Here is a 72,089-nt window from a genome sequence, read left to right as displayed (position 1 = left end):
AATCTGAGTTTGCTTATTCCTAGAAATGAAAATAATTTTCAAACAATGCCACTAAAAATTGTTCTAAAGTTAAAGGCCTGCAAGCTTAGAATTCAATATATGGCCTAGATTTATGTATATAATATATATTATAAATATACATTTAAAAAATTCTTTTTACTGCCACATCTGTGGCATATGAAGTTCCTGGGCCAGGGGTTGAATCAGAGCTGTAGTGAAGCCTATGCCACAGCTTGTGGCAACACCAGATCCTTAATGAACTGAGTGAGGTCAGGGATCGAACATGCGTCCTCACAGAGACAGCGTCGGGTCCTTAACCTGCTGAGCCACAGCAGGAACTCCTAAATATACTTTAATGAGTTATCTGATTCTGGGTTCTTTTAAATTCCTAATTTACTTTATAGTGTCAACACAGCAGTAATAATACTTATTCAGTGCTATATCATTCTCTGGCATGATATTCACAAGGTGCTGGTTCTTAGCACTTCATACAAATGAAGATGGATATATGCAGAACATTTGTCAAAGATGTGGAAGTGGTCAGTAGAGGCTACTGGGTGCCCTTTCAGTGGGGTTCTGGGTATTAGCAGAAAGATCCATAAGACCATTCCCACCTCAGATGCCAGTTGAAAATTCTGGGTCTCCCATATTTCCAACAAACCAGCTATGATTTACGGCTTCCCAGACCCCCACCTCAGGTTAAATAATTTGCTATAATGGTTTACAGAACTCAGGAACACATTTTACTTATGTTTACTGGTTACTTCAAAAGATATTACTACTTCATAGCACAGGAAACTCTACTCAATATTCTGTAATAATATAAGGGAAAAGAATGGATATATGTATATGTATAACTAAATCACTTTTCAGAACATGTGAAACTAACACAACATCGTTAAGTCAACTAACTATACTCCACTAAAATTTTTAAAAACAATAAAAAATATAGATACAAATTAACAGTCAAATAAAGAGGCACACCAGACAAGGTCCAGAAAGGTCCGGGGTATAGGAGCTTCTGTCATCCTAGAGTTGGGGTGTGCACTAATCTGGCACATGAATGTGTTCACCAACCCAGATGCCCTCCTTAACCCCATCATTTAGAGATCTCTACATACCCATGATTGAGGAAATAATTGGCCATTGGTGATTAACTCAATCTCCAGATGCTTTTCTCCCTGGAGGTTGGAAAAGTAGGTCTGAAAGTTCTAAGCTTTGAATGAAGGCTTGGTCTTTCTGGTGACCAAACCCCACCCTGAAGGTATCCAGGGATTCCCTAAGAGTCACCTCATTAGAACAAAAGAAACTTCTATCACCCTATCACTCAGAAAACTCCAAGGGCTTTAGGACTTCTGTGCCAGGAATGGGAGATAAAGACCAAATATCTTTCTATGATACAACAAGAAGGTAATGCAGCAACTGCTTTTTTTAAAAAAAGGAATCGGTTGTTAATGTTGGAAAACACCCTAGAACTGGTGGTCAGAATTTAAGGACTTGACTGACAGATGAATGAATGAAGATGTGGTACATATATATGATAGCATATTACTCAGCCATAAAATGAGCAAAGTAATGCCATTTGCAGCAACATGGATGCAACTAGAGATTCTCATAATAAGTAAAGTAAGTCAGAAAGAGAAAGACAAATACTATTAATATCACTTATGTGTAGATTCTAAAATATTGCATAAATGAATCTACCTACATAACAAAAACAGACTCACAGACATAGAGAACAGACTTTTTTGCCAAAGGAGAAGGGGGAAGAAATGGGATGGATGGGGAGTTCAAGGTTGGTAGCTGCAAAGTATTACATTTAAAATGGATAAGTAATGAGATCCTACTGTACAGCATAGAGAATTATATCCAGTATCTTGGGATATACCATAATGGAAGATAAACATGAGAAGAAGAATGTATATATATGAATGACTGGGTCACTATGTTGTATAGAAGAAATTGACTCAACACTGCAAATCGACAATACCCTAATAAAAAAAAGTTTAATTAATAAAAAAAGAAGTTAAGGTCTTGTACTAGAAAAGGAGATGTGGCAATGGAAGGAGAGGAGCAATGTGAGAAACACCGTCAAGCTAGAATAGAATTTAGATAGCCAAATGAATATGTGCAAGAGAGTTGGAATGGCTTAGACATGGCTCTTAAGTACCAGTCTACATTGCTGGAAAGATATTGAGGCCGCTTACTGAAAGGTAAAATTAGAGAAGATTTGGTAGGAAAGATATTCAATCTTATACATGCTAAGTTTGATATACCAGTAAAAGATCCAAGTACAACAGCTCAGATATGAAGATGGAAATATTAGGGTACAGTCCAATGATAATTTTATACTGTATTGAAAAGATTGCTTCTTTAAATTGGATCAACCCACATGTAACTTTGACACATGTTGACATTTTATCCTCTCCATCAGATAACTTTTAAAAGAAACTCAAGTATTGCAGATAATTTTCACCATCAAGAATGCAAGTTGAGAAAAATAGTCCTGAAGGACTATTTAGATGAGCCCTGAAGGACTCATTTAGATATTTTCAGAAAAGGTAATATTACTGACTTAGGGGCCCAGACGATGTTTTTGTTTTGGCCATATGTTAATTATATCCCTTTTTCTAAAGATCGGCTCATATCTTCCTCTGCCCCTCCATGTAGCATTGAAAGGCTTTCTTTTCATTCTGTTTCTCTGTGTTCTGTCTGATTGTACCCTTCAAATTTTGAAAATAATGTGTAGCTTAGCAATGTCTTTTGACATATTCAACTTTTTCTCAAATAGTCAACCTTATCTAATCCCTGTTAGAAATTGTTGAAAGATGCAGTAGAAATATGGCAAGAGGAAAAGGGGAGGGTCAGAGTGGAAGGAGAGTTTTTGAGGCACGCTAGGCCAGCAGGTAACTTCTGCACAATTTTAGACACATTATTTGGCAATGAACTCTGAGTCTGGTGATCAACATTGTCTTCAGTTTTGCCAAAGATTATAATTCACACCTCCCTAATCAGTGTGAACATGCAAAAACAATCTTCCAATTCAGAGAGTGAAATTGTCATTCTCAAACTTTTTGCATACCTTGCTTCACAAAGTCTTTGGCTGAATATTCTCTCACACTGGAGATGAAGCCCCTCTTTAACTAGTTTTACCGCTAAAATTTTACCACTGAAAAAAGCTTCCTCAATGCCATCAGGCTCTACCTAAATCAGCCACACTGACCCTTCTGTCATTACTGATTTATGAGTTTGTGAATGAATATTTGTCCTTCTCAGACCACAAGCTGAGTCCTCCATTGACTGGGGGTTTGTAGACCCAAGAAGGGTCATCTTTCAGCTCATCTATAAAATGAAGCAATCACATGGCACTGTCCCATTAGCGGCTTTTCCCCCTCAACCACAGCTGTATGCCCATAATCTTTCAGTGGCTTTCCAGAAGAGCAACCAAAGAAACTACAACATTAATTCTTCGATGGCTTTGGCTTTTGAAAACCATCTCTCTCAGATTTAGCCTCTAGGCTCATAAAATATTTAGACTTAAATCATTTATTTCTTTCCAGAGGATGTTACACAAATTTAATCATTAGTTTAAGTCATTTCCTTTATTCTGACCTGAGATAAACTGGATTCTGTTGAACCAGCATCAAAAACATCTCAAAGTTTTGAGCTCTTGCTTTTTAAATTATAATTTTTGCAGAACTTGCAATCATCCTTTTAAAAAATTCCAAAACAAGAATGGGTTTTGAGATTAGTTGTCATGTCAAGAGTTATGTGAGCCAGAACTTTTCAGGGAAAAACACAAGGCATGTTTCCTGTGAGCAAAAGAAAAGAATATTATCTTTCAGCTTTATGTATTTCCTTTAAAAATACAAACTGTTGTGATAAGATTGGGACCAACAGATGATGACATTCATGTTGAAATTCTGCTTGGTGTCCAGAATGAGCCCATCTGTTCAGAAGAGAAAGAGAGTGGCAGGAGTCACAGACTTTTACAAGGAACATCTTTTTCTGTAGAAACCTCTCTGGAGCATTCCATTTGTTTTAATGAGTTCTGTCTATGGCAAAATGCCAAATATTTATTACATTAATTGAAATTTGATGCTACATAAGCCAGTAAGATTCTCTGATAAAATTCCAAGTAGGGTGAGAGACAAGTCTGTCCTTAACAAAATTCAAGAAGAAATGTGAGAAGCTTCAGGATAATTTCTCATGATGCAATGAACTGCCTTTTCAACAGTAAGAGACACAACACAACATTCCATGAAGAGTTCATATGAACATGTTATCCTAAATTCTCTAGAGGAATTGTACCTATAAAAATTTTCACAGAATTTATTTGGACACCAGGTCATCATTTCTTCTACCAATTTAGAGTAGCCAATAGTCACTAGAAACTCGTTCATTCACTCATCCATTTATGGTTTTATTCATTAAATTAATAAAAATGTATTGCATGCCTACTATATTCACTTGTTTTACAAATTTTATGGGGCATTGGCCATGTGCCTCATACTGGACTTTAAAAAATATACATAATAAGTTTGTGCCTGCCTCCAATGTATTTAGTCTCATTAGGCCAAATAATGAGTTTTTTATGTTGTTTGTTGTTGTTTTTATGGCCACACCCACAGCATATGGAAGTTCCCAGGCCAGGGATTGAATCCAAGCTGCAGCTGTGACCTACATCACAGCTGTGGCACTGCTAAATCCTTCGACCCACTCTGCAGGGCCTGGGATTAAACTCATGCCTCTGTACAATCAAGGCACTACAGTTGGACCCCTAACCCACTACATCACAGCAGGAACTCTAATAATGAGTATTATTAAGGTAGTTATTAAAATGAAATAACGTAGAGGTCTTAATTTAAAATAACTTCGGGAGTTCCCTTTGTGGCTCAGCAGTTAACAAACCCAACTAGGATCCATGAGGATGCTGGTTCAATCCCTGGTCTTGCTCAATGGGTTAAGGATCCAGCATTGCCATGAGCTGTGGTATAGGTCACAGACATGGCTCGGATCCCATGTTGGTGTGGCTGTGGTGTAGGCCAGCGGCTCCAGCTCCAATTTCACCTCTAGCCTGGGAACTTCCATATGCCGTGGGTGTGGCTCTAAAACAAAATAAAATAAAATAATTTTAACTACTATTCATTTAGAGTTTACCATGTGCCAGGCCCTGACAAAAGCATTTTATCTCATTTTAAATGTATTGTGTCATTTATTCTCATACACGCAAAAAAAAAACCCTAAGTGGTAGGTATTAATTCCAATTGGTAAATGATAAAAGAGGTTTAAAGACATTATCTCTCATCACTTGGTGACCACCAAGTACTCTGCATATTACCAGTTTTGCCAGTTAAAATATTTTTGACTTAAAGTAGAACAATTGGGTAAAAATGTCTTAAATCATAAGCATATTAAATGAAGTCACATAAAAAGAAATCTGGAGGCAAGAAGTTCCAGGGTTAGTTAAGTTCTCAGCTTCACAATAGGAGGGTTCTGCTTTTCCATGTTCTCTTGACTTTTACCTCAGTGTTACAAGAGGGCCAGCACAGCTTCAAGCATCCCACTCTTATTTAAGAAAATCCAAGAAAGGGAGGGACAGAGAACTTGTTCCAGCTCTTGTTTTTTAATTAATCTTTCTCATAAACTCTACATCAGACTCTGGCTTACATTTCATTGACAAAAAGCAGGCTCTCACACCCATCCCTCCACAATTTACAGGCAAGAAGTGTGGAATTATGGTGACTGGCTAAGATTGATTATGATTCATCCCCTGAAGCTGAGTATGAATTTGCCTTTTATATGAATAAAATCAGTTTTTGATTAATAAGTGAGAAGTAAGCAACCTAGAGGCTCTCTATTATATACTAAAGTATTCATAGATTCCAGATAATACAGCATTTTCTAGCTTGCCACAAGACATCACCTTCCGTAAAACTCTAACCAAGATAGAAATGTTGAATGGGCCATTAACCTAAATACATGGAACTGGAGAGGAATAAAACTAAGGACATCTCCCTAGGATAGACATATGGCCAAAAAGCACATGAAAAGATGCTCAGCATCATTAATTATTAGAGAAATGCAAATCAAAACCACAATGAGATATCATCTCACACCAATAGGAAAGGCCATTATCAAAAAGTCTACAAACAATAAATGCAGGAGAGGGTGCAGAAAAAAGGGAATCCTCCTACACTGTTGATGGAAATTTAAATTGGTACAACCACTATGGAAAACAGTTCCTCCAAAACCTAAAATAGAACTACCATATGATCCAGCAAACCCACTCCTGGGCATCTATCCAGAGAAAACCATAATTTGAAAAGATACACTCACCCCAATGTTCATTGAAGCACTATATACAATAGCCAAGACATGGAAGTAACCTCAATGTCTGTCAACAAAGGAATGTATAAGGATGTGGTACATATATACAGTGGAATATTACTCAGCAATCAAAAAAGAAATGAAATCGTGCTACCTGCAGCAACATGGATGGACCTAGAGATCATACTAAGTGAAGTAAGTCAGACAGTGAAAGACACATACCATATGATATCACTTATATGTGGAATCTTAAAAAATGATACAAATGAACTTATTTACAAAACAGAAACAGATTCACAGATTTCAAAATCTGTGAGTTTGTTTGACTCACAGACTTTGAAAACAAACTTAAGGTTACCAAAGGAGAAAGGTAGTGGGGAGGGATAAATTAGGAGTTTGGAATTAACATATATACGCTATTATACATAAAACAAATAATCAACAAGGACCTACTTATAGCAGAGGGAACTCTACTACTCAATATTCTGTGATGACCTATATGGGAATATAACCTGAAAAAGAAATCAACAAAAAATTATAGGACACATTGATAGATTTTGTGCCTTGTATACCATATGCAAATGTGCTGACACCAAATTTAACCTGAAGATGGGGCCAGCCATTAAAAGAGAAGAAAATATTGTACTACACCATCAAACACAATGAGAAAATGTAAACTAATTATATTTTTGTTTTAAAACAATTTACATTACTGAGACAAAGATTTTAAGTCAGAACTCTTCCAACACCTTTTCTTTAAACTTTGTTAGGAACAATTAGTCTTATCAATTCAGATTTCTTTTTTTTTTTTTTATGTCTTTTTGTTGTTGTTGTTGCTATTTCTTGGGCCGCTCCAGCGGCATATGGAGGTTCCCAGGCTAGGTGTTGAATCGGAGCTGTAGCCACCGGCCTACGCCAGAGCCACAGCAACGCGGGATCTGAGCCGTGTCTGCAACCTACACCACAGCTCACGGCAACGCCGGATCGTTAACCCACTGAGCAAGGGCAGGGACCGAACCCGCAACCTCGTGGTTCCTAGTCGGATTCGTTAACCACTGCGCCACGACGGGAACTCCTCAATTCAGATTTCTTGACTGACATACTACATGTAAAAAATTTTGGCCGCACATTTAAAAAAATTCTTAAATTTATCGAAATTTCAGCTTCTAGTTTAAGATGTTGGACTGAAGAAACATTTATTTAAGCACCTCATTTGGAATCCCTTTAAAACTACAATAAAGAAAATTTAAAAATAAATAACCCCATGAGGAAGAGGACAGAGGAAAAGAACAAAATATTAGAAATTAGAAAATAAATGCATTAAAGATGCACTAAAGATGTAGATCTCTAAACTAAAAGTAGGAGAAGCTGATAAATTTATTTATACCACAGAATATAAAGTAATGAAATTAAGCATGCTTGGGGGTGGAGCTGTTGCAGCACTTAAAGAGGATTTTGTAGAAATGATTTCTAGATTCATAATTCTACTCTTAACCCCTAGGCAACTGCCCCATGTGCTACCACAGCATAAGACTGCAGATTTATTTATAGGAAGCACCAGGAGTTCCCATTATGGCTCAGAGGTAATGAATTTGACTAGTATCCATGAGGATACAGGTTTGATCCCTGCCCTCACTCAGTGGGTTAAGGATCCAGTCTTGCTGTGGCTGTTATGTAGGCTGGCAGCTGCAGATCCAATTCAACCCCTGGCCTGGGAACTTCCATACGGCGCAGGTGTGCCCCTAAAAAAAAGGAGACACCAGCACAGCTAAAGTCCTAGGTACCATGTGAAAATAAGAGATTTAATTGAGCTTATATACACTGATTACTAAATGCTGAGAGACTGTATTCCTTATACATAGCAATACATACCAGTTGGAGTCCTGCCCTTTAAAAAATTAGAAGGCCTCTCTGGGGAAACTGACTAGCCCAAGATGAAAGATCTACAGATTCTGACTTTGAGGATTCCTTAACAATTGTTTCATCTAAATCACCATGTATGTAGTAATCAATTTTAAAGTCCTGGCCAAACTTGGCATTCCCTAGCTTGAAGATACATTACTCCATTCACTGTATTTGTAATCAAATGGAATTCTCTCTGTGTCTCATTACACATCCTTCTTCTACACAGCTCTGCTCATCTTCTTTCTAAGTCACCTTCATTTTTTTTCTTTTTTTGTCTTTTTAGGGTCATACCCACAGCTATGGAAGTTCCCAGGCTAGGGGTCTAACTGGAGCAGGAGCTCCAGCCTATGCCACAGTAATGCAGAATCCAAGTTGTGTCTGTGATCTACAGCACAGCTCATAGCAATGCCGGATCCTTGACTCCCCTAAGCAAGTCTAGGGATCGAACCTGTGTCCTTGTGGATTCTGGTCAGGTTCATTATCACTGAGCCATGATGGGAACTCTGACACCATCATATTGAATTAAGAACTCATCCTACACCCAGTGTGACCTGATCTTAACTAATTTCATCTGCAAAGACATTAATTCTAAATAAGTTCACATTTTGAGGTTCAGGGAAGGATATGAATTTTGGAGAGACACTATTCAACTCAATGCATTAACTAAAATGTTATTTTTAGAAACTGCATTTTAGTACAAATTAGGCAAATGGATTAATAGAGCAGAATAGATCATTCAGAAACCCATATATTTATTTTAGAATAAAGATTATAAAAACAAATCAGATTAGTAATTGGCTATCCATTTCAGAAAAAAAGAAAATAAATTTTTAGGACTTCTTCCAAACACATTAAAAATTAATTTTTATATAAACTAAAGAGCTATGTTTTAAAAGAAAACCAGAAACTATTAGAAAGTTAATGTAATTCATACAAAGAAAAGACTTTTCAAACAATGAAATAAAACCAAACAAATGTAAACAAAGCCACAGGCTTGCAGGAAATTTTTGCAGGATTTTATATATACATAAAGTTATCCTTCCTAATAGGCAAAGAAATATAAAATTTGTTGGGCAAAATTCAGATATTTTGTTATTTCCAATATAGATAAAGATATAGAGGGACAAAAAAAAAAAAAAAACCCTGGCACATTAGCGGTGAGAGTTAAGTGAATAGGGAAAGTCTTATTGGGAGGTGATTAGCCAATATCTAATACTTTGAGCAACATCTTCTAAAAATCTATCCCTCCACACAAATTACTAATATATGTGTACAATGCTGCTGATTTTAGTATTATTTTAATAATCAAAATTATTTTAAAATAATGAAAAAACTCTACTTCACAGTATTAAACAGGCGCTTAAATGAATAAATCATAGTGGCATATGAAGACATGTAAACATCTCCAAAGCACAGTATTACATGAGGAAAAACAACAACACTAAATAATGTCTATATTATAACATACTAGTAGATTAGAAGGTAATATAAAATATTGTAAGTAATATGGTTCTTTTTATTTAAAAAATTGAATACATGTGTAAAAGTAGAGAGAGATATGCCTCCTTTTATAGAAATAGAATTATAACTTTATATACCACATATTTTTACCAAATTTACCTCTGGATGGAAGAGGATTTCCTAAGTCCTTACTCATTTTTGTTGTGGGAAATATATTACTTTTTCAATAAATTTATATTTTAAGAAGAGATACTAATAAAGCTGTGGGGTTCACCTTGACCTACTAAATTAAATTTTCCGGGAGCCCTGAATCTATGTTTTCAAAATCTTCCTTCATGATTTGAACAAGAGGTCAAGTTTTGGAGTCACTGAATTAAGATACTGTTTCAGATATAGAAGTGAGAAATGAGAATTGTCTAAATCAAGCCATGTCAGTAAAAATGAAAATACATGGGGAAATTAGGAAGATTTTTATTTATTTTACAGAAATGGAAAGAAGTGTTCGTTAACACATGGATTAGGTAAATATTAACTCAAAATTCTGTATCAAGAAGAGATAGTCTGAGGTTTGCTCTGTGGCACAGTGGGTTAATGATCCAGCTTGTCTCTGTGAAGGCACCAGTTCAATTCCCAGCCCCATACAGTGGGTTAAGGATCCACCGTGGTGAAGGTCGCAGATGTGGCTCGAGAGTTGATCCCTGGCCCGGGAACTTCCATATGCCAAGGGGGCAGCCAAAAAAGGTGGAAAAAAGGAAAAAAGGAAGAAGAGATAGTCTGCATGAGCATGATGGGCCCTCAAATGGCCTAAAAGAACTAAACTGAGGAGTTCCTGAGTGGTCTGGTGATTAAGGATACTGTGCTGTCACTGCTGTGGCTTGGGTCACTGCTGCAGCTCAGGTCACTGCCCTGGCGCAGGTTCTATCACTGGCCCAGGAACTTCTGCATGCCATGGGTGCAGCCAAAAGGAAAAAAAAAAAAAAAGCTAAACTGAGTTTTTGACATTGTGCTTACTTAGAAATATAACCCTCAGAGTTCCCGCTGTGGTGCAGTGGAAGCCAATCTGACTAGTATCCATGTAGAGCCTCGCTCATTGAGTTAAGGATCCAGAGTTGCCATGAGCTGTGTTGTAGGTCACAGACTTGGCTCAGATCCCAAGTTGCTGTGGCTGTGGTGTAGGGCAATAGCTGTAACTCCATTTCGACCTCTAGCCTGGGAACTTCTACATGAGTGCAGCACTCAAAAGCAAAAAAAAAGAAATCGAATCCTGAAACTTTGCCCCTACAAAATTACTGTGTGACTTTACTACATTCAGGTAGTTTGCCTCCCATGCTTCTAAGTGAGTGTATACTCAATGTTCTGGGAAATATCCCAGCAGGCCTAACCCACTGTCATAGAGCTGACACCCAACAAAATGACTTTTCTTCTTATCAGCTTCATGTACAAAGAATTCAACAAAGCTGCAGTCTGCAGAAACCCAAAGGTATGTCCTCTCCAAGACTCCCAGCTGACCTTCTAGGCCTAATGGAAAAACATGAGCAGAGTCACTGAAGCACAATTATTTCTTTCACAGTCAATATAACAAAATATGGTGTAAATGGCAACATAAAGATTCTTGCTTGTCAAAATTTCCCAGGTTTCTTTACATCTGGTGGAGCACCCAGACATCAAGATCACAAGAATCCCACTCCAAGGATTACCTGGCTGTGATCTTCAAGTCTGAATCATGATTTCTTTTGAAGTGCTGCTCCCATCCTTTCAGGAGATATTGCTATTTCTACTACTATACACACACTACTTCCTGGGGTTGTGTTTGAGATCCTTCCAGAGGGCATATTTAGTTCCACCTCTAGCATGCACATGACTTAGTACCCACAGAAAGAAAGCAAAACAGGATGGTCTCTGTGAATTAGCCTCTGTGGCTGGAAGATATCACCACACTGACTGGGAGGTGAATTTAATAACTAGGAAGACTTGCTTAATGAGTGGAATAGTGACACCCCCCAATCCAAAAAAAAAAAAATACCCACCTTGAATATCAGAATGGGACATTATTTGGAATAAAGATCTGTGTAGATGTAATTAAGGTTCTCAAGATGAAATCATCCTGGATTTAGGATGGGTCCTGAATCCAAAGACTAGTCCCCTAATAAGAGAAAGGAAAAGGAGATCTGACACATAGACACAGGGGGAAAAACTCTATGAAGACAGAGGTGGTGATGCAGCTGCAAGCCAAGGGCTTGCACCATTATAGGCTAGGAGAGGGGCACGGAACAGATTCTCCCTCATGGCCTCCGGAAGGAGAAAATCCTGCCAACATCTTTATTTTGGACTTCCAGCCTCCAGAAGCAGGAGAGGATACGTTTCTGGTTTTTATAAGCCACTACCTTTGTGATCGTTTGTTATGGCAACTGTAGGAAACTAATACAGCTCTCAGAGCTATTCCAAACATACTCTGGATAGCAAAGAAGTAAAAGCTTCTCAAGTGGCATTGCTTTGAAAATTTATGATTCGAACAAGAGGTGTTATCTCTGAGTCCCTTTATGCACAGTACAGGGGAGATTACTTTTGTACTTCTAAGTATGTTCACATACATCTGATTGATCTCCATGGTACACCTGGGTCCAATAAGTGTCATTAACTGCACTCCACAGTTCAGCAAATAAACCCCTTGCCTAACTTCATCTGAGGAATTCTATTTTTTAAAAACAAAAATCTTTTATTGTAGGAATTGCAAACTCAAATATATGCAGAACCTGGGCACTTGTAGAAACAATGCTAGTGGATTGAGGGTAAGCAGTGCTACTGGTAGTAACAGGGATTCTTAAGAACAAGAAAGCATATACCGTGCACAAAGGGAGAAGATACAGTTCACTTCCATTCAGCTATTGGGCCAGTGTTGTACATATTCTTAGTTTTCAAGAAAAAACTCAAACCAAATAAAACACACACCTGGAGGCCGGTTACGGCCAAAGACCACCAGTTTCCGGCCCTTGTGTTTTTCTTTCTTTTTTTTTTTTTTTTTTTTTTTTTTGCCTTTTAGGGCCGCACCCACGGCATATGGAGGTTCCCAGGCTAGGGGTCAAATCAGAGCTACAGCTGCCGGCCTACGCTACAGCCACTGCAACATGGGATGTGAGCTGCATCTGTGACCTATACCACAGCTCACAGCAATGCCAGATCCTTAACCCACTAAGCAAGGCCAGGGATTGAACCCGCAACCTCATGGTTCCTAGTCAGATTCGTTTCCACTGTGCCACAACGGGAACTCCTGCTTTTTTCTTTTAAAAAAAAAAAAAAAAGATTATTAAAGTATAGTTGATTCATAACATTGTGTTAATTTCTGCTCTACAGCAAAGTGACTCAATTATACATATATATATATATATATATATATATATATATATATTCTTTATTGTATTCTTTTCCTGTGCTTTACAGTAGGACCTTGTTTTTTATCCTTCCTATATATAAAATAGTTTGCCTCTGCTAATCCAGAACTCCCAACCCTTCCCTCCCTACCACCTCCTTGACAACCACAAGTCTATCCTCTATATCTGTGTGTCTGTTTTTGTTTCATAGATATGTTGATTTGTGTCATATTAGATTCACATATAACTGATATCATATAGTATTTGTCTTTATTTTTCTAACTTACTTTGTTTAGTATATAATCTCTAGGTCTATCCATGGTGCTGCAAGTGGCATTATTTCATTCTTTTTTATGGCTAAGTAAAATTCATATATATATATATATAACATATCTTCTTTATCCTTCCATTTGTCAATAGATATATAGGTTGTTTCCATGCCTTGGCTATTGTAAATAGTGTTGCTATGAACATGCATCAAAGGAATTCTTGATAGATGGCTTCAAAACAGACTCTTCTTAAAAAAAAAAAATTGGGGGCGTTCCCGTTGTGGTACAGTGGTTAACGAATCCGACTAGGAACCATGGGGTTGCCGGTTCGATCCCTGCCCTTGCTCAGTGGGTTAGGGATCCAGCGTTGCCATGAGCTGTGGTGTAGGTTGCAGACACGGCTCGGATCCAGCGTTGCTGTGGCTCTGGCGTAGGCTGGAGGCTACAGCTCTGATTAGACCCCTAGCCTGGGAACCTCCCATATGCCATGGGAGCGGCCCAAGAAATGGCAAAAAGACCAAAAAAAAAAAAAATTTGACTTTTCTTTTCGGATGTGCCCCTGGCTTGCAGAAGATCCTGGACTGGACACTGAACACATACCACAGCAGTGACCAGAGCCACAGTAGTGACAATGCCAGATTCTTAATGCTAAGACACCAGGGAACTCCTTTTTTTTCCTTAAATATGACTCTTATTAAAGGAAGATAAAACACTGATGATCAGGATTGATACAAAGGAAATTAGAAAGCAAGATATTTGCTATTAGAAGTTGAGGTATGTGAGGACTGATCAGAAACCATTTTACAGACTAAGGCATTGGTTAACTTTGAGCATGAGAAGAGAGTCTGCATTGAATTTTTTTACAATGTTTTATTACATTTGTATTATATATTTCATTATATAATATACTATATAGTTATATATTTATGTATTATATAAAATACAATTTTGCATAATAAATATATAATAAAATTTATATATTATATAAATTATATTATATTTCATTACATATAATGAAATATAAAACTAAAAATATTCATGCTGCAATTTTCTGTGACAGACAAATTTTTAAACCCTGACTTTGCTGCCATCAACCAATTTCTTATTATCTTGTTACGAAATAAAAGTTTCCCTGAGAAGTTGTTTTTATCTATCAGACTTGCCCAGTAGAATAGGCACATCTCAGCCATAATTGTTAGGAAAGATTTAAGAGTTTAAAGTGTACTGTGGTGCCAAAACACTGAACAAAATTACAACATTTAGAACAAGGGAAATGATAGCACTGCTCTACCCTGCTGTAGTCAGACCATATCTGGAAAGTCAGCATTGTGTGCAGCATAAAAATTTAGGGATATCTTTTCACATAAAAAGAGCCTAGTGAGGGGAGGAGGGATCAAGCTTCTCAGAAGCAACAACTTTTGAATACTAGGGAGTTTAAAGAAGAGACAACTCAGGGCCATGAGATGGCTATCACCAGCAATCTGAAAGAATGTAATGTGAAAAAGGATTAGATTTATTCAGTAGGTAGAGATTACATTTCAGCTTCCTATTAGGAAATGCTTTTAGAAAGGCATAGCTGAACAAGGATGGGACCAGCATATAACAAGTAGTAACCCTCCTACCTCAGGGAGTATACACGCATAGGCAGGGGTGTTACTTTGTAGGTTAGGCGTGATGATTATAGACCTTTAAGCTTTCTTCTAAACCTAACGTTAATCAGATCTGTAGTTCTCTTGTAATTTAAATATCTCCCAGGTCTCCAGAATCTAGAGTTCTGATTCTGAATCTGCAAAATGCAAATGACCTCTATGGAACCAAAGCCCAGGAATTATTTTGCTACACACTGTAGGGATGTATCTATCCTTCTAACTTGAATACCTTATTGTTTAAGTTTGCATAATCCTTACCAATATGCCAAAAAGGGGATGGAGTGTGGAGAATTGGGAGGAGTTGTCCTTAGGAAGCAAAAATAAGGGATACGTGTTGCCCGAAAAAATCAAGGTTTTACAGAGAAATAGAGCCAGTAGGAGATATATATATATATATATATCTTTCCATTAAAGTCTTCAACACACACAGTATATATATATATATATATACTGTATATCTATATCTATATATATATATCTATATATATATACTGTATATATATATCTGTATATATATATATATCTTTCCATTAAAGTCTTCAACACACACAGTATATATATATATATATATATATATATATATATATATATACTGTATATATGTATCTGTATATATACTGTGTGTGTATATACTGTATATATATATATATCTGTATATATACTGTGTGTGTATATACTGTATATATATATATATATATCTTCCACTACATGAGCCTCCAAAGCACTATAGGCCAAGTGGGAGACACTGCAGCCTACAACATGAAAGCATCTTGAAGTTTGTACTCTTTATCTTAAGGTTTTTTAATGCAATATTTTGACCTAATACTTGATTTTAAGCATATACAACACATTCACTTCTCCCTTTGTGATTTTTTTTTATAAGACTTTTTTACAATATATATATACATACATACCTCATTTTATTGCGCTTAGTTTTATCGTGCTTTACAGATATTTCACTTTTTTTAATTGGAGGTTTGTGGCAAACCTGTGTCTAGCAAATCTATTATCATCATTTCTCCAATAGCATTATTTTTAAATTAAGGTATGTACTTTTTTTAAAGATATATTGCTATTGCACACTTAAAGACTACAACATAGTGTAAATATAGCTTTTATATTCTCTGCGAAACCAAAAAATTCATGTGACTCACGTAATTGCTATATTTGCTTTATTGCAGTTGGTGCAGTGGTCTGGAACAGAATCCACAATACCTCAAAAGTATGTGTGTACACACACACACACACACACAGAGAAAGAGAGATTTATCTTAAGGAATTTGCTTACTCAGGTATGGAGGTTGGTAAGTCCAAAATCTGTCTGTAGGTTGGGATTGAAAACTGGAGAATTGATGCTGCAGTTGCAGTCTAAAGACCATCTGCTGAAAAAATTCCTTTCTGCTCAGAGGAAGTCAATCTTTCCATTAAAGTCTTCAACTGATTGGATGAGGTCCACACACATTATGCTTTACTCTGAGTCCACTAATCTAAATGTTAATGTCGGAGTTCCCATTGTGGCTCAGCGGGTTAAGAACCCAACTGGTATCCATGAGGATGTGGGTTCAATCCTTTGTCTCACTCAGTGAATTAAGGATCCAGCATTGCCACAGGCTGTGGCCTGGGTCACAGATGAGGCTCAGATCCCACCTTGATATAAGTGGTTGTGGTGGAGGCCAGCAACTACAGCTCTGACTTGACCCCTAGCTCAAGAACTTCCATTTGCCACAGGTGCAAACATTTAAATAAATAAATAAATAAATGTTAATATCATCCAAAAAACACCCTCACAGAAACATCCAAAATAATGTTTGGCCAAATATCTGGGCACTGGGGCCCAGCCAGGTTGACACATAAAATTAGTCATCACACTCTTCATAATTAACAAGTCCTTTGACATTTTGCGGACACTGTCTCTTACGGATTAAAGGAGCTATGGAGCAGAGTTGGCTAACGAAGTTCTGGAACATCTTCCCACATTGCCTCTGTGCTTTCTGAAAAGCCAGCTCCAAACCCAGGTCCTTTAAAACTTGAAGGTAAGCTGAGGAATTTTTATGCTGAATGATAATGGTTGAATGCTACTCTTAGAATATTATCCCCTCAGCCATCTACTACATGCACTTTAGATACACAGCTACATATTTGTTGGTAGGTCATATTTTAATCAAATGAAGACATAGTAAAGTTGTTCCTCTAAAACACCTCGGAATTTAGAGAAAGGAGCACAAAAGAAAATTATCTAAAAATCTGTGCTTCTAAAAGAGCTTTTAGGTTGAAAAAAATATATTTCTGACAGGCAAAAACCTAAGAGAAATGGGATTACTTTTCTTATCTTCAAATAAAAGAAACAGGAGTTCCTGTCGTGGCTCAGCAGTTAACGAATCCGACTAGGAACCATGAGGTTGCAGGTTCGATCCCTGGCCTTGCTCAGTGGGTTAAGGATCCGGCGTTGCCGTGAGCTGTGGTGAAGGTTGCAGACACGGCTCGGATCCCACGTTGCTGTGGCTCTGGCGTAGGCCAGTGGCTACAGCTCCAATTAGACCCCTAGCCTGGGAACCTCCATTTGCCGCTGGAGCGGCCCAAGAAATGGCAAAAAAAAAAAAAAAAAAAAAAAAAAAAAGGCAAAAGAAACACCAAAAGAAGGGCTCAGGAAAATGAAGTTACTTTTGATTGTTACCTTTGATTACAAGATCACCACAAATTTGGTAGAGATAGGGTGGGGTGCAGAAAAAGAACGGAAAAGTGGGAGAGACATCACTGATGTGTCAGTGCAAACCAAGCCTTAAGCTTTTTTCAAAACAAAGGAGAACTTTGTTTATACATAATAATTTCTGTGTGATTTTCGAAAGCTAGATACTGTCTTTGGACCTTCTGTATATATTCTGTCATTTGAGAAGGAAAATTACCACAAGCACTACATCAATAATGTTCAGTCAGGTGCTTAATCTTTATTTGGACCTTGTCGTGCTTTTAGAATGCTATTTTTTTTAATGGTTTCTACTTCTTCTATCATCTGTTCATCAGACACATCAGGGATGCAAATATTAAATATCAGTTGTAAATTGCAAGTCATCTTCTCAAACCAAATCAATCTCAATTTAAAATGTATCAAAGGTATGTAAAACAGAAGTCCACTGAAAACACAGAGACACATGTATACATAATGCATATGTTGAGACTTCACCAAAGGTATCAAAACCAAGCACAGACTGATGGCTATTGCTACCAATGGAAATGGCAAAAACACCTGAAAAGAGCAAAATGTTTAAAATTAGATATGAAAACCCATATAAGATATCTGCATATTTATATAACAAGAAATAAGATACAAGCTAATGCTAGAAAATGGGCTAAATTATCCATGTGTTTAGATAAACCTGGCTTACTACTTGAGATCTTGAAGACTCTCATTGCCAAGGTGTGGGATGAAAGGAATAAACATCTAGTATCTGACTGTTTGTGAGTGAAAGTAATCATGACCATTTGCCCATACAAGAAACATCTTCTGATCTGGATGGTGTGAATTTCCTAAGAGGGAGTTCCTAAGGCCCAAAGGAAGTCAAAACAATTTTCCCAGAAACATATCTCAAGGCAAGTGGAAATTCAGGTCAATAACACTGTGTATCCTCAGACCCTCTTTACTAGGGTAGCTATTGACAGGTAAATACTATGACTTTATAAGCTCAGGATATTGAAAACAAAAGAAATCAAAATAAACTTTGGTTGAAACAGTCTCCCGTTTTTGTTTTTGTTTTTTTTTTCCTCATTCTTGGCTGCCCCAGGGTATACAGAGTTTCCAGGCCAGGGATTCAGATCCCATCAGCACTTGTGACCTATGTGGCAGCTATGGCAATGCTGGATCCTTAATCCACTGTGCTCGCCAAGAAACAAACCTGCACCTGAGCACTTCAGAGATGCCACAGATGTCATTGTGCCACAGTGAGAACGCCAATCTCCTTATGTTTTGTGGATTTTTTTTTTTTTTGGTTTCTGCATTTGCCAAAAACCTTGACGCTCAATTCTTTGCTTTTTATTATGATTTTAGGTGTCTTGTCCCAAACATTATCCTACCTAGGGAGGAAATTCGGTAGGCAGTTACTTTGGAGATGTCTTTAAGAAATAGCTATGAATCTATACCTCCAAAGTATAACAAAGCTTGTCACAATCTACAAAAACCTTTAATTAGAAGGTCACTCATTTGGGGCTTAAGTCATTAAGAAACTCCTTTTAACGGTTAAAATACCCCTGAGAAAGATAATCTATATCGTCTCACAGCTTACTATCACCTATCTAGTAACAAGAGACAAGAGCACTCATGTGGGCATTAGAGAAAAATTTCAACCACTTCTACCTAGGGTTACGTTTGCCTGCCTTATTGATGCAAATGAATATCAAATAATAATATAAAGAATAACAATAATCAATGTTAAGCTCTGTGTTGTTTGCATGCCTTAGCTCATTTAATACATGCCACATTCTTAGGGGTAAGCATTATTTATTCCCATTTTAGATCTGAAGACACTGAGAATTAGTGGTTAAAGTAACTAGATTCTCCTCCTTCCCCACATACTCTCTGAGCATCCTCTGGAGGCCACCATGTAGCAATGATTATACCATGGTTTTTGGTTCGCCTGACTATCCAGATAAATTATACTCTGCCTGAAGGCAGAGCCAAGGCTTATTCCTTTCTGCACTCGGAATACCTGGCAAGGTACTCAAATCATAATTGTTTCTCAGTAACTGATACAGTTAGGGGATGGCTGGATGGAAGTAGAAGGAAGAACTGGAAAAAAGATGGTTGTGGAGTTTCCATCATGGCTCAGCAATAACGAACGCAACTAGCATCCATGAAGATGAGGGTTCGATCCTTGACCTTGCTCAGTGGGTTAAGATGCCACATTGCTGTGAGCTGTGGTATAGGTCACAATGCTCGTATCCCTCATTGCTGTGGCTGTGGCATAGGCTGGGAGCTGCAGCTCCAATCTGACCCCTATCCTGGGAACTTCCACATGCCATAGGTGCCACTAAAGAAAGAAAAGAAAAAAAATGTAAGTCAATCAAAATTTATAATTGGAACTTTGCTTCCTCATAGTGTTCTTTGTTCTATTTTATCCTTAGTGAGAGACAAACATCCCAAAGAGACTGCCTAGATTTGAATGTTTGCTATACTCCATGCTGTGTGAGCTTAGGCAAGGGACTTAACTTGCTTTTGCTTGTTTTTCTTTCTTTTTTTTTTTTTTTTTTTTTTTTTTTTGCTTTTTAGGGCTGCACTTGTGGCATATGGAAGTTCACAGGTCAGGGGCAGAATCAGAGCTATAGCAGCCACCCTATACCATGGCCACAGCAACGAGGGATGCAAGCTGTAACTGCAACCTACACCACAGCTCATGGCAATGCCAGATCCTTAACCCACAGAGCGAGGCCAGGGATCTAAGCCACATCCACATGGATACTAGTCAGATTTGTTTCCACTGTGCCACTTCGGGAACTCCAGGGACTTAACTCCTGTACTTTAACTCTTCTGTAAAATGGGGGTAATAGTAATATTCACTCTTTGTATTAGAGGATTAAATGTGATAATCCAAGCAAAATTTCTAACACAATGCCAAGCCAACCAAGACTGGTTTACTCTTCTGATAATCAGAGTGTCAGGCCACTTTACTCCAATAATATCTTTTTTTTTTGTCTTTTTTTGCTATTTCTTGGGCCGCTCCAGAGGCATATGGAGGTTCCCAGGCTAGGGGTTGAATTGGAGCTGTAGCCACCGGCCTATGCCAGAGCCACAGAGCCGCGTCTGCAACCTACACCACAGCTCATGGCAACGCCAGATCCTTAACCCACTGAGCAAGGGCAGGGACCGAACCCTCAACCTCATGGTTCCTAGTTGGATTCGTTAACCACTGCGCCACGACGGGAACTCCTCCAATAATATCTTTATGAGGTTAAGTTTTTTGCTTATTTCCTTTTCCATGATTAAAGCGCACTGCTGGGATGCAAGCTGTAACTGCAACCTACACCACAGGAAACTCTTCCTCATCCAAACTGAAAGCAAGTTTAAATGTAAGAAAAGTTGAGGAGTTCCAGTCGTGGCACAGTGTTAACAAATCCAACTGGGAACCATGAGGTTGCCGGTTCGATCCCTGGCCTTGCTCAGTGGGTTAAGGATCCGGCATTGCCGAGAGCTGTGGTGTAGGTTGCAGACGTGGCTCAGATCCCGTGTTGCGGTGGCTCTGGCGTAGGCTGGCAGCTACAGCTCCGATTAGATCCCTAGCCTGGGAACCTCCACATACCTCGGGAGCAGCCCTAGAAAAGGCAAAAAATAAAATAAAATAAATAGATGTAAGAAAAGTTGAAAAGATGGAATTTGTTGGTGATCAAATAAGCTAAGGTTTCAGGACAGGAGATATTATAACTTGTGACCATTCAACAGCACCTTCTCTTATTTCGCATCTGTTAAATCTGACCCTGACTGTGGAAAATACTGGTATGCAGGGGTAGCTACATCAGTAAACAAAGTAATTTCCAGTGAAAAGACTCATAATGAGGAGTTCCTATCGTGGCACAGTGATTAACGAATCCGACTAGAAACCATGAGGTTGCGGGTTTGATCCCTGGCCTTGCTCAGTGGGTTAAGGATCTGGCGTTGCCATGAGCTGTGGTGTAGGTTGCAGACGCGGCTCAGATCCTGCGTTGCTGTGACTCTGGCGTAGGCCGGTGGCTACGGCTCCAATTAGAAACCTAGCCTGGGAATCTCCATATACCGCGGAAGCGGCCCTAGAAAAGGCAAAAAAGAAAAAAAAGACTCATAATGATCTGTCTGATGGTCCAGAAACTATTCTCTCTGATAAACTGAACAGAACCTATAAGATTTTATATAGAGTAAAATTTACTCAGTAAGAATAAAAATTAAAACTAAGACCAAATTATTTGTTTTTCATAATTTGTTAATAGTAAAAAGATCTACTTTAGACATTCTGAGTATATTCCGCCAATACATTTACACCCTATCTCTCTCTATATATATATATTTTGTTGTTGTTGTTGTTGTTGTTGTTCCCCTGTGGCATATGAAGTTCCTGGGCCAGAGATCCAATCCCAACTGCAGTTGAGACCTATCCCACAGGGGTGGAAACTCCAGATCCTTAACCCACTGTGTTGGGCTGAGGACTGAGCCTATGTACCAGATCTCCAGAGGCACTGCCAATCCCATTGCACCACAGTGGGAATTTCTATACCCAATATCTTTGATTTCATACAGAAAAAAAATGAGAAAAGTCACTTTTACCTTATAAGGCCTAGGTAGATGGGGCTCCTGGTCTCTCAGTTTTAGTATTCCTGTCAATGAAAAAATAGTCCAAATGGAAACTGCAAAATAAATATAGTTTATCAAGTCAATGAGGTTTGTCAAGACAATCGCAATGGACGCCATAGTGGCAAGTAGTAGAATAGACATAAATGGAGAGGAGTAAATATTAAGCATATTAAATAACAAGGGCAGCTGGCCCTCTTGGCCTGCAATATATATTATTCTTGATCATTCAAATACATTAATCAGAAGTTTGCTAAATAAAGAGGCAGAAATACCAAAAGGAACAATCCATGTTAATGAGGGGATAACTCTATCAGTCCACATGATAGCCACAGCATCTGCAGAAAAGCAAGAACACATGACAGAAAATGTATTTAAAAAGAGAATGATAAAACTTCAAAAATTATTTTGAAATAAAAGCAGGACTGTTAAAAGTAATTAAGAAAATTGAATTTCATTTCATTTCCCTGTTTATTTCTTCATATATGTGTCCATTTTCGCTGTTTCAAACAGATTACCATTTTCGGTATCTCCCCAATACACTAGGAATTTCACTTCTTGAGGGCAAAGATAATTTCCTCAAGAAGCACTTCAGAGTTCCCATCGTGGTGCAGCGGAAATGAATCCAACTAGGAACCATAAGGCTGCAGGTTCGATCCCTGGCATCACTCAGCGGGTTAAGGATCTGGCCGTGGTGTAGGCTGGCAGCTGTAGCTCTGATTTGACCCCTAGACTGGGAACCTCCATATGCCGCAACAGGAACCTCCATGTGCCTAAAAAGCAAAATAAAAGAAAACAAAAAACAAACAAACAAACAAAAAACTAGCACTTCATTCAGGGATAGGTATAAAGTAAATTTTCAATGATACTCGTGAAATAAATTGATTTGGTTAAGTATAGCCAGAGTCAAAAAAGCGCAGTGTAATGCTGCTGATACAACAAGACTTATGAAGTTCCCATCTAATGGCACAATTTGAAACACCTAACAGAAATAAAAATCAACCATGTAGGCAGGGAAAATAAATTACTCACAGATTAAAATTCTTATGACATTTTGGCACTAGTCTAAATTGCAGACCAGTCGTTCTCAGTGGAGGTGATCTTGTTCTCAGGGTTATTTTACAAGGTCTGAATATATTTTGGTTGTCACAACTGGGGAGGTAGGAGGTTACTACTGGCATCTAGTGAGTAGACACCAAGGATTCTGCAAAATATCCTACAAAGCACAGAACAGGCTTCCATAACAAAAAATTATATGGTCCAAAATGTCAAGTGTTAAGATTGAGGAACTCTAGTATTGACCAAACTTTAGAGAATATTCTGATTTCTTTACTTAAAGATGAAGAGATATTATGAACACTCAATCAGTGTAAGTCAGTAGACACAAAAGGCACCAATGAAGAAAAGTATCCACTGTCTATGAGAATCTATTTGAGTCCAATTCATATCACGTAGATACAAGGTAGGACAGATCATTAGGACTCTGAGAAATAAGTTCTTAGTTTTTCGGTGGAATGAATACAGTAAGATCTAGTGTTCCTGAAGGTAAGTGTCCTCCAGGATTATGCTCTAGTGTCAAGGCTGGTTTCCAGGGCAGCCATCAGGACAGCAACACACCGGCTTATAACAAATAGTAAAACTTTTTCAATATGACAAGATTGAAATGTCATTGATGGTCTTGTTCTTGAAAAATCTACTTTTTAACCATTTTAAATAGCCTTGAGTGCTCTTTTCACTTTTTTCTTTAATGCTATTCTACAATATTGGGTCTTTTTAAAAAAATCTCACTTATTATTCATTTTGAAAAAGATATTGTAGGTTATTCCTTCTGAACACTGGGACCTCTGCACATTTGCCATTTGCAAGCACATTTCAGAAATATTTCTTTCCAGCAGTGAAGCCCTTAGTCTCCTTTGATTTCCCATCATGCATTCTACAAACCTGGTTGATTACAATTAAGGGAAGTTGTAGTTCAGTTCTGCTATATAATCTTTATTCTACAAGTGATTTTTTTTCCTTTTTCATTTCTTTCCTCATGTCATTTGTTTTTTTTTAATTATATTAAATATGCTTTTGAATAGCACTGAAACACATAACATAAAAAGTAAATATCCCTCTCCTTGCCAATTTCTCATCCACACACCCTGGATATAACTGCAGTTAACATCTTTTTGGACATTCTTTCAGAAATTTTCTGTGTATATATAAGCATGGTGAGATGTATGTATATGTACATGTATATATTTGTGTGTATGTGTACTTGCATGGTTAGTCTTTCTTTTTTTACCTTTCAACTTGATCATATTAGAACATATGTGTCCTAACTACCTTTAAAATTTTTTAGTATTCCATTTTATAACTAAATTAAATTCTTTATCAAGTTATTTTTCATATAGGTAGATTATTAAGTTGTTGTCAATTTTTTGCTAATTTAAAATGCACTTTAATAAACATACTTGTGCCTTCAGGTCTTGGATGTTGTGTAACTCTCCTATAAGAATAAATTTTTAGAAGTCAGACTTGTGAGTCAAAAGGTATATATATTTTTAAATAAGCCAGTTATTGTAAAATTACCCTCCAAAAATGACTGTATCAATTTATTAGTAAATGATTCCAACATTTCCTTTTTCTCCTCAAAATACTTAAGCACACCTGGAGTTCCTGCCATAGTGCAGTGGGTTAAGAATTCAACTGCAGCAGCTCAGGTCACTGAGGAGGGATGGGTTGGACAGGCAGAGTAGGTTAGAAGGAGCTGGCATTGTCAGAGTTGCAGCATAGGTTACAGCTATGGTTCAGATTCAATCCCTGACCTGGGAACTTCCATATACACCATGGTTGCATCCATAACATTAAAAAAAAAAAAACCAAAAACCTTGAACATGCCTGGTTGATCAGCTCTCCACAGGCTGCTTCTGATCAGGGGAACCTTCTTAGCCTCTGCTCTCAGAAAATTTATTTACTGTTTGAGATTGTTTTTCCTAGCCCAATATTCTTTAGTTTTAAGTGTAACACAGAACCCTCAAGAACACCACGTGGGGACACCCTTGTCAACAATTTATTAGCAGAGTTTAGGGACCATTGAAATCCTCAGGCTGAAAAAACCAGGAACAAGTCCTCCTCAGTGTGACATTTCCACACACCTCATTCTAGAGGGACAGCCTTCCTTACTGTGCTGTAGAACTCACTGAAAATGAAGACTATTTTTACTTCTAAGAAATCATACCACCACCTAGATGCTCTATATCCCTTTTCAGCTTTTCATGTGTTTCAAATATAACCATGTATTTGAAAACATTCACTCCTTAATCCTTAAAACTCTTTAATATAGAAATATATTACTTTTGCTTATAATTTTTCTTACTATATAAATTTTGCAGATCTTTAAAGGAAATTTGGAAAATTTAGTAAAGAGTAAATGAAAATCACTCCCAATATCAATCATTATTAATTATTTTCTACTTTATACTGTAATATAGATCCTGCCTTTTCTCTCATTGCTACATTATAAATATTGTCCCTTTAAATATTCATCAAATATGATCTTGAAAAAGTTCAGGATAATCTACTATATGAATTTCCAGAAGTTATTTATGTATTTCAAATTTATTGGATATTATGGTGGTCTCTAATTTTTTGCTCTCATAGGTAATGCTATGATGGTTCTCCTATACACAAACTTTTCATGTATAGCTCTGATTATTTTTTAATATTTTTTTTAATTTTTTCTTTCTTTTTTTTTTTTTGTCTTTTTGCCATTTCTTGGGCCGCTCCAGCGGCACATGGAGGTTCCCAGGCTAGGGGTTGAATCAGAGCTGTAGCCGCCGGCCTACGCCAGAGCCACAGCAACACGGGATCCGAGCCGCGTCTGCAACCTACACCACAGCTCACGGCAACGCCGGATCTTTAACCCACTGAGCAAGGGCAGGGATCGAACCCCTCATGGTTCCTAGTCAGATTCGTTAACCACTGCGCCACCACAGGAACTCCTGATTATTTTTTTAATTTAATTCAGTCAGGCTCAAGATGGCAGAGGAATAAAACATGGCTCTCACCTTCTCCCACAAACACATCAAAAAAAAAATTACATGTAGAATCATTCAAACAGAACATCTACTGAATGCTGGCAGAGGACCTTAAACTTTCAAAAAGGACAAGAAACCCTCACATAACTGATAAGTTCCCAAAAGGATGGAGGCAGGCCTCCCACCCCACCCTCCCCCAAATGTGGTTGTTCACATTGGAGCCCTGCTGCAGACAAGGGTATGGCCCGGAAGAAGATTTACACCCTTTCCTGGAATGTGGATGCTCAAGTTGGGCAGCAAGAAACAATGGCTTGCAGAAAACAACTGCCCGAATATATTAACCACCTACAAGGATTAACTGTGCTCCGTCATGGGACTCAACCCCCTACCCCTCCCTTGACCTCCTTCCTCCTTCTTCATTGTTCCTGACACAAATTCCAGCCATAAACTCTGGTCACAAATTCCCACCAAAGATCCTTTATAAGCCTAGCATCTCCTCACAGTCAGGGTTGGCAACATCTTGAGCTCAGGCAATCCACTTCAGAGGCCTTAACAAATATCTCTTTCTTTACCGACTTGGCCTTGCAAGTTCCTCCTTTGACAAACCTAACAATAAACTCAGTAGAACAAAAGGAAAAATAGAGAGATAGTGAGAGAAGGAAGAGGAAGAACAGGAATCAAGATGGGACTAACACTTCTGAGAGGGAACTTTAAAGAGGAAAGAAATCTGCACCCTAGGAGGCCATCTAACTGATGGGGAGATGAGCTATGATGGAGAGGTAAGCTCAAAGCCAGGAGAAAAGCATAGCAGCTGGTCAGGATATAGTAAGCCCTCACAAACTACCCAGGGTTGCTCTCACCTATAAATAGCCCTATAAGACCACAGTAGTAGTTTTTCCTGAACTCACAGAAGAAGGAAAATATAAGCAAAATGAAGAAGTTCAGGAACTATTCCCAGTTAAAAGAACAAGAGATATCCCCTGAAGGAGCAAACAATGAAACAGGCAGGAGCAGCAATTCGCCATTGTTAGGGAGGGCAAGAGGAGGAGGGGTGGACCACCATAGGAATCTCTTTCTTTGCCTATGCACATATTCTTGGAGGGCAGGTCTATGGGTGGAAAAGAACCTCTTGCACAGGTTATGGGTGATGACCCCTCTTGCTTCAGCTATGGGTGGCAGAGCCTCATGCATGGACTAAGTGTGATGGGGCACTTCTTGCATGGTCTACAGGCAGCAGGGGCAAACAACCACAGTCATCTGTGACTCTAGAGATAGGTGTGGCCAACCACCACAAGGGGTCTGTGAACAGGTACCAACTGCAGCCCCGGTCACTTCAGAGGTTGGTGCAGAGGAGGGCACTGCAACCGTTGTTGTTGTTTTCACTCCCCTTGGAATGCACATACCCTGTTACTACCACTTCCAAATGCTCTGTGTGCTGCCTAAACCTGCCTGAACCTCCCAGCCACTTCCTAAGGCCCTGCAACTAGGAGCAGCCTACACAACCTTCCCATGGGTCCTTGCTACTGTCAAGGGCCCCAGAAAGAGGCACTGGCTATTAGTCCTAACCTTTGCCTTCATCTCCCTGGAAGTACACAGAGCACCCTATCAAGGGGATAACAGTCTGCTCACACTGAGGAAAGAGACAACAAGCATCCAAACTCTCACACCACAAATATATGGTTAGCCCTCACAAAATACTCAGGAGTGCTCTAGCATTTAAATAGCCCTCCAAGACTACAGTATTTGGTTTCCCTAAATTCATAGTATAAGAAAAATACAAGCAAAATAAATAATCTTGGGAACCATTCCCAGTTAAAAAAAAAAAAAAAAGATTTCACCTGAAGGAGCAAATAATGAAATAGGCCTCTGCAGTCTAAAAGACACAGGGTTCAAAAAGGAGATAGTGGAAAATACCCTAGGAGTTAAGAGCAGATATGACCAGTAATGTAGATTACTTTAGAAAGAGACCAGAAAATATGAGAAGGAGCCAAGAAAAATTAGAAAATGTATTTGCAGAGATGCAAGCTGAGTTAAAGTCACTGAAGAGCAGAATGAATAATGCAGAGGAATGAATTAGTATCTTGGAAGGTAGAATAATGGAAATCACCCAGTCAGGACAGGAGACAAAAACAAAAACAAAAACAAAAAAAAAAGAAAGAAAAAAACATGTAAGCGATATAAGAGATCTATGGGATAATATAAAGTGGGCCAATCTACACATCATAGGGATTTCAGAAGGAGAAGAAAAAGAAAAGGGGATTGAAAATATATTTGGAGAAATTATGGCTGAAAATTTTCCAAATCTAAAGGAAACAGATATCAAGATACAGGAAGCACAGAGGACCCCAAACAAGTTGAACCCAAACAGACCAACACTAAAACATATTATAATAAAAATGACAAAAGTTAAAGATAAGGAGAGGAAACAAATGGCAGCAAAAGAAAAGCGAGTTAATTATTAGGGAACCCCCATAAGGCTATCAGCTGATTTCTCTACAGAAACACTACAGGCCAGAAGAGACTGTCAATACATATTCAAAGTTCTAAAAGGGAAAAACTGGCAGCCTAGAATACTCTACCCAGCAAGAATATCATTTAAAATAGAAGAAATAAAGAATTTCTCTAACAAACAAAAACTAAAAGAATACAGCAATACTAAACCCTTTCTAAAAGAAATACTGAAAGTATCCTCTAAATAGAAAAGAAGGAGTGTCCGTCATGGCACAGTAGTTAACGAATCTGACTAGGAGCCATGAGGTTGTGGGTACAATCCCTGGCCTTGCTCAGTGGGTTAAGGATCTGGCATTGCCATGAGCTGTGGTGTAGGTTGCAGACATGGCTTGGATCCTGCATTGCTGTGGCTCTGGCGTAGGACAGCAGCTATAGCTCTGATTCAACCCCTAGCCTGGGAACCTCCATATGCCATGGGAGCGGCCCTAGAAAAGGCAAAAAGATGAATAAATAAATAAATAAATAAATAAGAAGTAAGCATGTATAGGATTGAGGAACTCAATTAGAAAACTATTGTAAAAGCAAAAATAACACAAGGAAGAACAAAAGGATAAACATGAAAATGTAAAAAAGGACATCAAAAATCATAAAATGTGGGAAGGAAAGTAAGAAAATCTAGACTTTTTTTTTTAACAGAATGTGTTTGAGGCTATATGATCATCAGGCTAAAGCAAGCATAGAGAGGAAGGGGTTCATACTTGAAAAACAAGGCAACCACAAATCAAAACAGAACAATACATTCACAAAAACTAAAAAGAAGAGGACATAAGCATAAAATAAGTGGAAATTATCCAACCAAAAAAAAAAAGAAAGAAAGGAGAAACAGACTCAACTGGAAAACAAGGTTTAAAAGGCAATAAATACATATTTGTCAATAATTACCTCAAATGCTCCAATCAAAAGACATAGAGTGGCAGACTGGATTAATATATATATATATGTATATATATGTGTGTGTATATATATATATATATATGCTGCCTACAAGAGACTCACCTTAGGGCAAAGGACACATCTAAATTGAAAGTGAGGGGAAGGAAAAAGATATTTCATGCAAATGGAAAAGACAGGAAAACAGGAGTTGCAATACTCATATCAGACAAAATAGACTTTAAAATGAAGGCCATAAAGAAAGTCAAAGAAGGAGTTCCCATCATGGCACAGTGGTTAACGAATCCAACTGGGAACCATGAGGTTGAGAGTTCAATCCCTGGCTTCACTCAGTGGGTTAGGGATCCGGCGTTGCCATGGGCTGTGGTGTGGGTTACAGACGTGGCTTGGATCTGGCATTGCTGTGGCTCTGGCATAGGCTGGCGGCTTCAGCTCTGATTGGACCCCTAGCCTGGTAAAAGACAAAAAGAAAAAAAAAGAAAAAGAAAGAAAGAAAGTCAAAGAACACTATTTAATGATCAATGGATCCATTCAAGAAGAGAATACTACACTCATCAATGTATATGCCCCAATATAGAAGTACTCAAATACATACAACAAGTACTCACAGATATAAAAGGAGAAATTGATGGGAATACAATAATAGTAGGATATTTTAAACCTCCCCCCCCACTCACATCAAAGGATAGATCCTCTAGACAGAAAATCAATGAGGCAAAAGAGATCTTAAATGACAAAATAGAACAGACTTAATTGATATTTTCAGGACATTACATCAAAAAAAAAAACAGAATATATATTCTTTTCAAGTGCACATAAAACATTCTCAAGGATTGGCCGCATACTGGGGCACATAACTAACCTCAACAAATTTAAGAGTATAGAAATTATTTCAAGCATCTTTTCTGTCCACAGTGGCATGAAACTAGAAATCAACCACAGGAAAAGAAATGAGAAAAAAAAAAATGACTACATTGAGAATGAACAACATGCTACCAAAAAAACAAACAAAAAACAATGGGTCAATGAGGAAATCAAAAGGGAAATTGAAAAATAGGAGACAAAAGACCATGAAAATACAACCATTCAAAATTTATAGGATGCCACAAAAGCAGTGCTTAGAGGAAGTTCATGGTGATACAGGCCGTCCTCTGGGAAAAAAAAAAAAAAAAGTCTCGAGTCAACAATTTAATCTACAACCTAAAAGAATTAGAAAAAGAACAAATAAATCCTAAAGTCAGCAGAGGGAAGGAAATCATAAAGATCAGAGAGGAAATCAATAAAATTGAGATTCAAAAAGCAATAGAAAAAAATCAATAAAACCAAGACTACCAAAAAGGAAAACTATAGGCCAATATCTTTGATGAATATAGACACAAAAATTCTCAACAAAATTTTAGCAAACTGAATCTAACAACACATAAAATCATGCACCACAACCAAGCAGTATTCATCCCAAGTTCAAAAGGATGGTTCAACCTATGCAAATCAATTAATGTCATACACCACATTGACAAATGTCAAAAACCACATGATCATCTCAATAGATGCAGAAAAAAGCATTTGACAAAATCCAACATCCATTCATGATAAAAACTCTTACCAAAGTGGGTATAGAGGGAGCCAATATAATACTCAATAGAGAGAAGCTGAAAGCCTTCCTGCTAAGATGTAGATTCCCATTCTCAGTCCCCACCAATTTTTTTTTTGTTTGTTTGTTTGTTTTTTGCTTTTTAGGGCTGCACTCATGGCATATGGAAGTTCGCAGGCTAGGGGTCAAATTGGAGCTACAGCTTCAGGCCTACACATCAGCCACAGCAATGTGGGATCCAAGCTGCTTCTGTGACCTACACCACAGCTCGTGGCAATGCCAGATCTCCAACTCACTGATCGAAGCCAGGGATTGAACCTGAATCCTCATGAATACTAGTCAGATTCATTTCCACTGTGCCACAATGGGAACTCCCACTCTCACCATTTTTATTCAACACAGTATTGGAAGTCTTAGCCACAGCAATCAGACAAACAAAAGAAGTAAAATGGATCCAAATTGGAAGAGAAGAGGTAAAATTGTCATTCTATGAAGTTGACATGATATTATATATAGAAAACCCAAAGGAATCCACACAAAAACTACTGGAACTGATCAATGAATTCAGCAAAGTATCAGGACACAAGATTAACATTCAGAAATTGGTTACATTTCTGTGTACTAACAATGAAATATTAGAAAGGAATATAAAAATACAACACCTTTTAAAATTTCACCCCTAAAAATTAAATACCTAGGATAAATCTGACAAAGGAGGTGAAAGACTTATATGCTAACAACTAAATTAAAGAGGATTCAAAGAAATGTAAAGATAGTCCATACTCCAGGATTGCAATAATTAATATCATTAAAATGGCCCTATTACCCAAAGCAATCTATAGATTTAATGTGATCCCTATCAAATTACCCATGACATTTTTCACAGAATTACAACAAACAATCCAAAAATTTACATGGAACAACAAAAGACCTAGAATTGCCAAAGCATTCCCAAGAGGAAAAAACTAAGCATAACTCTTCCAGAGTTTAGACAATATTACAAACTGCAGTAATCAAGACAGTGTGGTACTAGTACAGGAACAGACATACAGAACAATGCAACAAAATAGAGAACCCAGAAATAAATCCAGATGCCTATAGTCAATTAATCTTTGATAAAGGAGGCAAAAATATAAAATAGGAAAAAGACAGTCTCTTCAGCAGGTGGTGCTGGCAAAACTGGATGGCTGCATGTAAATCAGTGAAACTAGAACACACCCTCACACCATGCACAAATATCTTAAAGACTTAAACAATAGACAAGACACCATAAAACTCCTGGAAGAGAGCATAGGCAAGATATTCTCTGATATCACCATACAAATGTTTTCTTAGGTCAGTCTCCCAAAGAAATAGATACAAAAACAAAAATAAACAATTGAGAACTATTCATACATAGAAGGTTTTGCACAGCAAAGGAAACCATTAAAAAAAGACACACTATGGAATGGGAGAAAATAGTTGCAAACGATTCAACTGACAAGGGTTTAATCTCCAAAATATGCAAATAACTCATACAACTCAATAGCAAGAAAACAAATGACTCAATTGGGAAAAATGGGCAGAAGACCTAAATAGATGTCTTTCCCAAGAAGATATATGTATGGGTGGCCAGCAGGCATATGAAAATGCTCAACATCATTAATTATAGAGAAATGCAAATCAAAACTACTATGAGGTACCACATCACACTGGTCAGAATGGCCATCATTAGTAAGTCTACACATAAATGCTGAGACAGTGTGGAGAAAAGGGAACCCTCCTACACTGTTGGTGGGAATGTAAATTGGTACAATCACTACGGAAAAAATCATTAAGGTACCTCATAAAACTAAATATAAAACTACCATATGAACCAGCAATCCTACTCCTGGGCATATGTCCAGACAAAGCTTTCATTGAAAAATATATATGCACCCCTATGTTCATTGTATCACTATTAATAATAGCCAGGACATGGAAACAACCTAAATATCCATTAAAAGATGAATGGATTAAGAAGATGTGTTACATGTATACAATGGAATACTATTCAGACATTAAAAAGAACAAAATAATGCCATTTGCAGCAACGTGGATGGAACTACAGATTATCATACTAAATGAAGTAAGTCGGAAAGAGGAAGACAAATATCATATGATATCACTTATGTGTAACTAAAATATGGCACAAATGAACCTATCTCAGAACAGAAACAAACTCATGGATATGGAGAACAACTTATGGTTGCCAAGGAGGATGGGAGGGAGTGGGAGGGACTGAGAGTTTGGGGTTAGTAGATGCAAACTATTGCATTTGGAGTGAATAAGCAATGGAGATCCTGCTATACAGAACAGGGAACTATATCCAATCACTTGTGATGGAACATGATGAAAGTTAATATGAGAAAAAGAATGTAAACATATGTTACAACTGATTTACTTTTCCGTATAGCAAAAATTGACAGAACATTGTAAACCAACAATAATAAAAACATTTTTAATTAAAAATAAAAAGTAAAAGTTCATAGTTCAATAAAAGGTAGATATTTAAAATTAAAAATCTTATTTCAGAATTCAGATAAGAACTAAAGACTATATGTTTAAAAGAATGAATATCGTACAACAAATTACAAACAATTATAGTCAAAATACTTCCCAAGTTGGAGTTTCCGTCGTGGCGCAGTGATTAACGAATCCGACTAGGAACCATGAGGTTGCGGGTTTGGTCCCTGCCCTTGCTCAGTGGGTTAACGATCCGGCGTTGCCCTGAGCTGTGGTGAAGGTTGCAGACGCGGCTCAGATCCCGCGTTGCTGTGGCTCTGGCGTAGGCCAGTGGCTACAGCTCCGATTCAACCCCTAGCCTGGGAACCTCCATATGCCGCTGGAGCGGCCCAAGAAATAGCAACAACAACAAAAAGACAAAAATAAATAAATAAATAAATAACAAAATACTTCCCAAGTCTTCCACACACACCAAAACTATTTTGCAACTATTAGATAAAGCTATTATACAATGCTGTAGCTATTCTGACACACAAGAAGAGATTGATAACTTTTAACAAAAAAATAATTTTTATTATTTTTAATTGTTTTCACACTGGCCATAACAGATTCAACTTCAGTGAACAATTACAGCTTAGTCAGCTGACCAAGAGCCCTGACCATACCCGCAACTAGCTTTTTAAATTTAGTTTTTAATAATTTTTATTTTTTCCATTATAGTTGTTTTACAGTGTTCTGTCAGTTTTCTACTGTACAGTCACACATAACATGTATACATTCTTTTTCTCGCATCATCCTCCATCATGCTCCATCGTAAGTGACTAGATGTAGTTCCCAGTGCCCTATGGCAGGATCTCATTGTTTTCTACATAATCAAAGTAGTTAATAAATCGCTACTTGTTTTTTATCCAATTTAGCATTGGGCTTGTTCCCACAAATACTTAGAATCTTAATTATCTCTAGAATATAGCTCCCTAACAAAGCTAGATCTTTATGATTTAGGATTGGTACGATGCATATGACAGCTTCCTGCATATGATAAGAATTGAGGCAAAGTGTGTTAGGACTTTGATATTAAACCTCCCTTACATTTATTTTCAGTGCTGCAAAGATTTACCGACATAGTAATAGCTGCTCAAAAGAGATTACATCTAAAGGTATTGGTTGCTAGCTTACCACAGTGGTTGCCGGTTTGAGGAAATTGCTAGTCTTTCATGTATCACGTTTCTTGTTTCTTTCCAAATTTCCTCTTACTCCTTGAATTTGTTACTCATTTTTAAGTATATATGTATGTCCTTAAGATTTTCTTATTCTTTCATTTTTTATTCTACAATTAGAGCCTGAAAATAGTTATCTTTTAGTCAAATATCCAATATGTTTCAGGGCCTTTTGCCATTATAAATTTTAGTTATTGATGGTAAATAGCATTTTATTACATATTAATGATATTAATTATATGCATAAATAGACCAGTAGCAACAATTCTTCTAACTGCTAATATCCTACACCTCAAGTTTGTCATTCTTAATGTCACCTAGAAGGATGTTTGGAAAATCTATGTTGTGAAAATGTTAGTAGATATAAGCACTGATTACATAGTATCAATCTGTTGAGAAGAGATCATGAAAAGAATACTAATATTTTGAATCCCAGTCTGCATCATATGTCAGCAATATATATATTTTTCCATATTATCAGAAAGCACATTGCCATTCTTAAATGTGAAACTCTTCTTTAAGCCAAATCAAAATCTGCCCCCCATTGTTTTGAAAATTTCAAGTTGACTCTATAAAATAATAAAAAGCAAATAGCTGTCCCAATGTGAAGCAATACTCACATATCCTAAAAGGACCAGAACTGTCCTTATTGTTATTTATTTACTTAGTCATTTACATACAAACCTGAAGAGAGAATTTCCTTGGGTGTCAGAAGTCAGATATGAAATGTTAACCAGCAAATAGACAATAGTCACCAGAGGGGACGCAATAAATATGCATCTTGGAATTGTCTTTCTGTGTTCCTTCAGCTCCCCTATAACACATGAAAGAGCAAAATCACAACTGGTAAAATGTATGTCTTAAATTTACCTTTAATAATGACCCATATGGAGTTTCCATTGTGGTTTAGCAGGTTAAGAACCTGACATAGTGTCTATGAGGAAGTGGATTCAGTTCCTGGCCTCACTCACTGGGTTAAGGATCCGGTGTTGCTGCAAGCTGCTGCAGAGGTTGCAAATGCAGCTCAGATCCTGTGTTGCTGTGGCTGTGGCATAGGCCTGCAGCTGCAGCTCCCATTCTACCCCTAGCCCAGAAACTTCCATATACTGCAGGTGCAGCCAAATAAATAAATAAATAAAAATGCCTCATGTATCAAGTTTGAGCTGGATTCTTCTTATCTTCCCCACCACCACCACCACACACAAACACACACACAAACATAGCCACAGTAGGAACTATACATACCCGCTCCCTTCAGAACTTGATACTAAATGATAAAAGGAGGGAATATATTTATTTCCCTCATAGATGGTAAAATTTTTGAAGAAAGACACAAGAATGAAAATGAAATCTTCCCTTAAGACCCTGTAGGGGAAATAATTGAGAGAGGATTAAGATGGTGGAATAGAAGGACTGCAGCTCAACTTCTCTCCTAAAAACAACAAAATTCACAACTAAAGGCTGAGAAATCTCCACCCAAATGGACCAGAAATTTTAAAAAAGATACCCTACTCCAGAAGAAAAAGAGGAGGACACATCAAGAGGTAGAAGGGGCGATTTCAAGAGGACACATCAAGAGGTAGGAGGGGCGTACCTCCAGGGTGGGAAGCTCCACAGACTGAAAACTAACTGGTTCACAGAGACTCACCTACAGGAGTGAGAGTTCTGAGCCCCACATCAAACCCTCACATGCGGGAATCTGGCACTGGGAGAAAGAGCCCCTGGAGCATCTGGCATTGGAGGCCAGTGAGGCTTGTGTGCAGGAGCTCCACAGGGCTGGGAGAAATGGAGACCCCATTCTTAAAAGGCACAAACGGACTTTCACATGCACTGGGTCCCAGGGCAGAGCAAAGTCTCCATAGAAATCTGGGTCAAATCTGACTGCAGTTCTTGGAGGACATCCTGAGAAAACAGGGGTGAATATGGCTTGTTGTGAGGGACGGACATTGAAAGCAAAGCTCTCAGGAGTATTCAGCAGCATGCCTTTCTCTGGAGGTGGCCATTTTGGGAAAATCTGGCCCCACCTGTGAGTCAGCTGCTGAGAAGCCCAGGGCAAACAACAATCAAGGTGGGATCACAGCCCCGCCCCTCAGTAAACAGGCTACCTAAAGACCACTCAGGCAGCAGCTGCTGCTAATCTCATCCACAGACAAAGTCCCACCCACCAGAGGGATTAGAATCAGCTCCACTTACCAGTGGGCAGGCATCAGCCCCTCCCATCAGAAAGCCCCCATACTGTCTTCAGCCACAAGGGGGGCAGACACCAGAAGTAAGAGAGGCTACAACTCTATTATCTGTAAAAAGGTCACCACACCAAAAACCTATAAAAATGAAAAGACAGAGAACTATAACTCAGATGAGGGAGAAAGGAAAAACCCTAGAAAATCAGCTAAGTGATGAGGAGATTCTCAGCCTCCAGGAAAAAGACTTTAGATTGTTGATGCCCAAGATGATGCAAGACATTGGAAATAAACTGGAGGCAAAGATGGATAACATACAGGAAATACTGACCAAAGAGATACAAGATATAAAACTTAAACAAGAAGAGATGCAAAATACAATAACTGAAATAAAAAATTCACTAGAAGCAGCTAACAGCAGAATACAGGAGGCAGAAGAATGAATAATCAAGGTGGAGGACAGATTAGTGGAAATTACGGATGTGGAACAGAAAAGAGAAAAAAGATTGAAAACAAATGAAGAGAGTCTCAGAGAACTCTGGAACAACGTTAAATGCACCAACATCCATATTATAGGGTGCCAGAAGGAGAAGAGAGAGAGAAGGGGACAGAAAAAATATTCCAAGAGATAATAACCAAAAACTTCCCTAACCACTCACTCAAATCCAGGAAGCACAACGAGTACCATATAAAATAAACCCAAGGAGGAATACACTGAGGCACATATTAATCAAACTGACCACAATTAAAGACAGAGAAAATCTTGAAAGCAGCTAGGGAAAAGAAACAAGTAACATACAAGGGAACCCCAATAAGATTATCAGCAGATTTTTCAGCAGAAATTCTGCAGGCCAGAAGAGAGTGGCATGATATACTTAATGTGATGAAAGGAAAAAACCTCCAACTAAGATTACTCCACCCAGCAAGGCTCTCATTCAGATTTGAAGGAGAAATCAAAACCTTCACAGATAAGCAAAAGTTGAGAGAATTCAGCAACACTAAACCAGCCTTACAACAAATGCTGAAGGAACTTCTCTAGACAGAAAAGAAAAGACAGCAACAGGAAACAAAAATGCCACAGGAGTTCCCGTCGTGGCGCAGTGGTTAACGAATCCGACTAGGAACCATGAGGTTGCGGGTTCGGTCCCTGCCCTTGCTCAGTTGGTTAACGATCCAGCGTTGCCGTGAGCTGTGGTGTAGGTCGCAGACGCAGCTCGGATCCGCGTTGCTGTGGCTCTGGCGTAGGCCGGTGGCCACAGCTCCGATTCAACCCCTAGCCTGGGAACCTCCATATGCCGTGGGAGCGGCCCAAGAAATAGCAACAACAACAACAACAACAACAAAAGAAAGACAAAAGACAAAAAAAAATGCCACAAATGACAAGGCTCACCAGTAAAGGTATATATACAGTAAAAATACGAAACCATCCATGCACAATTATACCACCAAAATCTGAAATCATGAGAAGAGGTGGGCACAAATGCAGGACACTGGAGATGCACTTGCAATTAAGAGAACAACAACTTAAAACAATCTCATATACATATAGACTCTTATATCAAAACTTCAGAATAACTGCAAACCAAAAATCTACAATTGATACACAAACAAGAAATCTCTAAAGAAGAAATACATCTCATAGTAAATAAGCACATAATCCACCATGAAGGGGGTCATTTGACATCATTCTTGGAATGCTGAAGTCTTCTTAGATCTGATTCTGATTTCCTCTCCATCAAAGAATTTATGATAATTATAATTAAATAGTGCAACTGTACAATTAAATGATACAGTTCTACAATTGTATTATTAATAACCATTTCTCTCCATGGTACAATGTAAGGCCTATGATGTCTTATCACATCACCTAGAATGGTGTAATGCCTATATTGAAGAATCAATAAGATGTAACAAATTGTGAGGACATATTTATATAGTTACACTGTTTTTTAACCAATTTATGCATTTTGCATTTTATTTATTTTCAGAGGGGTGTATTATTTTTGTTATTCTTACCAGCTAAGTTATTCTTTTTATTATGCTATATAAAAGTTAATGGTATATAAGACTTTCTTCTTTATAAATTTTAGTTGCCTAATATACACTATTTTAATACAATGCTAATTTTTAAATAAAAATTGAAATGTAACAGATAATATGAAATAGTAAGGATGAAAGCCATACAAAATGGGATAGAGTATAGAATAAATTTCCTATTTGTCTCAGCATATTTTCCATTCCACTTCCCCAGAGGAAGTGGAATCACTTAATCTCTTTCTTAAGATCCATGATATAATAATCTGTGTGAATGTAATTGTGTTTAAATATATGTACTTTATGCTGTAAAAAATTAAAATAAAATTTCAAAAAAAAAAAAAAAAGACCCTGTAGGTTCAGAGTCTACCTGTGTCTTCAACCTCCTCTGTTAGGTACTAGGCACTGAATTTGAGTAGTGAGGATAGAGTGAGCAAAGTTTTCGTGAGCAAAAACAAACATGAACTTCAACCTCAAGAAGAGGAATGATAATTAATTTGATAATCACATAAATAAAATTTAAAATAGTGACTGTGGTGAGGGTCACTGTGAAAAGTGAGAAAGGCCTATGAGAATATATTTTGTGACAACTGGATTGTCCCCTTTGTAACCATGTTACAGGCATGCTGGCCTCCTTTCAGTTACTCAAAAAGGTTGTGTTCCCTGTTGCTCTCAGTCCATTCTCTCACATGGAATGTTCTTTCCTTCACTAGTTGCCTAGTGTACTCTAATCCTTTCTTCAGATCTCAACAAAATCATAACTTCTGGGAAAATAGTAGAGAATACTCTCTCTGACTAAAAAATTGTCCTATTCTATATTCTCCTAGCATATGTAAAAAGACTAAAAGAATCAGTCATAAATTTTCTCTTTCTGTAGGCTCTTTACCTTCCCTTTGTGCCTATATTAAGTGCAAAAAATAAAAGAGGATTGTGATTTAACATCATATATAGTGATTTTCTAGAACAGTCTTATTCTCAAATATTGTCCCGTTTGTGACACCATGTTCCCCAATGTCACCATTCTCTGAGAATTATCCCTGCTATAACATTATAGCTGTGAATACATTGTGACCCTGTGCCCTGGCCACTGATTATAGGACCAAATACCGACCTCTGACTCACTGGCAGCCAATCATTGCCAGTACGCAAGAAGATTACTTGTAAGAATTTGAACAATATGTCAACAAAACTGAGAGAATCAGGAAAAAAGTAATGTCATGGAGGAAAAAAAGAAAGAAAAGAAAAAAAAAGAAAAAAGGAAAGAAAAGCAGCTAATAACTCCGTTTTAAGTCGTGGAACTTCCCTAATACCTGTTGCTCCTGAAGACTGGTTGCTCAGGTCTTCCTTGAAATCCAAAATTATTCTTCCAACTTCCCCTTTGATTGTCTTAAGCTAATGTGTGTGAGTTTCTATTATACAATGTCAAATCCCTCTGACTAATAAATATTTTTCCTTTTACATATCAGATTTCTTCCATCTGCATCTGCCCAGGGATTGAATGTAAACATCCACAGAATACAACAATATGACCTGATGAAGCACTTGAAGAGGTAAGAATTAGAAAACTCTCATTTAAAGAGTAGTAAGTGGCTTCATCAACCACTTACTACTTGTGGGCTTCTGGACAATTTATTGGCTGTCAAGTTTTTAAGTTCCTTGCCTGTATATTGAGGGAAATGGAAAATAGAGAGACAATAAAATTCCAATCAATGCCTAGCACTTAACAAGTTATTAATGACTATGCTTATTAGTTAAAGCTTTGAATAAGCAAAAGGGCAATTTTGGGGATTACCTATACTTTCCTCTGGGCCTTTTGTTCTTTCTCATTATGTATTAGATTTTTATAGAGGAGATAAGGAATATAATACAATTATAAGGTTATAATAGCTAGGCAGGTAGTGAATATCATTGGCTTTGAACTTAAAAAGATGGATGTTCCCACAGCATGCAAAGTCAGCTGCCTAAAAATTACCATTTTACTGGTAAAAGTGTTACTTAGAATTTAGTTATACTTAAAATACATTAAGTAAATTAACAAACCCAGCAGACACTCAAATTCCTCCAGTTTTTGTTTACTGCTTGCTAGTTTTGAAAAATTATATAATAGTTTATAAATTAGCAAATTTTGTTAATCTGTTTTAAGCAGAGAAAAATTATCCAACAATGAAACATCTTTGGCAATGGAACAAGATGAAATTGGCACAAATAGAAGCCAAAGATATATCTTCTATCATTAAAAAAGAGAAAGACAAAGTGAGAGTAAGAGAAAAAGAAAGTTTTGCTCATATGCTAGGCTCTCAAATTGCAGTGGCCCATTTAATCATAAAAGAGTAATCTCTCATAGCTTGCTTTTCTCAATACCTCACTTTTTGGGGGGGTGGGGGGGTCGGCCATGCCCACAGCATGTGGAAGTTCCCAGACTAAGATCAAACCCATGCCACAGCAGCCACTTGAGCCAAAGCAGTGACAACACTGGATCCTTAAGCTGCTACACCACCTTGGAACCCCAATACCTCACTTTTAAATTCAATGCAGCCTGCAACTTTACCAAATTGATTGAACTTTAACAGTTTTCTGGTAGTGTCTTTAGCATTTTCTATGTATAGTACCATGGCATCTATAAACAGTGATAATTTTACTTCTTTTCCTAATTGGATTGCATTTATTTCTTTTTCTTCTCTAATTTCCATGGCTAGGACTTCCAAAACTATGTTGAATAACAATGGTGAGAGTGGACATACTTGTCTCATTCCTAATCTTAGCAGAAATGCTTTCAGCTTTTCACCATTGAGAATGATGTTAGCTGTGGGTGTGTCATATATGGCTTTTATTATATTGAGGTAGATTCCCTCTATGTCCACTTTCTGGAGAGTTTTTATCATAAAAGTGAACTGAATTTTGTCAAAAGCTTTTTCTGCATTTGTTCAGATGATTATATGATTTTTATTCTTCAGTTTGTTGAGGCAGTGTATCACATTGATTGATTTGCAAAGATTTAAAAATCCTTGCATCCCTGGGATAAATCTTGACCATGGTGTATGATCTTTGTAATATACTGTTGGATTTGGTTTGCTCATATTCTAATGAGGATTTTTGCATCTGTGTTCATCAGTGATATTGGCCTATAGTTTTCTTTTTATGTGCTATCTTTGGTTTTGCTATCAGGGGGATGGTGGTCTCATAGAATGAATTTGGGAGGGTTCGTTTCTCTGATATTTTTTTGAAAGAGATTCGGAAGAATAGTTGTTAACTCCTTGATGAATGTTTGATAGACTTCATCTCTGAAGCCCCTGGGTCCTAGACTTTTGGTTTTTGGAAGTTTTTTAATCACAGTTTCAACTTCAGTACTTGTTACTGGTCTATCCATATTTTCCATTTCTTCTGTGTTCAATCTTAGTAGGTTGTACTTTTGTAAGAATTTGTCCACTTCTTCAAGGTTGTCCATTTTACTGGCATATAGTTGCTTATAACAGCCAAAGCAATACTGAAAAAGAAAAACAGAATTGGAAGAAAAAGGCTCCCTCATTTCAGTCTATATTACCAAGCTACAGTAATCTAAATCATATAGTACCAGCACAAAAACAAAAATATAGATCAATGGAACAGGACTTTAAAAGCCCAGAAATAAACCCATGCACCTATATTCAACTAATCTATGACAAAATAGACAAGAACATACAATGGAGAAAAGACAGTATCTTTAACAAGTGGTGCTGGGAAAACTGGACAACCCACCTGTAAAAGAATGAAATTAGAACACTCTCTAACACCATGCACAAAAATAAACTGAGAATGGATTAAAGATATAAATATAAAGCCAGATACAATAAAACTCTTTGAGGAAAACATAAGCCAAAGACTCTCTTATATAAACTGCAGAATTTTCTCCTTAGATCCACCTCCTAGAGTAATGAAAATAAAAACAAAAATAAACCAGTGGGACCTAATTAAACTTAAAGCCTGCAAAGGAAACCATTAAAAAAATGAAAAGACAACCTACAGAATCAGAGAAAATCTTCGCAAATGAGGTAACTGACAGGGATTAATCTCCGAAATATACAAACATCTTAGGAAGGTTTATATTTTTTAAAAAATCAAAAAATGGTCAGAAGGTCTAAATAGACATTTCTCCAAAGAAGACATACAGATGGTCAAAAAACATGAAAAGATGCTCAATATCCCTCATTATTAGAGAAATGCAAGTCAAAACTCAATGAGGTATCATCAGTCAGAATAGCCATCATTAAAAAAGTCTACAAACAGTAGATGTTAGAGAGGGTGTAGACAAAAGGGATCCCTCCTACACTGTTGGTGGGAATGTAAATTGATGCAACCACTGTGAAGGACAATATGGAGGTTTCTTAAAAAACTAAATAGAGAACTACAGTATGATCCAGCAATCCCAATCCTGAGTATCTATCCAGAGGAAACCATAATTTGAAAAGATGCACACACCCCAATGTTCATTTCAGCACTGTTTACAATAGCCAAGACATAGAAGTAAACTAAATGTCCATTGACAGAGGAATGGATAAAGAAAATATGGTACATATATACAATGGAATATTACTCAGCCATTAAAAAGAATGAAATAATGCTATTTTCAGCAACACTGATGGAGCTAGAGATTATCATAATGAAGTAAGTCAGAAAAGGACAAATATCATATAATGTCATTTATATATGGAATATAAAAAAAGAATTACACAGAAGAACTTACTTACAAAACAGAAACAAACTCACAGATTTCAGAACTAATCCTATAGTAACCACAGGTAAAACTGTTGTGGGGTGGGAAGAAATGGGAGAGCAGGAATAACATATATACACTACTGTATAGAACTGATGATTAATGAGAACTCATTGTATAGCACAGGAAAATCTACTCAATAAGTTGTAATAACCTACATGGTAAAAAAAGAGTGGATATATTTATATGATTCACTTTGCTGTATAGTTGAAACTAATACAACATTGTAATAAAATTAAATAAAATTCAATGCAGACTGACTTTCATCTTACTCTCAAAGTTCACCAATGTTTTCTTAGTAAAATTGTTTCTGATCAGTCCTCACACTCTTCAACTTCTAAAGCATTTTGCTATATTGATTACACCCTCTTTTGGAAACATATGGTGATTTTCTCTTTCAGAATTCTTGAAATTTCCTCTGGACTCTTCATTGGATCTTCTTTTTTTTTCCTATGCCTAAAAGCTGGCATTTTCCAGTCATCTGTCTCCATTCCAATTGATTCTACCTCTATATAGGTGCTTAGGTTAGCAATCACATCTATTATCAAGCCCATCAGGTGGAATCCATTTTGCAGTCACCTAACATTACCTGCCATGTCCTCTACACACCTGCACACTTCTGATCGCCACAGCTTCACCCATATTTTTCTACTGCTGGAATTTTTTTATTTAATTAAAATTTCTATATTTTCCATTTGATGACACAGCAATTATGACTTAGCTTCCACGGAATTTCCATAGTAATTATATTGTTCCCTTATAGCCACTTATTAAATACTATCATGACATTATTTGTTCATAAGGTGAAGAATTACAGTGATTTTAAGCCATAAAGCCCAGTTTTCAAATGAAGGAGAGAAAAAAAAGTAAATCCAGATAGTTAAAGATCCTTACCACATCTAGTAAGTGGCAGAAATCAGGACAAAATCTAGGCACGGACACTAGATTCAAGTGTCTACTAAACTATAAGCATCTTTAGGGGTAAAGAATACATCTTTACTCATCTTGAAGCACTAATATAGGGCTTGCAAAATAGTTAGCATTTAAAAAACACCTGCCAACAGAGTGATTTAATGAATGATGGACACATCAGTAACTGCAAGGAGTCTTAAGATTAAAGGAAAAATGTGTTCAGTAGTAGAGTCTGCTTCATGTTTCAGTGTCAAAGAACTGATCTAAAAGGCTGAAGTTGAGAAAAATGAAATAAATCCATGTGAAATTGTATTATGGAGGTGAGAGGGAAAGGATACAGGTGGAGGTCAAGAGAAGAGACTGATTTTGAAAATAGAAAACTGCTGTCCTGATGTTGAAGGGAAGAGAATTCAATCCAGCCTTAGAGCAATCAAAGGTATCTATGATTCTCTTCTCTTTAAAAATACTTAACGGTTGGAGTTCCCACTGTGGCACAAAGATATTGGTGGAATTTGGGGAATGCTGGGATGCAGGTTCAGTCTCCAGCCCTGTTAAGGTGGGTTAAGGATCCAGCATTTCCAACTCAACTGTGGCTTGAGTGGTACCTGCAGTTTGGATCTGATCCCTAGCCTGGGAACTCCATATGCTGCAGTGAGGCCAAAAAAGAAAAAAAAAAAGTAGGGTCTCAGTGTGGCACACCCACCCACAACACAAACACTGTCTGGCATTGGAATTCTTGGATACACAGTTTCATGGAAGGGAGATATTTCCACAACCCCAGAATTCACCCATTAATAGAGAGAAAAATTAGATTGACACAGAAGTCCCATATCTGAGGTTCCAGAAAAGAAGGCTGAAAGAGATATTTTTATTCAAGAAAATAAGTACTTTGGAATGACTGTGGGAAAAATGAAGAGTAGATGTTAAGTACAAACCTGGCATATTCTGATCTGATTTAGAAAACAACAAAGAAGAAAAAAATACAGTGAACCACTTACTTAAAATGAAACACAAAATTTAATAAAAGATGTGCATTTCATATTGCATGCAGTAAGTAATGGCTTGAGATATTTTTCTCAAGATATTGTTGATTACCTGCTATTTGCAAAGTATCCTTGAAAGGTTGCTTCTATAAACTGGGAGGCTTCTGGAAACTCGGCATCAAAAGAGTTCTGAAATATTTCTACATTCTCGTTCCGCTCCCTCACCAGCAGCACTACTTCATTTAGTGAAATGAGGCCAAGTATGGCCATTTTCAGCACAGTGCTGGCTATCTGAAGCCAGGTCACCTCTTTCACACCACGACAATTCAGAATGCCCACAGTCCACAATATGGCTAGTGCCAGACATCTTTTTGGCAGCTTTGGAGCAGAGCAGCTGAGATAAAAAGGCTGGATGCTGTACTCAGCAAGGAGCAGAGCTTGACTGGCAGCTAACCCTGACCCCAGAAACAAGGCTGTCCAGAGATTCAGGAAAGAGATCAAGTTGCCATAACCTTTCTTGAGAAAATAGTAGTGGGCTCCACTGCATGGGAAGGTTATACCTATCTCTGCTGAGCAGAGAGTGGTCATAATGGACAAGAGGGCACAGGCCCAGCCCACATACACAGGGAAAGCCCCACATTCACGCAAGAGTATATCAGCAGCAAAAATGTCTGCTCCAATTATATGAACAACTAAAAAACTCGTGCCCCGGAAATATCCAAATACTCTCCTGACCTTTACCCATTGTAATTGTACATAAATTACAATTTCTGGATTTTCCTTCATATATTGCTGGAAAGGATGTTCATGGATTCTCTGAGATGAAAGTGCTGCCCTTTTTGTTCCACCTTTGTAAAATATGGCCCATGTCCAATCATTGACAGAATATATGTGATGCATCCAAGTAAAATAATGTAAGATTACTTGGAAGAGTTCAGGTTTGACTTGTTTTTTAATTACTATCAAAATAATACATTCAGGTGGGGGGGGGAATTTCAATAAGATAGGGCATTACAGAGAAAAGCAGGGGTTTTGCTTCTTCCTAAACACAGTCCCAGGTCTTTTCTCTGGAAACAATCATTTAAAAGCATATGCGGTTATGATTCTTTTCAGTAGTTGCTTCCATAACTCTAAACAACACAAAGACACTTTTATTCTTAAATATTTCAACTTAAGAAAGTTGGCTTCCTCCTACCAACATTGAAGAATTAGCTCGTTTACTATTCTCTCATTCACACTGTTCCCTCTTCCTCCCATTTTTTTTACCACCAAGTTTTCAAGAAACCAAGTATTTATGTTTCATCAGATCCATAGAAACCAGTTAACAAGGTGAGAGAGTGAAACACTCTGTAATGTAAACATGTCCCCTAACCAGCCATCATCCTGGTTGTCTGGGTCACATATGGAAAGATGTGGATGAGAGGTACAGGAGGAGACCTGACCCCATGGACAGAAGGAAGGAGGGTCCCGAACATCTGAGCAAAGCCTGGACCTTAAAAGCTCTTACATATGTTGACACTACAGTGCAAAGTATTGTCCTAAGTGTCTCTAAAGCCTCATCAGCTTGGAGCTTACCCTCCACCTAGGAAGTAAATTATTTCAGAGTTATCCTCTAAGATTAAATGAAAATGGAATTATTTATATTTTTCCTTAAGTTGTGGGTAAACTAGCTATTTTCTGGCAGACTGCATCTGATCCATCTGAAAATACAGTAATAATACTGTATAGATCTCAATAAATACAGGTCCACAACCAAATGAAACCATGCCTCCCCTCCTATCCCAAAAGGAAGGACCGAGGAAGTCCTTATAGGGAAGAAGACTAGAAAGCTCACCTTAAAATAGAAATATAGTGTGTGAACTAAGCCACACACAGAAAGACAAGTATTGCATGATTCCACTTATATGAGGTATCTAAAACTCATAAAGTCAGAGGCTGGAACAGTGGTTACTAGGGGCTGGGCCCAGAGAGGAATGGGTAGTTATTAACCAACAGTCATAAAATTTCAGCTTAGATGTATAATACTGTTGTACAATATTATAATTATAGTCAACATTCATATACATAGAAAATTTAAGATCATAGACCTCTATTACATTTTTATCACAATAAAATCTTTTAAGAGAGAGTAAAATATAATTTAACTCATGAAAAAAATTTGAAACAAAGTAGAAGCAGGGGGTAGAGTTAGCCAATGTCCTGTCATTCAATTTCCCACCACCTACTTTCAGGAGACGGTGATGGAATTCCCCACCCAAGCCCTGGATTTCACAACAGGAAAATAAAATGAAAAGAAGAGCCATTGTCCCCAAATAATATTTTGGTAACTCTACAGTGTGAGACCTACAAATTTGGCTATGCGGAACTACATTTTCCAAATTTCTCAATAAAAGAGGAAGGAAGCTTCTTGTGTGAGACTTAGAAAGCAGAAGTGAAACAGCAGTCACTTTGATATTTCACACTGACCAGGAAGGAACCCTTCCTTGACCAAACTTAAGCAGGCTGCTTTGAGTCCTCTTCTCAACTAGGCCTCATTTGTGGACTGCTCAGCAGAGTTAGGCAACAATACCCACCCCAGTGATATCTAATCAAGTTCCTCTTAGTCCTTTTCCATCCACTCACCCCTCACTCTGCCCCATGGCTATAAATCCCCAGCTGTCTTCGCTGTATTTAACAGTTGAGCTCAGTTCTAGACTGGAGTCTTTTCCATACTGCAGTAGTTCAAATAAAATGTCTTGCCAGGAGTTCCTGTCATAGCACAGTGGGTTAAGAATCAACTGCAGTGGGAGTTCCCATCATGGCTCAGTGGTTAATGAATCCAACTAGGAACCATGAGGTTTCAGGTTCGATCCCTGGCCTTGCTCAGAGGGTTAAGGATCCGGCGTTGCCGTGAGCTGTGGTGTAGGTCACAGACGCAGCTCGGATCCTGCGTTGCTGTGGCTCTGGCGTAGGCCAGTGGCTACAGCTCCGATTAGACCCCTAGCCATGGAATCTCTATACGCTGCAGGAGCAGCCCAAGAAATGGCAAAAAAAAAAAAAAAAAAAAAAGAATCAACTGCAGTGGCTCAGGTCACTGTGGAGCATTCCTATTCATAACAGCCAAGACACAGAAACAACCTAATGTCTATTGACAGATGAATGAATAAAGAAGGTGGGGTACATATGTACAATGGAATAATACTTGGCCATAATCCCCAGCACAGCACAGTGGGTTAAAGGATCCGGCATTGCTGCAGCTGCAGTGCAAGTGGCTTGGATTCAATCCCTGGCACAGGAACTTCCATGTGCCGTGAGTGCAGCCATAAAATTGAAAAAAAAAAAAATCTGTTTTGCCAACATTCTTTGACATAAATCATACCAATATTTTCTTAGGTCAGTCTTCCAAAGCAATAGAAATAAAAACAAATAAATGGGACCTAATCAAACTTACAAGATTTTGGACAGCAAAGGAAACCATAAGCAAAATGAAAGACAACCTACAGAATGGGAGAGAATATTTGCAAAGAAGGTGAGTGACATACAAACAGCTAATACAACTCAACGACAAAAAAACAAACAACCCAAGCAAAAAATGGGCAGAAGACCTAAATAGACATTTCTGCAAAGAAATACAGATGGCCAAAAGGCACATGAAAAGATGCACAATATCATTAATTATTAGAGAAATGCAAATCAAACCTACAATAAGGTATCACCTTACACCAGTCAGAATGGTCCATCATCAAAAAGTCTACAAATAACAAATGCTGAAAAGGGTGGGAAAAAATGAGAACACTCCTACACTGTTTGTGGGAATGTAAATCAGTAGAGCCACGAAGGAAATCAGTATGGAAGTTCCTCAGAGAACTAAAAATTGAATTAACATAAGATCCATCAATCCCACTCCTGGGCATATATCTAGATAGAACTACATACATGAACACCTATGTTCATAGCATTCCTATTCATAATAGCCAAGACACAGAAACAACCTAATGTCTATTGACAGATGAATGAATAAAGAAGGTGGGGTACATATATACAATGGAATCATACTTGGCCATAAAAATAATGAAATAAAGCCATTTGCAGCAAGAGATGCAACTAGAGATTCTCATACTAAGTGAAATAAATCAGAAAGACAAATACCATATGATATCACTTATATGTGGAATCTAAAATATTACACAAATGGACATATCCATGAGACAGAAATAGATTAATGGACATAGAGAACAGACCTGTGGTTGCCAAGGGGAAGGGGCTTGGGGAAGGGATGGAGTAGGAGGTTGGTGTTAGCAGATGTAAGTAGGATGCATAAACAAGGTCCTACTCTATAGCACAGGGAAGTATATTCAACATGCTGTGGTAAACCATAATGGAAAAGATTTTGTGTGTGTGTGTGTGTGTTTTAGAGCCACACTCACAGCACATGGAAGTCCCCAGGCTAGGGGTCAGCTGCTGGCCTACACCACAGTCACAGCAATACAAGATCCAAGCTGCATCTGCGACCTACACCACAGCTCACAGCAACACTGGATTCCCCACCCACTGAGTGAGGTCAAGGAATGAACCCATCTCAGCATAGATATTAGTCTGATTCATTTCCACTGCACCACAAGGGAACTCCAGAAAAGAATTTTTTAAAAGAAGCAAAAATTAACACAATACTGTAAACAAACTATACTTCAATAAACATAAAAAATGAAAAAAATCTGTCTTGTCATTTGTAACCAGTGGGCATTTTTTCTTTTACAATATACAATGTGTTATACAGGATGGCCCACCTGTTTGCTATAGTTGTCCTATATCTGCTGGTTTATCTCTATAGCCAAGGTGGTGCCTCAGCCTATAATTGCTTCATCTTCACCAAGATCCTCCTTCAGTTTCTCCAACTTCTGGGTCTAGCTTATCTTTAGCTCCATCAGGAAGGGCCCCAACTTAAGATATTCACATGATCAAGGTCAGTGGTAATAAAACTGACAGATTTCAGTTCATCTTGTGGGCCCCAGCTTGTTCTTATTCTTCACTTTTACATCTGTCTTCCCATCTGGATGACTTCATCTCCAAATTCCCAGCATCAGACTTGAGGACAACAGCCTTAATAGAGACTACTTAATCAGCTGCCACAATAGCATAAAGTCAAATCTCTGTAACAAGTAAATCATTTGAATCTATATAGATACATAGTTAGAGATAGAAATAGAGATTCTGCTATAGACACAGATAAAACATAAAAATATAAATAGATGTAGATAAACAAATACATAGATAAAGAAATAGATGTAGAGATAAATAGACTATAATTTCCTAGTGGTTCTGCTGCTTTTGTTGATACAAGGAGTAAAAGTCTATGCCATCTCATGCATTCTTGGAGTCCAAAAGTATTCAGGTATGTCTGTGATGATGAAAAATAAGAGCAGGCTGGGATATCAACTCACATTTCTGGCTTTCTCAGGACTATTAGAGAGTCTCCAAACTCACAAGCATACTTTGAAACACTGCCCCTACTCTAAGTGTGGGAGAGGGAGTATTTGTTTGTTTTTGGTTTGAGATTTGTTCGTTTTGGGTTGAATTTTTATTAAAGTATGGATATAGTTCCCTGTGCTATACAACAAGACCTCACTGTTTATCCATTTTAAATGTAATAGTTTGCATCTACTAACCCTAAACTCCCAGTCCACCTCACTCCCTCTCACTTCTCCATTGGCAACCACAGTTCTGTTACCTATGTCTATGAGTCTGCTTTTTATAGATAGGTTCATTTGTTCCACATTTTAATTTCCAGTGTCAGATTGAGGACCCCCATATGTCTGCTCTTTCACAAAAGCAATAAAATTCTGAAAAATCAGACAAAATCAACTTTTCCTATACTTTAGAAAATAGCCCAAGACTTGTAACAATCTAGGGTGAATTTATTCAGGAAAATCTTCTGAAATTCAATTAGAACAGCTAAGTTTGTGGATTTTTAAACTTGGCATGCTCCCCTTCTCCTTTCCCCAGGTCCAGATTAGCCTCAAAAACTAGCAGTCCTGAAATCACAAATCTGTAATAATGAGCAGTGTTGCAGCCACCAAAAAAAGGGGGGGGGGGCAAGCTAGGAACTCCAAAAAAAAAAAAAAAAATCATGTCCAGAGCATTCTTCTCATTGGACCTATCTCTTGCCTCCTTGAGAAAACTCAGAATACAGGGTTTGGAAAATCCTTATCAGCAGAGTATTTATCTCCAACAATTAACTGAAATTGTTTGAAAAAGCAATAGCCTAAGACAGCAATGTCAGTTTAAGGAGAAAAAAATCCCAGCCTAAAATTTGAAAGGAAGATCTGGGGAAAGAGATGTCCAGAAGGGCCTTTGAAAACATTCCTGAGAAGGCCGTGTGCACATCCAGGACTGTACATGGTCAGGAAAGACCTGATAAGGCTCCAATCTATCATCTCTGTCTGACACTGGGGCCCTGTAAAAACAGGAAATGCAGCCCAAGTTAGACTAGTCATTTGCCTGAGCATAGAAGGAGCACTTCAAGCCTCATCGAGAGCTCCTTGGCCAAGAGTGGCAGACTTATTCATTCCAAGTGTTTATGGAACTCTCTGATCAGTCATCAGCTGACTACTAAGCCCCACTAGTAGAGAATTCAGTGGCTGTGCATTATGAATATAGACTGTATTTGTTTCTCAGGGCTGCCAAAAAAAAAAGCAAAAAAAAAAGCAAAAAAAAAACAAAAAAAAGGGGGTGACTTAAAACAACAAAAGTTTATTTTCTCATTGTTCTGGAGACCAGTGGTCCAAAATCATGATCTCAGCAGGGCCACACTCTCTCCAACAGCCCCAGGTGAGAATTCTTCCTCATCTCCTCTAAGCTTCTGGTGATTTCTGGCAATCCATAGCATTTCTTTGGTTGTAGATGTAAGACTCCACTTACATGCTCTTTTTTCCCTGGATCTTCATATACTCTTTTCCTCTGCACTTTTTTTATTTCATCTGATTCACAAAAATTTTTGTTACAACTGGACATTTTAGGAGGTTCCCATTGTGGTGCAGAGGTAATGAATCTGACTAGGAACCATGAGGTTGCAAGTTCAATCCCTGGCCTCGCTCAGTTGGTTAAGGATCAGGTGTTGCCATGAACTGTGGTATAAGTCACAGACATGGCTGGGATCCCATGCGGCAGTGGCTGTGGCATAGGCCAGCAGCTACAGCTCTGATTTGGCCCCCAGCATGGGAACCTCCCATATGCTGCAAGTGCAGTCCCCCCACCCAAAAAAAAAGAAAGAAACTGTGCATTTTAAATAATATAAATGTGACAGTTCTGAAAGTCAGGTCCCTCCCTTCAAAATTTGTTACTGTTTTGCTATTGTTGCTGGTGTGTGTGTGTGTCCATCCTTGACAAATTCTATGAAATTTATATCATGGGTTGAAATGTGTCATTTTAAAAGACATGTTTAATAAAGGCTTCATACCTGGCACCTCAGAATGTGGTGATATTTGGAAATAGAGTCTTTACCATGGTAATCAATCTAAAATGAAGTCATTAGAGTAGGCGCTAATCCAATATGACTAGTCCTTTCAAACCAATAAAACCAAATGAGCCCCAGGTAGAACAACTTAAACAGGTACACACCCTAACACATTATATTCAAATTTAGAAGACATAGACAAAGAGAGAATCTTGAAAGTATCAAGAGAAAAAAAAAAAAACTCATCATGTATAATAAATTCCCAATAAGACTAATGCTAACTTACTAGAATCTATGGACACCAAAGGAAGAGGGATGACATAATCAAAGTGTTGAGGGGGAGGGGGAAAGGGAAGACTGTCAATCAAGAATTCTAAATCTGGAGTTCCCCTCTTGGCTCAGTGGTTAACGAATCCAACTGGGAACCATGAGGTTGCAGATTTGATCCCTGGCCTTGCTCAGTGGGTTAAGGATCAGGCGTTGCCTTGAGCTGTGATGTAGGTTGCAGACGTGGCTCGGATCCCGCGTTGCTGTGGCTCTGGCCTGGGCTGGTGGCTTCAGCTCCGATTAGACCCCTAGCCTGGGAACCTCCACATGCCGTCATGTCGTGGGAGCAGCCCAAGAAATGGCAAAAAGACAAAAAAAAAAAAAGGAATTCTAAATCTAGCAAAATTACTCCTCAAAATTTTAAGAGAGGTTAAGATAGTTTAAGATAAATGAATACTGAGGGAATTCACAACCACTGATCCTAATGAGAATCTTTCAGCCTAAAATGAAAAGACACTAGAGGGTAATTCAAATCCACATGAAAAAATAGTTGATCAATAAGGGTAATTACATAGATAAATATAAAACACAACACCAATGCAATTTTTGTAAATTTTTTCTTCTCAAACCTGATTGAGAGGACAATTTTATAAAGCAATTAATATAAACTTGTGTTAATGGCCTTATAATGTTTTTGTTTGTTTGTTTGTCTTTTTGCCATTTTCTTGGGCCGCTCCTGTGGCATATGGAGGTTCCCAGGCTAGGCGTCTCACCGGAGCTGCAGCCACCAGCCCATGCCAGAGCCACAGCAATGCGGGATCTGAGCCACAACTGCAACCTACACCACAGCTCACAGCAACTCCGGATCCTTAACCCACTGAGCAAGGCCAAGGATCGAGCCCACAACCTCATGGTTCCTAGTCAGATTCATTAACCACTGAGCCACGACGGGAACTCCAATGGCCTTAAAATGTTTAAAGATATAATTTATATAACAATAATATCACGTAAGAGAAAGGAGGGTATGGAGCAAAGTTTCTGTATACCTCTGAAATTAAGTTAACATTAATCTAAATTAGATTGCTTTAAATTAAGATACCAGTTGTAATCCCCAGGAAAAACACTAAGAAAATAACTTTTAAAAATGATAAATGGGAAAAATAAAACAGAATTAAATGGTACAATAGAAGGAAGTAATGGAGAAAAGGAAGAATAAAAAAGACATACAGAAAACACACAGCAAAACTACATATATAAATGCTACCTTATCAGCAGTTAACATTCAGTGTGAATAATTACATGCTCTAATGCAAAATGCAGAGACAGGTACAATGGATTTTTTTGAAATGATTCAATTATATGTGGTATGTAGGAGACACTGAGATTCAGACGCTAATAAGTTAAAAGATAGGAAAAGATGTATAATGCAAACAGTACCCCCAAAGGAGCTGGAGAGGTTATACTAATAAAAAACAAAACAGACTTGAAGAAACAACTGCTACTAGACAGGCAAAACATTTTATAACAATAAAAAAATTGACTTGGCAGGAATGAACAATAATTATAAACACCTAATGAATGAGCCGAAAATATATGAAACCAAGTTGACAGAAATGGAGGTAGAAACAGAAAATTTCTCAATAAATCAAAAATAATTGCTCTCAAAAGTGACAGAAAAACTAAGAAGAAAATCAGCAAGAATACATATAGTTTAAAAAATATCATCAACCCACTTACCCTGGCATCAGCAGAATATAAATTATTTTCAACCACCCATACATTATATGTTAAGTAATGAAATAAGTATTAATAAACTTAAATGGGTTTAAGACATACAAATGGAGTTAAATTACAAATCAAAACCAGAAGGAAGCTACAGCAATCAAGACTGTGTGGTGTTGGCAGGAGAACAGACAAATAGATCAAAGATACAGAATAGAGATCCCAGAAATAGATTCACACAAATATAGTCAACTGATCTTTGACAAAGGAGCAAAGGCAATTCAATGGAGAAAATACAGAGTCTTTTCAAAAAAGAATTCACATAAAGACCATACACCTTTCATAAAAATTAACGGATCATAGTAGTGTGTATATATAGACACTACTATATATAAAATAGACAGATAACAAGGACTTACTGAATAGCACAGGAAAATTCACTCAATACTGTGTAACATCCTATATGAGAAAAGAATCTGAAAAGGAACAGATATATGTATATATATAACTGATTTACTTTACTGTACACTTGAAATTAACACAAATTTGTAAGTCAACTATATTCCAATAAAATTAAAGAAAATGGATCATGGGCCTAGAAGTGAAACACAAATCTACCAAACTCTTAACAACAACATAAGAAACACTCTAGGTGACCTTTGGTTTAGTGATGACTTAGGCACAACACCAAAAACACAATCCATGAAAGAAAAATTTGATAAATTAGACTTTTACTAATTTAAAAAACTTGGCTCTTCAAAGACACTGTTAAAAGAATAAAAAAACTAGCCAGAGTCTGGAAGAAATTATTTGCAAAATATATCTGATAAGAAATTGTATCCAAAATATAGAAAGAACTCTCCATGGAAAGAAGTTAACAATACCTTATCAAATGAGATATACAGATGGCAAATAGCATATGAAGATATACAGATGGCTCCATGTCATATGTCATTAGGGGATTGTAAATTAAAGTACCACTATGTACATATTAGAATGGCTGAAATCATTGGGTACAGCACTGACAACACCAAGTGCTAGGATGTGAGGGCAATAAGAACTCTCATTTATTGCTGGTAAGAAAGCAAAAATTGTATAGCCACAATGAAGATAATTTGATAATGATAGATTCCCAGGACGATGGTGACAGACCCCCACACACCCCCAAAATATGGCTGTTCACCTCGAAGACCTGCTGTGGACACCCTCTCCCAGAATGTGGATGCTCAAGTTGGGCAGCAAGAAACAATGGCCTGGGGAAAACAACTGTCTGCATAGATCAACCACCTTTGAGGATTAACTGCCCTCTGTCATGGGACTCGACCCCCTCCCCCTCCCCTGACCTTTCCTTCCTCCTTCTTCATTGTTCCTGTCACAAGTCTCCGCCATAAACTCCAGTCACAGATTCCCACCACAGATCTTTATAAACCTAACATCTCCTATCAGTAGGAGCTGGCACCATCTGAAACTCAGCCCATCAGCTTCGTATGCCTTAATAAATCTCTCTTGCTTTACCGATTTGGCCTTGCACATTCCTCCCTCAACAAACCTAACAGATAATGTCTTTTAAAACTGAACACCGACTTATCATATGATCCAGCAGTTGCATTCCTTGGTATTTATCCAAATGAGTTGAAATTGTACCTCCACACAAAAAATTGCACGCAAAGTTTTATTCATAACTTAAAAAAACTTGGAAGAAACAAAGATATCCTTCCAATGTGGAAGAATGAACAAACTGTGGTATATTAATGGAATATTATTATGTTGTATACAATGCAATATCATTCAGCAATTAAAAGATAAGACATGGAGAAACCTTAAGTGTATATTGCTAACTGAAAAAAACAAATCCAAAAGTACCACATGCTACATGATTCCAACTGCTGGGAATTTAACTAATCTACTCTATGGTACTGCTGCTGGCATCTTTTTTTTTTTTTTTTCAAGAGACTTAAAGTGGCCTTAAGCTGACCCTAGCCCCTCCTGCAAACTCATTGCCCAGACAACAGCCTGCAGTTCCTGATATGACTTCTCCAAAAGCCCTTGTGATAAAGAGTCACTCCTCCACCCAGGGCCTTCTACTTGTATACTCCTTATACAAGATAGCTGGGGAGTTAATTAAAGTCCCATTCATTTTGGTTTGAATTGACCAATCTGGCTTAGCCTGGGAATCCCAAAGCATTCCACCCATGGCTCCATGTCCTGTCACTCTCTCTGCCTACACCCTGACTTGACCTCCCCATGTGGTCCCTGGACCTATTCAGGGTATTTCCTTTAGGACCTGGAGCAATAAAATTCTCTATTTCCATTCCCTTTAGTCTTTTGTTGAACCAGAGCTCACCATCTGTCATCCTAGGACTCCACTTAACAAAAACTAATTTAACAAAGTCACAACAATGCCATTCTGGAAAAGTCGAAATTACTGAGACAGTAAAAAGATAAGTGTCTTCCAGAGGTTTGGAGGGAGGGAAGGAGAAATGAACAGGTGTTGCACAGGTAATTTGGGGGCAGTGAACCTATCTGTATAATACTGAACTAGTGTAGGCATTTGTAAAAACCCATAGGATGTATGACATAGAGTGAACCCTAATATAAACTATGGACTTTAGTTAATAATAATGTATCATTATAATCTCAAGAAGTATATTTATTACACTTGATCTAGAAATTAATTGCTGGTAAGCCAATGTTTAGTATTAGATAACATATTATCAAGATGTTAATAATAGGGGAAGTTGTGGCGGGTGGAGGGGAGTGGTGGAAGATGGAGGGGGTATATGGGAACCTCTGCACTGCTTAATTTTTCTGTAAACCTAAAAATGCACTAAAATGGTGTTCCCATTGTGACAGAGTGGATTGAGGATCTGGCATTGCTGCAGCTGTGGCATAGGTTGAAGCTGTGGCTGGATTCAATCCCCGGCCTGCTAACTTCCATATGCCATGGGTGTGGCTAAAAAAAATTTTTTTAAATAAAAATAAAATGCAGTAAGAAATAAAATCTATGAATTAAAAAAAGGTAGAGCAACTGCTAATACAATATCAATATATAAAAATAAACTTTATTTTGCTATATGAACAAAATTAAGAAAAATCATATTCACAATAGCACCAAAATGAATAAAATACTCAGTAATAAACAGAAGATACGCGAAACATAGACTTAAGGTCATAAAGTTTTACTGAAGTAAATTAAAGAAGACCCAAATAAATAGTCATTCTGTGATTATGGATTAGAAAACTCAATATTGTTAAGATGGCAGTTCTTTCCCAAATTGATCTATAGATTCAATACAATCCCCATTAATATTCTGTAACATGATAGAGGTGTTAATTATTACCACAATGGCAACCATATTCCAATATATAAATGTATTAACATATTTTACACCTTAAATGTATACATCATATATCAAAGATATCTGAATGAAAAAAAAACTTGTTTTTTAAGAAATTGACAAATTCTAAAATTTATGTGAAAACAACTAAAACAGTCAAAATAATTTAAAAGCATAAGAACAAAGTTATAGACATCTTGCTTACTAATTTCAAAACTAACAATAAAAGCTAATGTAATCAAAGAAGCCTAGTACTGGCATATGCACATATAAATATAATTGACTCTTGAACAACACAGGTTTGAATTGTGAGGGTCCCCTTATATGCATATTTTTTTCAACAGTAAATACTATGGTATGACATGATCTGCAGTTGGTCGAATTCACAGATGCAGAACTGCAGGTATAAGTAACCCCAGGTTTGGAGGGCAGAATAAGTTTTATGTAGATTTTCAGATGTGAGAAGGGGCAGTGCCCTGGTCTCCAGTATTGTTTAAGGCCAACTGCATGTAGATTAATGGAATAGAACTGAGAGTCCAGAAATAAAGCCTTATATTTTAGTGAACTGATTTGTTTCACAAAGATGTCAAAGCAATTCATCAGGGATAGTCTGTTCAACAAATGGTGCTGGTGGATTTCCTGCTATGGCACAGCAGGTTAAGGATTGACATCTCTGTGGCAGCGTGGGTTTGATCCCAAGCCCAGTACAGTGGGTTAAGGATCTGGCAGTCGCAGCTGCAGCCCAGATTTGATCCCTGGCCCATGAACTTCCATATGCCCCAGGAGCAGCTGAAGAAGAAAAGAAAAATTGTACTGGGATCATTAGATAGCCACATACAAAAAGATTGACTTTGACCTTCACCTCAGAACATACACAAAGATTAACTCAAAATGGATTATATACTTGAATGCAGGAGTTAAAATAATAACATTTTATTTATTTTATTTTATTTTTAATGTGTTTTTTGGCTGCACACACGCAGCATAAGGAAATTTCTGGGCCAGAGATCAAACCAGTGCCACAGCAGTGACCCAAGCCACAGCAGTGACAACACCAGATCCATAACCCTTAAGCCACCAGGGAACTCCATCAATAAAACTTTGAGAATATAGAAGAAAATCCTTAAGACTTTGTGTTTGGGAAAAACAAAAGTCATTATTCATAAAAGAAAAAAACATTAAATTGGACCTTATCAAATTTTAAAATACTTGCACTTCAAAAGGCACCATTAAGAAAATGAAAATATAAGCAATAGATAGGAGGTATACCCAATAAAGGACTTATACCCAACACTTATGAAGAATGCTTACAACTCAATAAAAATAATCCATCAAAAATGGTCAAAAATGTGAACAGACATTTATGAAAGAAGATACACAAATGACCAATGAAAAAATAGTACATGAAAAGATGCTTAATGGTATCAACTGCAATGCAAATTAAACTCACAATTAGATATCATTTCACACCTACCAGAATGGCTCTAATAAGTCAGACAGACATTAACAAGTGTTGGCAAGGATGTGGACAAAGAGGGACCCTCCTAGTTGCTGGTAGAAATATAAAGTTAGTACAGCTATTTTGAAAAAGAGTTCAGTTATTTCTCAAAATATTAAAGATTAAACTACCATATCATGCAGCAATTTCACTCCTAAGCCCAAGAGAAATAAAAATATATATTTGCACAAAGACTTGCACAGAACATTCATACCAACATTATTCATAATAATCAAAAATTGGAAACAATCTAAGCATCCATCAGCTGGTGAATAGATGGGGGAAAACTCAGAACATTGTACTGTACATTGTACAGTATATCCACACAATGAAATACTATTCAACATTGGAAAAGAACAATCTATTGACACATGGTACCCTAAAACATGGATAAACCTGAAAAACATTGTGCTAAATGAAAAAGTTAAACAAAAGAAACCACATATTGCATGATTCCATTTATATGAATAGCCTAGTCTTTTCTGGCAAGTTCACAGAGATAGAAAGTAAATTAGTGGTTGTCTGAGGCTGGGGTTAGAAATAATAATGAATTGTAAATAGGCATGAGGGATCCTATTGGGAAGGAAAAATGTTCTAAAACTGTTTTATGGAAATGGTAACAGTACTTGGAAAAATTACTAAGCATTGCATACTTGAAATGGATGAATTTTAAGATATGTAAACTATGCCACAAAGAAGTTTTTCAAAGTATGGTAATGCGCTATATAAAGTATTTTCTCTTATTCCTCCTGGTTTCCTATTGATCCTCTCAAATATAACTACATGGTAGGCAAAAGTCTATATTTCCTCAAGTGATTTCCAAGGTAAAGGGAAAAGAAATAGATACTAAATCTTTCACTGTTAAGCTGAAAAGGACCTTTCCAGACAAAAAATATCTAAAGGAGAAAAAAAATGATCTCAGCCCCTAGCAGATAAGAAATCCTCTGAGCAAAGAGGGGACTTAGGACAGGAAAAAGAGAGTTAAGCGCACAGTAGAGGTTATGCCTATTCTAAGGTGACCAACCCCAGGACATTCGATGCGTTCACACTGAAAATCCTGCATCTTGGGAACTCTTTTTCTCAGGCAAATCGGAAAAGTTGGCCACCCTACTCTTAGCCCACAGCTTGTGAGTCAAGTTCTGGGGGCTTGATGCAAGGATGTGAGTGTGGAACAGGTTTCTAAAAGTCAGGAGCCTACACACCCTCAAGGAAATAGGAAAAAGGTGAAATGCAAAATGATAATAATTCGAATGACCAAATATATATTTCTCAGACATATTTGGTCTTCATGCATAGTTCCTGGCTCAGAGATCCTCAAACCCTTGGAATTTTCTGATCAATAAGAGGAATGGGATCATATTTTAAACAATAATTTGTCTCTTGTCTTCGGTTCTTTCCTTCAGGGCCATAAAGTTGAAATAGTTGTTGTCTGTGAGAAGCCCTTTCCATCACAGTTGGGTTTATGTTAATGAGGGCATTGGATCACACACTAGGAAGGGGACTGGTTACCAGTAGAACCAACCACATGATTAGAGCGTTGGAACATTCAGTGCCACCCCTTGATTTCCAAGAAGCAGAGACGGGCTGGAGGTTGAATCAATTGCCATTGGCCAACGATTTAGTCCTTCTTGACAATGTGATGAGCTTCCATTAAAACTCCCAAAGCACAACTTTTTGGTCCTTTTTTCAGAGAGCTTCCATGTGGGGAAAGCAGAATGCTTACACCTGCTGCTCATTCTACATTGTTGATTCATATATATTAAATTGGTGGTTTAGTGAGTAAATGGCTTTTCCTGAGTTGTATGAGTTGTCTAGCAACTTAATCAAACCCAAGGAGGAGTTTGTGGGAACCCATTGTTTACATCCAGTTGGTCAGAAATATAGGTTAAAAAAAGTGCTTGTGAATGGCATCTGATATGGAGGGTGATCTTGGGCTGAACTATTTACCTATGGGATGTGATTCTATCTCCAGGTATGTAGTGTCAGAATTGAATTGAATTCTAGGACATCAGAATTGCTTGTAGGAAGTATGGGGAACTTTCCTCCCCTGTTGGAAACTGACTCTCAAAACACCAATTTAGTGGGCAAAATGAGATTGTAGGGTGGTGGGCTAGGAGAGAAAGAGACACACATCCTCCAGAGATACCTGTGGCACCTGTGGAGTAAAGGAGGGGTCTGAAAGATCCTTTAGGTCCCACATGGGACATGGATGTTAACTGGGAGAGAGTAGCATTACCTTTGCAGATGGTCCTACAACTGGGATGAAGAGAGATCCAACAGATCCAACAGATCCTATGTAGGCTATCCTCAAAAGAGAAGAGATAGAATGGGCTCAGGGCATCACCAGTGCTATGAAGCAGAGTAGATGTTAAAATAATGCCACATTCTGTCCAGCTTACCATTTGAGAAAGCATCATACATGAGCATCTTAGCCTTGGCCAAGAGTCTGATAGGATAAATTACATAGAAAGTAAGATTTGAGTTCAGTCAGTAAGACTGAACAAACCAAGAACTGCATGACAATCAGGCTCCTCTCACATCACCTACAGTAGAAGTTGCATAAGTCACAACAGTCTAAAAATCCAAGCCAGGAAAAAGGATAGTTAGAAAAGACTGAACAGGGAGACATCATGAGTATAATTAAACTTGAAAATTAAATGACTGAAAATAACAGAATTTCTTTTTACTTAGAAATAACTAAGTTTTCTGCCTTAGGCAAAATAAGAACTTTGAGACAAAAATCAAAGTGAATTATACAGAAAATAAAAGAATGGACATGAGAGGAGCTTCTAAAGCAAGAACTCTACCCTCCACTGAGGTTCCCAGACTTGAACTTGCAAAAAATGGGGCAGGAACAGTTGGCCTGGAATTTGCATGAGGATATGTGTTGGCAGTTGGAATCCTGCATAGCCTCTGCAAATCTAAAAGTGCTAGCACCATCACTAGTAATGAACTACCAGACTGTGAGACACCTCAAGAAACAAATCACTGGCTGACAAGAAAACCTAACAAGGAGGCCTGGGAACTCATTACTTACTTGCTTTAATAATTTACAGACCAGGAACAAAGGTTTACTTCTACACACAGTGATTATAAAATTAGAGATCTTTCAACTATCTTGCCCCTGGACTTTGGATTCTAGTTAAATAATGTCCGTTCTGATTTTCAGACTAATATGGGCAGAGAAATATTGTTTCAATATATTATTTTAACCTTCTCAAATTTGGTAAAAACAAAACTGGAAAATATGTTATGTTTTGTTTCATTTATATACTGAGTGACCCTTCTTGTACAAAGAAATGGTATAAGCTTGTTTTCAATATGTTTTACTCAATATTAAGCATTTTTTTCTGATCCTGTTCCATTTAAAACATATATACTATATGAAATTACATTATTCAATCCTGTCTTATTTCTCAGACACTGATGGAGTTACATTTAGCTAGTAGGTGTAACATTAAAATGTACAATATTTTTGTACATGTGAGTGGGAAAATATTGGTAAATAATCAACTGTAATTATTCATTTTGATTCCATAGTTTGGCTTGTACCAAAAATCACCAACAGTAACAATAACGGCATGAACTTCAAACAAGTCTTGTATATCTACAGAAAGAAGTTGAGGAAAATTATTTGAAACTGAAAATCCAAAAACCTTTCCCATGACTGGTTCTGTTGAATAACATGTTTTATATGATGTACTAGAAAAATGCATAAGAAAAAATGTCTACCACAAAGGTATACAAATACTTAGAAAAAAATCTATATTCTGTATGAGAAATAGATCACATTACACTAATAAAAGATAAGTGTTAACTATAGGAAAGATTTTTAAAAATTGAAAATGGGACGATTAAATAAAGAAAAACATTGAAAGAAGAAAGAGTTGGAAATAAAGACAGATAAAGAAGAAAGGAGAAAAGAAGGCGATCTCATTTATCCTTTGTTGTTAATTAAATTGCATATTCAAATCCCAGGAGTTCTTCCCAGGTAGGAGTTTGTATATTGGTTTATAATAATGCTTTGAGAGCAATGGCCAATTTATAAAAACCACTGCTCATAAGACAATATAGTTTGCCCAGTTCACGTGAGGTGATACTTACAATTAGGCTTATGAAGAGAAAAATGGCAAATGAAAAGGGAAAATATCTAGCTAATAGATGCACTTTTCAATTTTGAAATTGGTCTTGAAATTTTTCATTCCATCGAAAATGGTATAATGTCCAACTTGGTTTCAATATCATCACCACTCCTCTACATCTTTGGCATGACCATATTGGGCATAGCCATATTTTATTGTATCAGTTAGGAGTACATGCAAATCAAGTTATGGGAAATTGGAGTGGCTTTTAAAAATGCAGTCATCTTTTTATCCTGCATCAGAGGAAGACTGAGGCAGACATCAGTTCAGTGACTTACCTCTGCCAAGGTCCCTAATGGTCACAAGATGGCTGCTAGAGCTCAGGCTTAGCACCAGCGACCAGGGCAAGGGGAAGAAGAGACTGGCAGTGCTTCCTCACTTGTTTCTTTCACCAGAAAATCAAGAAGTCAGGGAAATTCTCCAGCTCAACAGGTGGGAAGAACTGTTGGGTTAGCCAACAAACTGTGTCAGCAGTAATTTTCAAGAGTTGTTTTTACTTCTTTGCCCCAAGATCCTTGTTATGGATCAAGTTCAAAAGCTCCATAAGAAATTTATTTCAAAAGAATGAAATATTCCAGGAATGAGGTTAATCTTTAGGTTCCTACTTTGTATTCTTTTGGAAATGCCAGTAGGGCCTGGTGCATACCTCTTCTGTGAGAACTCGCTTTCCCCCAGCATTTGTGTCTGCCAGGGGAAGGTAGCTGGCACAAGGGCACCCAACACATACCAAGTTAAATGGCTGTGTTGCTTTCTATGACCTGATAAAAAAGACGGGCTGGACCAGTATGATTCCTCACTTAAGAAATGAAAACAGGAGTTCCTGTTGTGGCTTAGCGGGTTTAGAACCCAACCAGCATCTGTGAGGATTCAAGTTCAGACCCTGGCCTTGCTCAGTGGGTTAAGGATTCTGTGTTGTCGCAAACTGCAGCGTAGGTCACAGATGCAGCTTGGGTCTGGTGGCTGTGGCTGTGGTGTAGGCCCCAGCCATGGGTCAAATTCAACCCCTGGCCCAGGAATTTTCATAAGGTGCCAGTGTGGCCCTAAAAGAAAAAAGAAAAAAGAAAGAAAGAAAATGAAAACTGGGGAGTTCCCTTATGGTGCAGAGGGTTAAGAATCTGGTGTTGTCACTGCAGCAGCTGGGGTCGCTGCTGTGGTGCAGGTTCAATCCCTGTCCCAGGAACTTCTACATTCCATGACTTGAAAGAAAGAAAGAAAGAAAGAGAGAAAGAAAGAAAGAAAGAAAGAAAGAAAGAAAGAAAGAAAGAAAGAAAGAAAGAAAGAAAGAAAGAAAGGAAGGAAGGAAGGAAGGAAGGAAGGAAGGAAGGAAGGAAGGAAGGAAGGAAGGAAGGAAGAAAGAAAAAAGAAAAGAAAGAAGGAAAGAAAGAAGGAAAGGAAGGAGGAAAGGAAGGAAGAAAGGAGGAAAGAAGGAGCAAGAAAAACTCAAAAATAGAGGCAGAAAGAGTGGTGTCTGTGAACATGAAAGGGTTCCACAAAGTAGAAATGGACCCATGGTAAGCAGTATTCATGTGCAGGAAAAACTCTGACAAGAGTTTTTAGGGTATGTGATAAGTGCCTTGAATGTATACTTTAAAATTTCTTTCTAAAGGATTCAAGAATCAGTCAATTTAAAAAACAACAAGCCTAATGGGTAGCCCACATTAAAGTGGAGGAAGAAGAAGAATGCATACCTTCAGGAAATATCTATTTATTTTATAAAAAGGAAAACAAAACATTTATTCATTCTCTGAATAAATGTTGATTGATAATTATGAATCAGCAAAATAAACAATGTTAAATTGCAACCAATTCACCTAGAAAATTAAACCAAGTCCATTGTTGATTAACAAGGCTATTAGACATTAAGCTTCCAGCTGCTTTGGAAGCATCTTTAGGATTCAGCATTATGATAGAAGATATTAAGACCAAAATCAAGAACCAACAGACTGTCCCTTTGACAGACCCTTCCCCAACCAGAACCAGACTAGAGCAGCTGGCAGAAAGCCCTAGACTTCCTGTGAGGAAGCAATGACAGGTAAAAGGGGTGACTGTCTCCAGGTGTGAATGAGACCACATGTACAAGTCCCTCAGTCCCATATCTTGGGTATCAGCCTAGGACAACCACAGGCACAAGGCACATTTCCTGGGAAGAGTTGAACTATTCCTACCTACTTCCTCAGTCCTCTACCTTCTCCCAAAAGGTGATGAAGAAGGACCTGGGCATGTGGTGATGCCCACCCTGGGATCCTAAATCATGGCTTAACCAATAATAAATACTCATTGGAAAACAAAACAAGGGCATTAAAAGACTATGACCCAGTATTTCATGTGAATATAACAAGTTCTACCAGATGGAAACTTAGAAACCCCTTTACAGAAAAGAACACTGAATTGTGTTTTTTTCTGGACCAAAGTAGCAGATTTTTTTAAAGTGGAGAATAAGGCCAAAATTCCACTCCATGAGTACTCTTGATATTTATCCTCTATGTGTTTGGTGTTGGGTTTTTTTTGGTTTTTTTGTTTGTTTGTTTGTTTATTTTTCATGTTTCACAATATTTCCACACTATTAGCATTCCAGAAAATATCTTAGCATGACAGTCATTTTCCTTATTCCCTCCTGGCTTCACATATAGGTGCTGATCAGAACTCTTCTCAAGGGGAAAGTTCATAAAATGGATTTGTAAATGTTAGATAGAAACTGTCTTCCAGGCCTAACAAAAAGAAGTGAGAAAAGTCACTGGACTGTATTAAGGCTTCTTCCAATAAATTTCAGACAAGTCAGGTAAAACAAGTTAATCAATAGTATCAGAGATTCCCAGTCACCCCATGGCTCAGCCAGTTAAGGGTCCTGCGTTGTCACTGCTGTGGCTTAGGTCACTGCTCTGGTGTGGGTTCAATCCCTGGCCCAGGAACTTGTGCATGAAATGACCATGGCCAAAAAAAAAAAAAAAAAAAAAAAAAGACAGTATTAGAGATTCTCAGATTTTGTATAGAAGAATCCTCAGGCCTCTTCAACTGCCTGTTTCTGTTTCTGAATGTATAGTCTGATGAAGGCAGGACCTGGCCATCAAGGCCCTGATCCTTACCTTAGAGGTATTTGGTGGAAAGAATGATTCCATTGAATTCAGGGAAACCCAGGGGCCTCACAGGGCTGTGTGCTAGTTCAGATTTGAAAAAAATCAGGAGTTTGCTCTCACTTCCAGAGACAGGCAAAGGCAAAATAGCCCTTATGGCTCAGTGTCTGCATCCAGGAAAGGTCACACGCACAAACTAGGAAACTATTTTTGATAACTTGGACTTGGAAAAGCCAGCTTAGCGCTCTATGAGCTATTTAAAACCTGTTCTGAATTGGATTCTCAGGCAGCACCAGATCTTCTGATTACATGTTTACAAGCCCGTCCTTCAAGATTTGTGTGGCTTTTCACTCCCCAGCTAGGACACTTAATGCTACTCACCTTTAAAGTGAAGTCCAGACACTAAAGGAAATATCTGAGCATGCAAAGTGCAATTAACCCCATTTTAGAAAGCAGCCAATTAGTTCCTCGTCCAGTGTCATCAGGAGAACCCATATTAAATCTGGGTCCATGAAGTTCCCGTTGCGGCTCAGCAGGTTAAGAACACGACTAGTATCCATGAGGATTCGGGTTCCATCCCTGACCTCACTCTGTGGGCTAAGGACCAGGTGTTTCCTCAAGCTGCAGTATAGGTCACAAATGTGGCTTAGATCCCTGTGGTGTAGGCCAGCAGCTGCAGCTCTGATTCAACCCTAGCCTGGGAATTTCCATATGCCAGAGGTGCAGCCATAAAAAGAAAAAGAAAAAGAAATCTGGGTCCAAATTTTATACTTTCCAACTTAGTCACAGCTCTTAGGATAAAAGTGATATACTGGAAATAAAGTGTTTGAAGAAATAGGGATGGAGTAGGATAGTTGCTTGAGTGGTTGTGGGGGTCCCAGTGGGGGACCATGAATGGAGAGGGGGCTCTGGGGAGCTTCAGGAGATCACTATGGGTTGGTGATCCCTAGTTCAGGAGGACCAACAGAAAGAGGCAGGCTTGCTTGACTAGTGGAGACATGATATATGCCTCAGGTCATTGAGTGGGAGATGGGGTGAGGCCTGCATTCAGATTCAGACCAAGGGCAGGAATTTAAGGATCACACTTCTGCTAATTTTAATAAGCACCATAACCTTCCTAATTTGACTTAAAAGGTCAAATACTCTCTTACCTAATACAAAGGAGGAGCTACTACTTGAAGAAAGAGTATGAGGCAGTCTTTTGTGGATTATAAAAATGTAGCCCATGGAGTTCCCATCGTGGCTCAATGGAAACGAATCTGACAAGCATCCATGAGGATGCAGGTTCGACCCTTGTGCTTGCTCAGTGGGTTGAGGATCTGGCATTTTGTGGTGTAGGTCACAGACATGGCTCAGATCCAGCATTGCTGTGGCTGTGGCATAGGCCGGCAGCTACAGCTATGAATGGACCCCTAGCCTGGGAATTTCTATATGCTGCAGGTGCAGCCCTAAAAAGACAAAAGAAAAAAAAAATCTAGCCCACCTAATCCTCTAGGCAGAGTCTCTTTGCCCGCCCCCTTGCATCTCTCACAATTTTATCTTAATAAATCCATTTCTTGCCTTCAGTTTGTCTCTCCCTGAATTCCTTCTGCACTGAGGCAAAGAACCTGAACCTCAGTAAGTCCAGACACCAGGCAAGTGATTCTTATTTAAAAACTGTGGGTTCAGGAGTTCCCGTCATGGCGCAGTGGTTAACGAATCCGACTAGGAACCATGAAGTTGCGGGTTCGGTCCCTGCCCTTGCTCAGTGGGTTGACGATCCGGTGTTGCCGTGAGCTGTGGTGTAGGTTGCAGACGCGGCTCGGATCCCGCGTTGCTGTGGCTCTGGCGTAGGCTGGTGGCCACAGCTCCGATTCAACCCCTAGCCTGGGAACCTCCATATGCCGAGGGAGCGGCCCAAGAAATAGCAACAACAATAACAACAACAACAAAAGACAAAAAAAAAAAAAAAACCAACTGTGGGTTCAAGTCCTACTCTGGGATTAGGCTGGGTTCAAGCCAAAGGTGTCATCAGTTTCATCCTGAAGAGCATGAGAAGGCAGTGGTTAAATTCATAGGCTCCAGAATCAGACTGGCTGCGTATGATCTTTGGCAGTTTGCTTAATCTTCCAGTGCCTTAGTTTCCCTATTTTTAAATGGGACTGATGCTAGTAAGTACTCCATATGTTTGCCATGAGAACAAAGAGAGTTTAGTATTTGTAAAATGCTGAGACCAACTCCCTAGGACGTTGTATCAGGAGTATTAGTCAACATTAGTGCAAAGTAAGAGTTCCCATTCCCAATAAAGACTTCTCAACACCAGAAATGATGCAGTTACATCTCTGAACAGAGCAAATTGGCATTGCCCTTCTGTGATGCTAATTATCTATTTTTTTTATCTTGCTCTGGTATAAAGAAGTCTCTACCAGTTGTGAAATAATGGCTGTGAAGATTTGTAACCACAAAATATTGATTGTATGAAAGTCTGTAAATAACTTTTATTTCTCAATAATTTAAAATTAATTTTATTCTCAAACCCTAATTTGTATCTGTGGTAGAAAATTCATTCTTGTCAATTCAAGGTAACTTGGTCACTTCCAGTTTAAAACTTAAGTCTCTTATGACTGTGCTGTATCTCTACTCTCCCTACACCCTTTATCCCTTTTACCTGGGGTAAACTGCAGGGGATTTTATAAGATCCTGAGAAATTTGTCCTGGGCTTGTGGGAGAGGAGGCGCTGATCTCTCTCAGGTATGACTACTGAGAGTGAAATTTGGGCTACCTGACCCTGAGTATCAGCCTCTGTCCCTACTGCATCCCATATATGTCTTCAGCTGATCTAACATAGAGTCTACTGCCTTGGCATTGGTAATCCACCATGCAGACCCTGCCCTAGCCTTGGGCTTCCCTCTCAGAACTTAATTCTTAACCAAAAAGATATGGCCGGGAAGAGATGAACCAGTTCAAGCTGTTTGCATAAACATGCCACACCACCATTTCTATGGAAGCTATCCTTTGCTGGTGCTAGACTATATTAGTCACCCATTGTTGCATAATGTATTAGCCCAACAGTTAGTGGTTTAAAACAACAAACATGCTGGTGTTCCCTGGTGGCCTAGTGGCTAAGGATCTTGCATTGTCACTACTGTGGCACAGGTTCGATCCTTGGCCTGGGAACTTCCGCATGCCTCAGGCATGGCCAAAACAAACAAACAAAAAGCACTTGTATTATCTCAGTTTGTGTTGGTCAAGAATTCAGGAGCAATCTAGATGGGTGGATATGGCTATATGGCTGGCAGGGGCAGGAGGGTTCTCTCATGAAGCTGCAAGCAAGATGAGAGTAGAAGGAGTTCCCGTTGTGGCTCGCCAGGTTAAGAACCTGACTATTACCAACGAGGATGTGGGTTTGATCCCTGGCCTCTCTCAGTAGGTTAAGGATCTGGCATTTTTGCAAGCTATGGCATGGGTCACAGATGTGGCTTGGATCTGACATTGCTGTGGCTGTGGCATAGGCTGGCAGCCATAGCTCTGATTCAGCCCTAGTCTGGGAACTTCTATTTGCTACAGGTGCAGCCCTAAAAAGAGAAAAAAAAAAAAAAGATGCCAGTAGGGCTGCAGTTATCTGAACATTTGGCTGGGGCTGGAGGAGGTCTGCTTCCAAGGTCACACATCTTGCTGTTGGCAGGAGGCCTCAGTCCTCAATGGCTGCTGGCAGGAGACCTCAGTTCCTCCCCATGTGGGCTTCCCTATGAAGATTCTGAAAACTCCCCAGGACACAGCAGCTAGTTTCTCCCAGGGTCAGTGATCTGGGAAAGAGAACAAAGAAGCAGCCACCATGTCCTTTGGGACCTAACCTCGGAAGTCATATACCATCTACTGGGCACACTGTTCCAATGTGGGGTAGCTCCGGTTCCAAGAGGAGGTCACTGCTGCGCCTCTTGGGGGGCTGACTTTCCCATGAATATTCTGTCTGGTTTCTCTCCTCCTGGAATTCCACATGGATGCAAGGCACAAGTCATTCCTTCTGATCCCCAAACTCACCAGAGATGGGGCGGGCTCTGGAGTTTACTGTCTAGCTTCTAATTCTGCTCCAATACTTTTTACAGTGTGTTAGCTGGGCGATTTATTTAATATTTCTGCAGTAACGTCCTCATTTACAAAAGGGAGTTAATTCCACCCACAATGAGATGTTGGTAGAATTATAAAAGATAATCCATGTAAAGCACTTAGAACACTCTGGCATGTAGTTCCTGCTGAGTAACTATTACCATCATCATTGACACCCACAAAGATTTCATCCAGGGAAAGGAAGAATGGACAGGCAGGAAGTATAGTTTCACATTTTATCTAAGCTCTCCAGCTCTTCTGTTCAAATCCTCCCCATATATCTTTCTCAGACCAAGGGGTATGTTTTGGGTTGTTGAGTTTCTGTTTTGGCTTTTGTTTTCTACTTTGCAACTCAAAACTGCTCTTTTAGAGTTCCCATTGTGGCTCAGTGGTAATGAACCTGACTAGTATCCATGAGGATGTGGGTTCAATTCCTGGCCTTGATCAGTGGGTTATGAGTGCAGTGAGCTATGGTGTAGGTTACAGACCTGGATCCCACGTTGCTGTGGCTGTGGTGTAGGCCAAACGGCGAGAGTTCCCATTCGACCCCTAGCCTGGGAATTTCCATATGCTGTGAGTGCAGCCCTAAAAAACAAAAAACAAAAAACAAAAAACAAAAAACCTGTTCTTTTATCTGTATCCTAGAGTCTTATACTCCATAATGTTTATA

General features: G+C 38.1%; 1 protein-coding gene across 1 annotated transcript; it reads right to left on the bottom strand.

Moving 5' to 3' along the window:
- Positions 1–16,838: 16,838 nt before the first annotated feature.
- SLC7A13 (solute carrier family 7 member 13) lies at positions 16,839–46,763 on the bottom strand. The gene is given in 9 exon segments (XM_047782854.1): positions 16,839–17,008; positions 17,938–18,226; positions 22,265–22,626; positions 35,689–35,717; positions 35,719–35,847; positions 36,250–36,252; positions 45,976–46,469; positions 46,472–46,526; positions 46,528–46,763. Coding segments are annotated over 9 exon segments (1,767 nt in total).
- Between the last annotated feature and the right edge of the window lie 25,326 nt (positions 46,764–72,089).

The sequence above is a fragment of the Phacochoerus africanus genome, chromosome 6 (assembly GCF_016906955.1).
Source record: "Phacochoerus africanus isolate WHEZ1 chromosome 6, ROS_Pafr_v1, whole genome shotgun sequence".
NCBI classification, from domain to species: Eukaryota; Metazoa; Chordata; class Mammalia; order Artiodactyla; family Suidae; genus Phacochoerus; species Phacochoerus africanus.
The sequence above is the reverse complement of the archived record's forward strand: the minus strand, read 5'-3'. Positions and strand labels throughout refer to the sequence as shown.